A 72089-nucleotide genomic window follows, 5' to 3' on the forward strand; every position below is an offset into this window, starting at 1 on the left:
GTCTGAGAAAGGTACCTCTATTCCTTGCATTTCTAGTGTTTTAACATCATCAATGAGAGGCTTTAGTATTTCATCAAAACCATATTTCCTCAGGTCTTGTGAATGAAAAAGTGCCACAACATGAATATTCATCAGAACAGAATTACATTTTGGGGGCAGGTTCCTCAATATAAAGTAAATGCAACCAAGCTTGTGTATCCCTTTCTTTGAACCCAAGGGATTTGCCGTCTCAAAATCATCGTAATAAAGCTGAATCTGTAGAGCATGTTTTTGCTGGGAAAACAAATCATTACTTTTGAAGTATGAACCATCACATATATCTTTATAAACACCTTCTTTATGTTGCTTGACTTGAAGGAAACTTTCACATAATTCACTATTCTTAAACATAGATTTCAGGGTTCCCAAGATGGGTACATACACAAATTTATCTGTTACAGGGATCTGATTGTAAACTCCTGTTGTCCGATCTCTCCGCAAATCAAAACGCACCCCAAGAACATACTCTACAGGTTCAACTATTTCCCACTTTTCCTCAAAGAACTTCTGTCGTTTGGCTGCTGTATTTAAGACTGAGAAAGGATTTTCCAATTGATCAAAACAATTTTCCACCTTTTCTTCCAAATCGGTTGCTTGAATCTCTGAAGAAGTACAGCTGAGAACAGCTTCTCTTGTTTGCTCATGAATGTCATTTACAAGCTCTTCCATTGACCCTACCATTGCTTGGAGAGTGCTCTCAGCAACACCTGATGCTTGCAATTGTGCTACAACAGATCCACACAGGTTTAACAAATGATGCTTGTCAACAGAGGTCCGGCTAGTTACTGGAGTGTCTGTACAGAATGCCTGAGAACTTGAAGGCTCATCACCTTCACTTTGAGCGTCCACATTGTCAATAGTATTTGGTGAACAAGTGGCCCTGTGCAAACGAACGAGGTGTTTATTTGGTGAACAAGTGTCCCTGTGCAAACGAACGAGGTGTTTTTTGAACCCTGAATACGTACAAAATGATAAAGAACATCCCTGTTGTCCACATTTCAAACGTAATGTCTTTCCTGGATATAATCCATGGTGAAGTCTCAAATGCTGACAAAGCAATGCAGAACTTTTCTATAAATATTATATTATATATATATATATATTTATATTTATATTTTTTTCTAGAAAGCTTTCTGTATATTTTCTAGGAAAACTTAGTAACTAGAAAATTGTATTGTAAAAATATTGTGTCAGATAACCTAATATGATAACAACTATGTAACTGGCTTACACAAATATTAATGTAATTTTAATAGTTAGATCAGGTAGAAAGGTAGAAAGGTTCTTAACAAAAAATAGTGTAATCTGATAGGATCCGCAATAGAATAGGAACAACTATTAATGCTCTATAGTTCTTCTTAAGGTTTGCGTTAGTTTCAAAATTGCAGTGACTTCTTCAATGGAAATATAAGTGCTTTGTTTGTGCAAACAGTTGTGTACTCTGTCACCCTGTTTCACCATCAGAATAGCACACCATCAGAATAGCAGATCTAGCTGAACTTTACTCGTGTCTAAGAATGACCCTGTATTCTGTGCTGTTAATCAAAAGAAGCTCTGCAGCTCTTCCTCTATTACGTCTTTTATACTTTGACTCTGAGCTTGAAATAAAAATGTTGACTTCTGATGAACGGGAAGAGTATCAGTCATTTCTGAATGATGACAAAGGAGTAGCCCAAACACTTCATAGGATGTGTTCACACTTGGCAGGTTTAGTTTGATAAAAATGATTTCTGTAACTGTACTGTTAGTGAGGTCCATTTAAGTAGGTGTGAACGCTGCCATCTGAACCTTGGAGCGGGCCAAACACTAGGCCAAATTAAGCAAAAAACAGGATGTGATGTCAGAAGGTGTGACAAAATATCTGTTTTTTCCTCATCATAGAAAATTTGATGCCCAGTATGGTTTAGTCCTGGCATCAGAACAAGCAGATCTGAGATATTTTTAAGCTCTGATTTATAATTTGGTGAAATAGCACTATATGAACACATTTATCCCAGCATCCAGCATTTTTTTTCAGATGTTAAGTAAGTTTGCAAAACATATGTCATAGAAGGTTTAATGTTAAAAATGATAATGAATGCTTAGCGTAACAGGACTGAATTTATCATTTACGTTTTTGGCCCTGACCAAAAGAACCAAGAGAACTGAACTACAAGAACTACAACCTATGGTGTGTCAAGGACAAGGTGATTTTTGGAAAGCAGGCATGAGTAATATCCACTGCCTCAGGCTCTTAGAGTAACTGGCGTTTTTGTGTGACTGGGATACACAGAGGGAAACACTCTGTATGAGTTGCCCTTTGGCACTACCCCATTTGCATTTAGCCTCAATGGAGGAAGTAGCTGAGCTAAACAAAAGATGTTCATGGTTTATGTAAAGACTGGAGCTGGATCTTGTGCATGTTTCTTAATGCATAAGTTTGCTTATCTATAAAGGGATGTCAGATAATGTGGTTGATTTTGTTAAACCTCTTAAATATTTGGATATGGTCTTTCAGTAGCATGAGGGCTACACACAACCACAGAGAGTATTCGTTTCCGGTTCTTCCATCGCTGTGCGTGGTGTCCTGCAGACACTTGCCTTTGATGGAAACCCCAGTGCAGTTAATATCTGTCATCTCTTTTTCGTCCTTTCTGTTCTCTCTTTCTTTCCCTTCATCTTCTCATTCCTTAAGGCTAAGGCGGGACGGCTGTCCCGCTTCTTGTCCCAGCTTGTCCCACCTAATCTTCTTCTTGCACTCACACGTCTGCTCACTGTTTTTCCAGCTTTTTGTATGAGTCTGCATTCCCTGTTAGGTTTTTCTTTAGAATTTTTTTTGGATAATTTTTGTGAACCAGTGAGCTCAGACTGCACAGTTCCCTTTCAGTCGGTCACTCTCGACGTCATGTCGATGACCGAAGAATAGGGGTATCGATTCGATAGACCAATCTACTTAGAGTTTAAACTAAACGAGCCATCGGCATGCAATTATTGCATCCAGTTGCCGCTGATCACAGCGTGTAGATATAATAAGGCAGCAGGTGCAATGCATACCAGCTTTTCACTAAGGAGCCGAGTGACAACACTGTTCTACTCCATCCAAGTGTCTTCAGTGAGCTATGAGTTCAGTGCGCTATTGAAAGCTTTTGTTGTTGGCGGTACAGTGCTTCAGCGGTGGTCATTGCTGTGTCGAGTGGGTTGTACATTTTAGGTTGCACTACCCCCTGCACGTGGCCATTCTCCTGTGTGCCTCAGCACATAAAAGAGCATTTCCCTTAAAGAGCAATTTCTCTAAAAGAGCAATAAACTGTTGCATCTTTGTATAGATGATGGATCATCCTTATAAGGATGCCGTTTCACCAGTACGTTTCGGGTACGTTTTCCCAGTGTTATCCAATCTCAATCAGTGTGGTAGTGCTTCGACAATGGTGAGAGGAACTACTTGTTCCTAGTCCCGGCCTACACCAAATAGGTGCACAGGCGGCTCACACAGAGCACTGGAAGGGGCAGCACGTATGGCGCATTAGTAGGGATCCCAATTCTTTGGTCACCGACGTGATGTCAAGTGTGACCGACTGAAAGGGAACATCTCAGTTACGTATGGTAACCCTCGTTCCCTGAAGGAGGGAATGGAAATGTCGCGAAAACTTGGTATGCATTGCACCTGCTGCATTTTTATACTGGTCCTGTAATCAGTGGCTGCTGGATGCAATAATTGTCTGACAATGTGCATTGGCTCGTTTAGTTTACACTCGAAGTAGATTGATATATCGAATCGATATCCCAATTCGTCGGTCACTGAAGTGATGTCTCCATTCACCCCTTCAGGGAACGAGGGTTACCATACATAACTGAGACGTTATTTCATACAAGGCCAGTTTCTACAAAGAATAGCATTTGAACAGGCTAGAGATGCAAATATGGGTGTAAAGTGCTTGAAATAGCGTACTTTTAAAAACTAAATCTTTATTTTTCTTGCAGGTCATCTTGACAGTCTTTCCTATTTCTGCCCATTGTACTGAGCTTACAGGTGGATGAAATTAAAGTCCTGAATAAACTTGTATAGCCAATGATAATTTCATTTTATTTAGGATTTCATTTCAAAATGATAGATTTAATTATAAAAACGTCAAAATTTGAAATTAACTCCAGTGATTCTTCATTGTAAAAAAGGCATCTCCACACTGAGAAAACTGTGGTTACTGTGGAAAACAGATTACTTTACAATTTTGTTTTTGTATGAATGTTACTTAATTACATCATTCCATTCCTAAAGCTAATAAAAAGTCACTTTTTATTTTAAAATACTAAAGTATAATTAAATATGGAAGCTCTTTTTTGACTCTAGTATATTTTTACTGAAGTATAAGCTTGATATGTTTCAGAGAGGAAAATGTTGGCAGACAGTATCTATATTTTCTCACAACTTTAGGATTAATGTTTCCATATTGAAAATGTACTAATAATAAATAGATGCTTACTTGATGGTTTAGAAAGAAATCTCTTTCATGCTCTGTTTTATCCTCACCGATAGTAGTTTAATTTAAAATACCAATGAAAAATAAAAAAAATGTATTTACTCCTCTGATTTCAAAGCTGAATTTTCAGTATCATTACTCCAGTCTTCAGTGTCACATGATCCTTCCGAAATCATTCTTATATGCTGATTTGCTGTTAAAACTCTTTTTGAAAAGAGTTGCGCTGCTTCATTTTTGTGTAAACCTTGATATTTCTTTCCAGGATTCTTCATTCAATTAAAATTTCAAAAGAACAACATTTATTTGAAATAGAAACCTTTTGTAACATAATTTTTACCTTTGTCACTTTTGGTCAATTTAATGCATCCTCACCGAATAAAAATGTTAATTTCTTAGAAAAAAAACAAATCTTACTGTTCCCAAACCTTTGAATGGTAATGAATGTTTCATCATAACGTTCTCAATACTCAATATCTAAAGACAGACTGTGACAGCCGGAAATGTATGAGTGCTGTCAGCTGGCAGGCTCCAGGCTTATCCCTCATCAGATGATTTTGTCTCGCACCAGACATGACTCCTGCATAAACATGGATTTAAGGGAACAAGTCTGTCTACTTCAATCGGCTCTTTTTGTGCAAAATTCCCAGAGCATGATTCAGAAACGTAATGAATGAGAAAATGTGCACGTTACCATGACAAGCACCAACACAGAGGAGGTAAAGCTAATAGAGAGAGGAGAGTTCACATAACGTTTACAAACATTTCATAACATTTCGCTAGGAAATGTGACTAACCTAAAAATAAACCCGTACACTTATTTACACGATATCATTAGAAAATAGTGACGCAATATCAACAATCATAAAGGTTCACATGAAACATGATAAAGGAAGCCTAAACGGTATTCTTAAAAAATGAAGGTGGATGCTTATATCCACACAAAATTCTTCCAAATTGCACAATGCCCTGTACGCAACATCTTGCTATACAGCAAGTGCAAACTTTTTAAACCTGGGCAGCAAGCACAGATAAACTGTTCATGGAAAAGAAACAAGCGAGCCAACCTCCATGACTGTGCGTTCACAGTCACACCAGACGCGCGTCAAATTCGCGCCTGCCGTGTCTAAATAATTTGAATCCATTCGCGCGTCAAAAAAAAAAAAAAAAAAAAAACACACGTTTGAAGCGAAATTTACGCGACGGAGGCGAAATCCGTTGGGGCCCATCTTTTTTACAAGCTATTTATGTATATTAGCGGGAAAATATTTGTAAAATGGCAGCACAGCAGCTTTCTAGCTGGTTAGTAGGTCAATAACGTGACTCAAATGTGAAATTTGTACATCTTACCAGGTTGTACAGTCTCCTCACTAATCCTCTTCCAAGAGAGGTGATTTTTGTTCCTGTCTCGAAGCACGAATGAGGCGTATTTGCGTCTACCGCGCCGCGCTCATTTTACCCGCCCAAAGCCAGAAAGGTTTACGTTACACACTTCCGAACATGTGCACCTGATTTATTTCAGCTAACGTTAAAGTTAGCTATAACGTTAGCTGAAACCCTCACATAAAACGTGTTGCAACTATTTATACTGACCGTAAGCTACCTTCGTCCAGCTGTAGAAATGATTAGGTACAACATATGAGGTTAACTTACACCACGCACGTTAAACATGTTAATTTATATTTGAAATACAACACGAAGTTACAAACAGCTAACGTTAATTTCACCATATATCCTTATCCTGAAAAAATGCTAACGTTACTTCGATCTAATTTGACTAACGTTAATGGACCCCTTTAACTTACTGGTTGTTCTGATTTCCCAATAAGAAAATTTTCACTGTATTTGTTCCATACATTGAGCGTTACGTGAAATTGTACACATAATATATCCTTTTGAGCGTGGTAATAACTGTTGCATGGTGAACTGATTAGCTAGCACTATCAAACTAACTAGAATATTAAGCATTAGCTAACTTAATGTTACCTGTCGGAAAAAATAGGCCCACCACTACAAATGTAATTAAATAAACATAAGTTACTGGTTTAAATTTACTTACTTGTGAATGCTCCCACTCACGAGCGTGTCCAGTCCGATCCAGTCGAGTGAAAAAAAAGCTGTCTGGTTTCCCGCCTCACTGCAGGCAAGTAACGGAAATGATAGACTTCAGGCGGTAACACTAGCTTTTGAGTTGAAATCAACACTGTAGAGTTAAACTATCAATATGGCATTTAACTCCCAGTGACAACACCAACTCTTTTTAAGAAATAACTTTCTTGTAGTTAAATTAGATTCAAAAAGAGTTGAAATGACTCTAGATTTTTACTCTCAACTCTAACACTGAAAATCTAACACTTTTGATTTTGCTGTGTATGAAGACGCGATTTTAACTTCACCCTATTCCACTGAATTATACCAAATGAAACAATCAGCACTCACAAAGATCACCAGTATTAATATATAAAGACTTATAAAACAAAGTTTATGTTACATACCTGAGACATGTTCTTTCTTCCAAAAAAATGTTAAAATACTTCTGGTACCGTCCGTTGGCCGCGTAATTTCAAAATTCAAACAGCAGCGATCCCACAATGCTATGCGGTTGCTGTAAAAAAACTTTTTGGCCTCTTATTGCTACCTGTCCCAACTTTTTTGGAATATGTAGCTCTCATGAATACCAAAATGATCCAATATTTGGCATGACATTTCAAAATGTCTCCCTTTCAACATTTGATATTTTATCTATATTCTATTGTGAATAAAATATAAGTTTTTGAGATTTGTAAATTATTCGATTCCTTTTTTTATTCACAATTTGTACAGTGTCCCAACTTTTTTGGAATCAGGTTTGTATGTAAATTTACAAAATTATTTCTCCAAAAAAAAAAAATTAAATCAAATATTTACCTTGTAAGACGTGCATCAAACATTGAAAAAAAGTGTGTGTGTGTGGGGGGGTGTAAAATGATACAACTAATACATGACTATTTTTATTATTTGTTTTATCTGATAATTAATGCAACATAATTTGTAACAATATACATGCGCTGCTTATAGACAGATAATGATTTATGGTGCAGATCTTTCACAAAACAGATAAACATCGATAAAAACACAAAAAAATGCAAACACCGAGCATAATCCATAGCATAATGGCAGGCAGGACAGTACAATTTTTTCTACTGACATGTGACAAGTACAACATGTTCCTGGATCAACTTCCTTGTTGATCCTGGGACAACATTCCAATCAACCAATCAGAAAAGAGATATAACTTCTCAGAAAATATCTATTTTAGGCTTACAGTTAGAGTTCACCCTTGTTAATCAGCTATTATTTCCCACTGATTTTTGGAATAAATTATGGGTAAGGTTAGGTTTAGGGGTAGGGGTTGGGTTAAATCTATATTTTGGACAATAATGTTAATCCAGGATCATCAGAAGATGTTGATCCAGGAACATGTCTTACTTGGCAAAATCAAAAATCACGGCAACCATATATATATATATATATATATATATATATATATATATATATATATATATATGTATATATGTATGTATCTGTATATATATATATATATATATATATATATATATATATATATATATATATATATATATATATACACACACACACACACACACACACACACACACACAGTATATACAGTATACTGTATATATGTGAATTTAATTTCTTGTTGTTCCTTCTTATTTCTAAACAGGTTATTTTTCTCAGATAGTGCGTGAAAAGGAGGTTCATGAGCGTTTGCAGCGAGTCTGTGCTGTTCATTCACCGTGAGGATGTTCTGAAGAGACTGACTCCAGGCACTCATCTATCTCAGATCAGCATCCTGATCTGCACTGGAAAACATTAAATGTGGAGGGTACAGCAGTCTTTAAGTCATCCTCTATTTATTTACTGACTTTTTATGTGAATTTTAATGCAGATTATCCACATCGAACTAAATTTACACAAGTCCTCACAGTGCAGTAGTGTGTGTCTGTTGACATGTAAATGACACCCAGATGTCAAGCTAAATACATTGAGCTGGACTCAACTGACCATGAGCTTCTTTTATTTATAGGTCAAGTTAGACAGATGGTCAGCGAGGAAGAGCAGAAAGTTGAAGACCAGCCTAAGTTGACACATCTTGTGATTCCAGCAGCGTATACAGCTCTGGAGTGACCTTCTTCGCTCTTAAGAGACTCTGATGTTGTGCAATTTCTCAGCATCCCAGATCTGCCTCTGCTTATAAAATCAACAGTTAGTTAAGTTATTCCTGCCACAGGATCAGTATTTATGTCTGATTTTATACTTGGGATTTTAAATAGATGTTGTCATCCTTGTCTGATTTGTGTTTACAATGCTGATTCATTGATTTTTGTGACTGTAATGGTTGACAGAATAAAAGGCAGTACATGTACATTACCTTTTCATGTTTTTCCTATCAAACATTGCAAAGAGGAAAAGACTGGAACATGCGATGCCTTAATTGTCAACAAACTAATATAACTGCAAATTTTAGTGAATTACCTCTTCTGTATTGCATCAAAAAGTCAGATTCATTTTGAGTGAGTTGATTTTTTCAGGACAGTTAACTTGTTTTAAATTAAATATTTGTTAAATACTTTTACATTTTTAAATAGTATGCAGTACTATGGAAACATTAATATAGTCTTAATTATTTTTTTCTAGAAGCAATATATGTTTTGACCTTTTGCATACTTTAGTATTTGTTACCTATCTGTCTGTCTGTCTGTCTGTCTGTCTGTCTGTCATTTGAAGTCAAATGCCCTAATAGGATCAAATAAGAATCTTCTTCATATCAATAAAATCTGCAGGAAAATTTTATTCTGTACAATAATCTTGTAGTCTTAGAGAATGTTAGCTAAATATTGGACAAACTTTATCAAAAAACCTATGGTATCCCTTATGAAAATTAACCATGGTTTAATTATAAACATTGTTATTTTATTCGTAGTAAAACCATTGTTCATTTTCGTAATGGATGTCTTGCTATCAGATACTTAATGGAAATTCTTAAATCGTATTGCATATTTTTAAATACTGAAAGTTTGGAAGTCATATTGATATTGTGTTTTAAAATATATTTGTGTGTGTTCCTATTAAAATTCTTAAGAATTTATTATGATATAAATTTCAATACAGAATCTGAGCACATTCCTACAGGATTCTGGGACTCGTCGTTACATAACTACATTTACCATAATTCTCCGCGACCTCTAAAAGGAAGTTGATGGAGGTGAAACGTCAGTCTTTAAACAGAAACTTGAAGAGTATATAAACAAAATAATAATAATAATATAACATTACTAAAATATTATATATTTACCTAGCAGTTCCCTCTCTGAAATCTCAGAATGCTTAGTGCATTTTCTCTTTGTGGAACGTGTTTGTAAAGTTTAGCGTTAAGAAGTCCCATTCACTTCGAGCGAATCGATTTGTTCGGACAGTATGCCTCAGTTTAAATAAAATTCTTGTTAAATACTAGTATTTGTCACTCAGTTTTAATTGCAGTACACACACTGTATGAAAAATTGCTTTGTTTATAATCCCACCTCACTTTGCGATTCGGTTCAACTAAAACATTAAAAAGAACTGGTTAAAAAGAATGAATCATTTTGTGAATCGAACGTCAGTAGCATGTGAATTATCAGTGCTGTGTGCACGTGGTTTGTGGCGTGAAACAAACGCTGGTCTTCTGTCCATTACGACTTGGAACATCACAGGATCTCGAAAGTACACCGCTGTTCATCAGAAATCACGTAAGTCTGCAATTACACATACGAATGAATGAATTAATGCACGGACATAAACTTTACGTAACTTAGCTGAATGAAGTAGTTGATTGGTGTTTTCCATAAAGTTGATCAATCGCAGTCTGTTTGATGTTTGCATCTTTACTAGAATTTTTGCACGAGGTGTTCGTCCAATGCTGAATGTTTTACACGTTTTACCATGGTTCTGCACAGGTTTTCGAATATGGAACTGTGGTGATCTTGTCTTTATGGTCATATTGTAGTAACGTTACCAGTTTTGGACTTGATTATAATGTTATGACAAATTAACTTTGATAGTACTTTAGAGTAGCATGCAAATATGAACATGCAAACATTCACAACTGTAAAAGTACATACAACCACAGTATTTATTTTATACATGTTGTGTCTGAAACAGCAAAACATGTTCGTGCATGTTAATTGCTCACCCTTAGGCATTTCAGCACATTGATACAGAGCTAATGCATTATGTGTACATATTAAGCAAATATATTGCATTTGCTGTTCTGATGATGCTCTTAAAATCTACTTTAAAAGTTGAAGTCAGTGAGCAGCAATCCCCGAATCTCGTGACGTGAATCACTCGTGCTACTGGTTAACATTCTTAGAGTGATTGTCTTTGATTTGATCATCAGTTATCAACATGCACTGTTACTCAACCAGATGAATAGTGTCAGTGGATTTTCAAGCCAAAGTTCAACTAAAAACAATCCCAGCTGATACACAGTTTGTTTACCAAGTTAACTAATGGTATTTTCCATGCAAATGTAATGCAATAGTTTGTTCTCATGCATTAGGATTATTTTTGTACTAAGTACGCACAGTGTTTTGATGCTTTCTGTATGTTTTTCTAAAGCTATTTGATGTTCTCTTCCATGCAAATGTAATTCAGTTTTTTTTTTTAATGTGTTGTTTTGTGCATACATATCAAGATTTTTTGCACTTAGCATCATGGCAATGCACAGTTTTGCAATGCTTCTGTACTAGGTGTTCATGTTGTTTTATGCCACTGGATGTTTATGTGTGCTGGGATTTAAAGTCTTACAGCAGCAGTGAAAGGTTAATGGCATCAGATCAAACCGCATCACTGCATCCTATAGGTCAAGAACTTCATGTATTGAAACCACGTCTTTGAAAAAAATAAAACCATTTAGCATGCTTGACATTTTCGTCTCGGTCACTAATATATCAGAGATTATCCGGATCAGCCAATAACTGCATCCACTTGAACTGTTAACACAAGCTCTGAAAAAAATAAGCTGAACAGTTTTTAATTAAAATGATTTTGTAGCAATTTACAATAAGTTTTCATTTGTTAACATGAACTAACAATGGAAAATGTTTCTAAAGCATTTGTTAATCTTAAACTATCTTAATCTTAAAAACAAAAGATACATCTGTTAATATTTAATGGACCAGAGCTGACAAAAAGAGCGAAACTGCCTAGCAACACCTTAACAACTGTCTAGCAGCCACATAGCAATGCCCTTGTGCAGTGGTTCCCAACCATGTCGCGGGTTATCAGGTGAGCAGTGGAAAATTATCAAATCTCTGTTATATTGTATTATTATTATTATTATTATTATTATTATTATTATTATTATTTTTAATCAATGCTTTTGCTCGTATTTATGTTTGTGGGTTTTACAAATATTTAAATAATGAAAAGCATTCGGAAGAGCTTGTGACTAAACCTTGTAATGCCAATGGATCCTTAAACTGTCAGTAACCTCTAAATCACGGCAAGTCTGGGTATGGATACCTGGCATGGGCGCCATATAGTGGGGAAAAGTTAGGACCATTCCAAGGGCCCCTGACTAACAGGGGGCCCAACAAATACGTAAAAACTAATTTTTATTTTTATTATTATTATATTATACACTATAAAAACCATCATCATTGAGTATATTTCAAATAATAATAAAATGAATGATGTCTTTGATTTTACATATTTTGGCAATACAAGTTAAATATCACCATTCACCAAAAAAATAAAACATCCATTTTGACCGACCACCCCCCTGTATCTGCATGAAATGGTTTGGTCCTGCCTTAGCGCACTCATCAGTGAAGGTGTTTAGTTAGTTGCAGACAGTCAATCAATGCACGGCACGCTAGCAGTGTTAATTTCGTTAATGAAGACAACGACGAAAAATATTCGTAAACAAATAATATCTGATGACAAAATTATGACGAAATTTATGCAGCGTTTTCGTTAAATAGACGAGACTGGACTATAATGTTATTTGAGGACTATTGGACATTCACAATGCATCCTATAGGCTATTGTCTTTAAATTAGATTTTTTTGTCACGGGGCCCAAAATTTCTGGCAGCACCCCTTATACCTGGGTCCCCAGTGTACATCTCTAACTTAGTTAGCTGGATTTGATTGTTGAAGATTTGGCATGATCTTTGATTGGTTGGTTCTTCTAAGCTCATCCCGGAGTTGCTGTTATAGCAACAGGTCCGTAAACTTAAACCTGTTCTGAAGCAGGCTCATGATCTTGACCCTTAATAAACCTTCATTAATGCTGCCACGTAGCAAGTCTGTCCAAGTATAAAATTTTATTTGAAATGTGAATTGCTAATTACCACTCAAAATATTAGCTATTGGCTAGCAACCACATAGCAATTCTCTAGCAACTGCCTAGCATCACCCTAGCAACCACTCCCGTTTTCTTCAGAAAATGTACATGATGAAATATTTATTTAATGATTTAGCTTATAGTTTTATTTATTTATTTTTAAGTATTTATATTGGGAATTTGTACATATTATTAAGTAAATTATCATTAGAATTTATTGTGCCATTTCAGTTGTCATGCTTGTGGATGAAATGTTAAATGTGGAATTGCCTGTATGTGTTTTGGTGTCTTTTATAGAGGTTTGGAGTGATAATGGCAGAGCGGGTGTTGATCATCGGCAGTGGCGGACGGGAACATGCGCTAGCGTGGAAGTTAGCTCAGTCGCCTCACGTTCAGCAGGTCCTCGTGGCTCCTGGTAATGCAGGAACTGCCAACAACGGGAAGATCTCCAACTCTGGTGAGAACAATAGTCATCCAGCAGACCACAAGAGTATGAGCAGTGATTAGTACTCTACTCTAACACTGAGTTATTGAATAATCGATTGCCTACAAGAATAAATTTAATACAAAAATACAGGTATGACATTTATGTGGGATTGTTGTTTTATCCATCTATAAGGCTTCAGATCACTTACAGGTTCAACAGCTTATACTTATGTAATTAATAAAACAAAATGAAGGCTAAATCAAAGTACATGAAGGCTTGTGATGATAATTTATAATATTTTATATTTATTTTTCCAGCTGTGTCTGTGAGCAATCACTCGATTTTAGCTCAGTATTGTAAAGACCATAACGTGGGGCTCGTGCTTGTTGGTCCAGAAGTTCCACTGGCTGCAGGTAAGATGTTTGACATTATCACACTGATTTATGAAAAACAGGAAATTGTGGCTTAAGTTAACAATCAAAATAGATGATGAATTAGAAGTATTAGACGGGCCAATGTTTTTATACAATTGTTTCTATAAATAAAAACAAAACGAGTAGATAGAATAGATAATACAGGGTTTGGATTTCAAACATAAAGCCACCAATTGCCACAGTTTCTGCGCTTGTAACATGGGGAATTCCCACAAATATTTCTGCATGAAAGACAACTAGGAAAGATGACAGTATGTATCATTTGCACATGCTTTTGAGTATTACAATTTTAAACATTCAAGTGCTTAATTCAGTACTTGTGTGTTCTCTGTGAGACCCCTTTCTGTGAGCTCACAACCAAAGCGCACGCACTTAGAGCCACATCTTGAATGTAATTAATGTTGTGTTGCACCTTATTGTGCTTAGACGGCAAAAAAAACATACAAAATGATGTCATAATGCCTGTCTTGTTTATACACATAAACAAGTCCCCCCCCCCCCCAAGTTTATCTAATTTCACATGTGCCCCCCCCAGTGTTCATTTCGTTAACGAAGACGACGACGAAAAATATTCGTTAATTAACATTTTTTATGTGACTAAGACGATAAGTTGACCAGCTACAAATAATATCTGATGACGAAATTATGATTAAATTTATGCCATGTCTTCGTTAACTAGACGAGATGGGACTATAATGTTATTTGAGGACTACCGGACATTCAAAATGCATCCTATAAGCTATTGTCCTTCAAAATGTGTGTCCATGTCATTGGATTGCGATCGGATAAGGGCCGTTTGCATATTTTTTATCATGGCAGCCACAGTGGATGGATAGGCTATTAAAATGCAAAATAGCGATCTGAAACAATGGCCTCAGCACCTGAAGGGCTAGGGAAAAGGTGACCAGATGTCCCGTTTTTCCCGGGAGTCCCAATTCGTTGTCGATTTAACTTCTAAAGTTAGTGAAGGCGGGATAGGTGGAATCACGCTAATCGAAATGCTCACTCTCAAGCGCGCGTGCACGCTCCATTTCTTCAGTTCTCATATACAGTGCGCGATCAGTCCTCTATGCTCATATACACACACAGAAGTCCAAATGTTTGTCGTGTAGAGTATCTCGTGTAAATACAGTCGGTTATGGATTAAGTGAACATGAACAGGTGGGTGAAAACACACTGAGCTTCAAGAGGTAGTCACCTGAAATGGTCTTCCAATAGTCTTGAAGGAGTTCTCCGAGAGATGCTTAGCACTTGTTGGCCCTTTTGCCTTCTGTGTGCGGTCCAACTCACCCCTAAACCATCTCGATTGGGTTCAGGTCCGGTGACTGTGGAGGCCAGGTCATCTGGCGCAGCACCCCATCACTCTCCTTCTTGGTCAAATAGCCCTTGATTCAAATAGCCTTGTGACTCTACAATTTTCATAGTCATGAAAATAAAGAAAACTCTTTGAATGAGAAGGTGTGTCCAAACTTTTGGTCTGTACTTTATATGTATATATGCTAACTGTGATTGTCTCTCAGGTATAGTGGATGACCTTACTGCTGCTGGTGTGACATGTTTCGGTCCGTCTGCGAAGGCAGCACAGCTGGAGGCCAGTAAGAGTTTCTCCAAATCCTTCATGGACCGTCACAACATTCCCACAGCGCGCTGGAGCTCCTTCACTGACCCACAGGACGCCTGCAAATACATTCAAGAGTAAACATCTACAACATGCACTAAACACAGCTCTGGAAAAAATTAAGAGACCACTGTAAAATTAGCAGCTTCTCTGGTTCTACTATATAGATATGTGTATGAGTAAAAAAAAAAAAATAGTTTTGCTTTATAAACTACTACTGACAAAATGTCTCCCAAATTCCAAATAAACATGTTGTTATTTAGATAATTTATTTGCAGAAAATGACTACTGCTTAAAATAACAAAAAATATACCGTTTTCAGGCTTCAAATAATGAAGCACCCTCAGATCATCACTGATCCTCCACCAAATTTCACAGTGGGTGCGAGACACTGTGGCTTGTAGGCCTCTCCAGGTCTCTGTCTAACCATTAGATGGCCAGTTGTTGGGCAAAGCTAAAAAATTGACTCATCAGAGAAGATGACCTTACTCCAGTCCTCTAGGATGGAAGCAACTTACCAACATTTTTTCCAAAGCTGCATATGAGGCCAAAACTTTAACTGTGGCAGCAAATGAATGCGACTTATAATAAATGTACATTTTAAGATGCATCTTAAAATCAGGTTTGCTGATGTATCATTTTATTGTATTTTTTCAGCGCTGATTTTCCCGCTCTGGTGGTGAAGGCCAGTGGTCTGGCTGCTGGGAAGGGTGTTGTAGTCGCTCGGGATAAAGATGAGGCCTGTAAAGCCGTTCTGGATATCATGAAGGTCAGTCGCTACGGCTTCAGCATCTCACTAATGGTTATATTTTTCCACAGCGGTTCTATTTGTTTGTCTTTGAAAGAATGAAATGTGTCCTTGAATGTTTCACTGTTAACAAAGTAACTCACTTAGTCAAGCGCTCCAAACACAGCTCACTGAGGACACATGCTGGTCAAAAGTAAATACGATTTCACTCAAATCTTGCACTAGAAATTGCTGCTGTGTGAATCTTTTAATATACAGTTTGCAATTTATGTGCAATAAGTTACACCTTTTGATTATGTAAATGTATAAATAAAATTTAGGGGGAAGTCGTGGCCTAGTGGTTTGAGAGTTTGACTCCTAAACCTAGGGTTGTGGGTTCGAATCTCCGGCCGGCAATAACACGACTTGGGTGCCCTTGAGCAAGGCATCAAACCCCCAACTGCTCCCCAGGCGCCGCAGCATGAATGGCTGCCCACTGCTCCGGGTGTGTGTTCACTGCTCTGTGTGTGTGCACTTTGGATGGGTTAAATGCAGAGCACAAATTCTGAGTATGGGTCACCATACTTGGCTGAATGTCACGCCACTTTCACTTTTTTCTTTTTTTTATATTTAACATGAATTATAAAATAAGTATTGTAATTATACAATTATTCTAATAAAATATGTTTGTCGTCATTCAAAAGCTGTTGTTAAAGTCTGTTTGCTCACCAAGGCTGCATCTATTTGACGAAATGAATGTCAAAATACTCTCTCTGTGAATTTATTGTGAAATTTAATTTATTCCTGCGATCAAAGCTGAATTTTCAGCATCATCTCTTCAGTCTTCAGTATCGCACGATCCTTTAGAAGTTCTAATATTTTGATTTTCTGCTCAGGAAACATTTCTGATTGTTGAAAACAGATGTACTGCTTCATATTTTTGTGGAATCTGTGAATTTTTATTTTGAATAGTAAGTTAGAATAGAACACATTTCTTTCCTGTCACACTTTTATTCAGCAAGCATCTTTTTCTTAATGTTTCAGGATAAGGCGTTTGGTTCTGCTGGTGAGACTGTGGTGGTTGAGGAGCAACTGGAAGGAGAGGAAGTCTCTGTAAGTACTTTTTGGTGTTATTGAGCATCCAGGGTAGTCTTCTCACCCTAAGCCTCTCGTCTGTTCTCAGTGTCTGTGCTTCAGTGATGGAATCACAGTGTCACCGATGCCTCCGGCACAAGATCACAAACGTCTACTGGATGGAGACCAGGGTCCAAACACGGGCGGGATGGGCGCGTACTGCCCCACACCACAGGTCAACAGATCCCATACATCTCATGGATAATTACAAGATATTCTTCAGAGAATACCATAGTACTGGCTATGGTATTTTGGTATCACTTAATGAACTTTTTACTGTTTTAGTTGAGGAAAACTATCTGAAGATACACACAGAAACTCAAAAGATCTCAACAAAAACATACCATAATAAATGTTTGGTTAAACTGTGACTGAAATATATTACATAATATAAAAAAATTATACTAATCAGTTTTATAATAAATTGTATTATGCAGGTCCTTCTCAAAAATTATTTTCCATAATGTAATGATAAAAATTAAACTTTCATATATTTTAGATTCATTGCACACCAACTGAAATATTTCAGGTCTTTTATTGTTTTAATACTGATGATTTTGGCATACAGCTCATGAAAACCCAAAATTCCTATCTAAAAAAATTAGCATATTTCATCCGACCAATAAAAGAAAAGTGTTTTTAATGCAAAAAAAGTCAACCTTCAAATAATTATGTTCAGTTATGCACTCAATACTTGGTCGGGAATCCTTTTGCAGAAATGACTGCTTCAATGCGGCGTGGCATGGAGGCAATCAGCCTGCGGCACTGCTGAGGTGTAATGGAGGCCCAGGATGCTTCGATAGCGGCCTTAAGCTCATCCAGAGTTTTCTCTCATCAGGAGAGTTGGCAGGCCAATTGAGAACAGTAATACCATGGTAAGTAAACCTTTTACCAGTGGTTTTGGCACTGTGAGCAGGTGCCAGGACGTGCTGAAAAACAAAATCTTCATCTCCATAAAGCTTTTCAGCAGATGGAAGCATGAAGTGCTCCAAATTCTCCTGATAACTAGCTGCATTGACCCTGCCCTTGATAAAAGACAGTGGACGAACACCAGCAGCTGACATGGCACCCCATACTATCACTGACTGTGTGTACTTGACTGGACTTCAGGGATTTTGGCATTTTCTTCTCCCCAGTCTTCCTCCAGACTCTGGCACCTTGATTTCCGAATGACATTGTCAGTACTTTGGACCACTGAGCAACAGTCCAGTGCTGCTTCTCTGTAGCCCATTTCCTGCACACGCCTGTGCATGGTGGCTCTGGATGTTTCTACTTCAGACTCAGTCCACTGCTTCCGCAGGTCCCCCAAGGTCTGGAATCCCTCCATTCTCCACAATCTTCCTCAGGGTCCGGTCACCTCTTCTCGTTGTGCAGCGTTTTTTGCCACACTTTTTCCTTCCCACAGGCTACCCACTGAGGTGCCTTGATACAGCACTCTGGGAACAGCCTATTTGTTCAGAAATTTTTTTCTGTGTCTTACCCTCTCGCTTGAGGGTGTCAATGGTGGCCTTCTGGACAGCAGTCAGGTCCGCAGTCTTACCCATGATTGCGGTTTTGAGTAATGAACCAGGCTGGGAGTTTTTAAAAGCCTCAGGAATCTTTTGCAGGTGTTTAGAGTTAATTAGTTGATTCAGATGATTAGGTTAATAGCTCATTTAAAGAACCTTTTCATGATATGCTAATTTTTGAGATAGGAATTTTGGGTTTTCATGAGCTGTATGCCAAAATCATCAGTATTAAAACAATAAGACCTGAAATATTTCAGTTGGTGTGCAAAGAATCTAAAATATATGAAAGTTAAATTTTTATCATTACATTATGGAAAATAATGAACTTTATCACAATATGCTAATTTTTTGAGAAGGACCTGTAGATAAAATATATGCTTCTCAACTAGTCACAGTAGTAAAACTAGTAGTAGTCAAACTATAATAAATATTTCTAAATTTTACATTTGAATATTTTTATTGTAAAATTTATGTAAATCTGTTCATAAATTGTTTATTGTTGTTGTTATTATTAATAATAATAATATCAAAAGTAATAAAAATAAAAAAAATATAATCTTATATTTAACCTTATTTTTTAAACCTAATTGTTACACTTTTTTTGTATCATAATGTTAATTTTAACAGTAAACCTCTGTTGTGCAGCACTTTGCTTGGCAAAAAAGAAAAGAAAAAAGTAATGGTTACATTTTCATTTGATTAAATTGATCGTGTTTATGCCTTCACTGTTTCTGATGATACATTTTTATTAAATAAAAAAAATACATAAGGGGTGTCCCGACTAAGGATTTTCATAGTCGATTCGGAATTTTCGAATCTTGCTGTAATCGACTAATAGTCAAATCATATGTTTGGGGGCGGGGCAAAATACATTGAGTCAAGTCAGACATTCGATAGCCATAATTACTGATGTTAACACACAGGGAAAATGTGTAACAAATGCCTCGCAGATACAAACAGGGTAAATAATGTTTTAAGCCCCTAATGTGTTGTCAAAAGCCCCGAATCTTTTAGTTTTTTTTAAAAATAACTTTGTTTCAGTTCCTCTCAGTCTTTCAGACTGGAGCGGTAAAAAATTAAACAAAAGCTCTATTATTGTGCGTGGTGGCGGACGGTAATGCATCGTGCATCACTCAGCTTATTTGCCAACATGCTAATAAAAACTAACAAAGAAGAGGATAAATAATCATTTTTGTTATTGTCATCAGGAGCTGGCAGGCTTTTTTATTTCACCAGCGTCGTAGGGAGCTCACTGGCAAATCGGCTGAAAATAACATTATGGATATAACAAACAGCCTGAAAAATGGTGCATTTAGCTGATGTAAATGGTAAAAAAAATCTCCCCGGGGGAGTATGCCCCTGGACCCCACTAGGTTTAGGCTAAGCCCTGAAATGTTACATCATCTGGCTCTGCCCCTGCATCTTATATCAGGTAAATAATATGTCCACAATATATATAAACCGGCTGAAATGTTTTGAAATCACTTTTACCCTACCTGTTCGAAAAAATCCAGTCTCTGCCTGTGTCAGTTTGAGTCTTGGTAAAGTTTAAATCCCTGCCGCCAAGATGCTCCTCTGTCGGTCACGGATTATGGAGAGTGAAACATAAATCTATACGGGTGGTTGGATTTATTCACGCACTTTAAAATATTAATTTGAACCTTCTTTCTTTTCAAATTCTTATTCACGGTTTAATCATAATACACTGGATATTAACTTATTGGGAGAAAACCACAAGTTCTGTGTGAAATCAGACATTTGAGTGCTCACATATAGTCAGAATGGCATAATCATAACAGCCCGCGAATATTCAAATGTGAGATTGGTAGTCGCATCAGGCTCCTCAAATCGAAGCATCGAATCCTCGACCATGTGGTGTCACCCCTAATAGAGAGAATAAAACTGAATCATGGGGCCCTAAATGTTTAATGTTTGTTAAACTTTTAATAAATTGATACATTTTATTAAATGTTATATGTTTAATTTTTTTAACTAATTTGACATGCTTTTTTTATGACTAAGTTACATTTAATTTGGGAAGAAATTAAAACGATTTCATAGGGCCCTATATTTTGATTGTATATTTGAGCTAATTTAACCATTAAAATGAAATACAGAAAAATTCTAAAAGATAAAAGTAAAAAGAATTCAGTAAGAAATAAAACTGATTTCACAGGGGTTCATAAAGTGTGAATGAATCTGTGTGTGAAGGTGTCTGAGGAAGTGCTGCAGGAGATCAAGAGGTCTGTTCTGCAGAAGACTGTGGATGGCATGAGAGAGGAGGGAACACCATACGTGGGTGAGTTTGACTAACAGACACTACTAGCACCATTAACCTCAGTCTAATCCTATAAAGCCTGCCGTATCATATTTGATAATCCTCTAAATGATCAACATGATCTGTCTTTGCTGTTGCACACAGTCTGCTACATGCCTTCTGTCATCTGACTGGTAGCTTTAGAATTTTTTTTTTTTTGGCAAGTAAAAGGGCTTTTAGTATAACTATACAAACATCCACATTTCACAGCTGTAAGGGGTAATGGTAACATAAAACGCTGATCAAGGGATGCTTTTAAATGAACATTTATTTATTCCTGATCAGGCGAACAAACACATACACACACACACACAAAATCATCTGCCTTGTGATTTTTTTTTATTTTAAAACGTATTTTAAAAAATAATAATATTTGCTTAATTTATGATTTATTTCATCCACCGATCAGTAATCAGAATGCATTTTTTTATTACCCGAAACTTACTGAAAATGCAGATTTATTCTCTGCCAGCAGGTGGTGCTTTAAAGCCGGAGAAACAGAGTTTTTCCGCACCTCATTTAGATTTTTAAACGTGCAATACGTGCTCATGTTTATTCAACAAAGCCTTTTGGGAAATCGTTCAGTTTTTATATTGTGGCAAGCGACCCAAAATTATTTTTGTTAAACGCATCCCACAGCACAACCACCTGAGCTCAACTTCAGTCTACTCATCACCTTAACTTTAACTGTGTTTATAGCCGGTGCAATAGCCGAACTGATAAACAAACACAAAACAGTCTATATAAAGCTTTAAGCATTGGTATCTGCTGATCACCATGACAAGAAATCGGTACTTTGTATCGTCTGCAAAAAATTCTGATCGGAGCATCACTATTAATAACACTTTTTAATATTATGCACGTCCTGCGTTTTATTTTCTCATTCATGCATATTTCTTATCCATTCTCTAAATTGGCTATAACTTTAATCAGTTCTCCACTGTGCAGGTATATAAAGTTAGGTGTGGCCAGTGTTTATGCAGGGAGCTGAAGCAGAGCGCATGCTGCCGCACGTTGATACAACTCAGGTTCTTATTAAAACGGTGGCGTTGTTAAAGTACCAGTACTAGTAAAATCAGGAATTTTACCAATTTTAAAAGCAAGGTATTGCTGTACCTTTTTAGTACCGGTATATTGTGCAACACTACTGCTACATACATCAGTATTTAATCTTACATTTTGTCCATATTAATATCAGAATCCACACCAAATGGCATATTTTTGCTTATAGTTTCTGACCAAAACTGAACTGTTTTTCTTCTAGATATTCTCACTGTATAAGCCATAAAAGCCTGATGTATTAAATATCAACCAAAGTTTTTATTTTTTATTTTTATTAAATTGTTCCCTTTCAAAGAATATATAGAAATTCTGACTATTATTTCATATGTTAGGCTTTACAGAATAACACTGATTGGACACAAACATCGTTTTGTTACCGTGTAACATTTTTTAAATTATAGTTCGCTGAAAAGTGATCATTCTGTCATTTCATCACCTCAATCTTGTTCCCAGCTTCTCTGACTTTTTTTTTTAAAGTTATTTATGTCTTTAAAAGGACATGAGAACTCAGAGAAAGATAATTTTGATTAAAACTGAGCCAGATATTATGTAGTTCATATCATTATTATTATTTTATAGATTTTAGGATGTTATTATTATCAGTCAATCATTCCTCATTTTCCTTTCTCAGGTGTTTTATACGCAGGAATAATGTTGACTAAACAGGGACCAAAAGTCCTGGAGTTCAACTGCCGCTTTGGTGACCCAGAGTGTCAGGTGAGATCATGTCTAACGCTTTTTCTCTGAGTTCTGTGTTGATCATCAGTTTGATTTGCTAATGTTTGTTTTTGACATGTTGATCCTTGAGGGAAACTCACACAAGAAATATGATCAGAAAATAATACACGACTGCAGATTTAATGACTTGCTGTGCAAGTAAACAACTTGAATAAAGGGATCAGATCAGTCATTTACTCTCTCCGTTCTCACATACACATACAAACACAGACACACACACTCACACACACACACACACACACACACAGACATATACATACAAATACACTGGGTATAGAAAATCATTTTGTTGCTTTGGAGCCTGAAATGAAGATGGACACAGTTTTTATTTTATCCAGCTGTATTTACTCTGAACTTATAACATACAAGTGAAAGATAATGGAACACCAACATGTCAGAAAAAAAAGAAAAACACAAATCACGGAGTTGGAAAAAGGATCCCCACTCCTAAAAATGACTTGTAAACTCAGTCAGGTGGAGTGATTACATCCTAGATTTAATTCAATAAATGTATAATGTTATAGTACTTAGTATGTCCTCCATAATCTTCAGTATACAGTCATCTTTTGTGCAATGAAAGAAGTCTTCTGACAGTTCTTTTTAAAATGCATATCATGTTCCAAACCTGAAATGTTCAGACTGGAAATCCTGAAGGCGCTGTTATCAGATCAGATGGAGTAACACAAATCTGCTGGTTTATTTTAAAGAACCGATTCAAAAGATGGATTCATGTACTGATTCAGTTCTGGATTTGACTTGATGATCCAGTCACATCATTCTCAAGTTAACCACTCACTGGAAAAAAAGATAATCAGTGAATAACACAAAACTCTTCTTGATCAGGTCCTGATGCCGTTGCTGAAGTCTGATTTATATGAGGTGTTGAAGAAGACACTGCAGGCGGACCTGAGCTCAAGTCCAGTGCAGTGGCTGGAGGACAGTGCAGCTGTCACTGTGGTCATGGCTAGCGGAGGGTATCCGGCCTCATATAAGAAGGGACTGGAGATCACTGGTGCGTTTACATGAAATATGTACTGTAGATCTGTAATGGCATCCTTAAAAATTCTTACATTCGGTTTTATCAATTTCAAAGACCTAAACACAAGGACAAAAACACTCCTTATATAATAAAATCTAATCTAATATAATATCATTTTATATAATACAAGTAAGGGATAATGTACTGTACATCTAGCCGGTTGTTCTCGCAGATAAAACCCCGTCAGGGCGATCAGGACCCTGACACAAATCGGAGGGGTCTTATATAAGCCTGAAGGGGTTTATTCTGCAAGAATAACTGGCTTATTACACGGCTACTTGCCACATAAGTAAATAATTAAGGCAATAAAAAGTCATAGCAAAATGGCAGTAGCTGGGTTTGTATGAAACGAGAGCGAGTCTGCGATACCAGGATGACATAATTCAACAATTGTACACCATTTGGAATCAAGTTTTAATATTTTATTAGCTAAACAAACACAAAGCTTTCACCAAGAAAAATTGATCAAGCAATAGTACAGCGACGACTGCTGTTATCCAGATGAGCCTGTTATATGCTTTTACAGGTTGTTATCCCGGGATAACGTACCGCAGAATGTCGCAACTGACCAATCAGTTGAGTTCCACAGAGCCGTGTAATATATAATATAATATAATATAATATAATATAATATAATATAATATAATATAATATAATATAATCCATTATTATTTTTAACAAATAAATATAAAAAATTATAATTATTTTTGAAGAGTTTTAATTTGTCATGCATTACTATTATTTTTATCCAATAATCCATATTTTTTTATTAATAAAGTAAATAAAATGTGAAGAATAACTATAGTACTATAAAATTATTTTTTATAAAGAATTTTTATAACTTAAAAAAATAAATAAAAAATAAGAGACAGTTATGAGGATCACCAGGAATTATCTAATTATCTTAGTGATGTCATTTCCCTCATGACAAGTGTCTGTTACATCACATTTAGCTTTGATTTAGTAGTTTCATTGTCAAATTAGTGTGAAGTGAATGAATCGATTTTTATTTATTCAGGTTTGTCTCAGGCATCAGAGATGGGCATTCAGGTGTTCCATGCGGGCACTTCACTTAAGGAAGGGGGCGGGGTTATTACGAGTGGTGGGCGTGTCTTGACTGTGACAGCGGTCCGGCCCACCCTCGAGAGCGCGTTATGCAGCGCTAATGAAGGAGTGGCAGTGATCAGCTTCCCTGATGCAGTTTACCGCCGTGACATCGGCCACCACGCCATCACGTACCTCACCCGCAGCAGGTGACTGCTCACTAACACTAATCTGTTAATCCTGGAAGACATAGCAGAACACCACACTTTATGCATCTGAATTGTGATGTGTACTGAATAATTCACATTTAAGGTCAGTGTTCTGTTGATTTGTTTGCATATTTCTAATAAACAGTGTCACGAATACACAGGGCTGTGCAAAAAATCGAATGCGATTTTCATGCGCATCTCGTCAGTAAAGGCGCTCCTGTGATTAGAAGTACATCTCCAGCATGTGCGTTCAGATCACGGTTGCAAGGTTTTCAAAACAAAACCTGCCCACTGAGTATAAGTCGCATCAGTCCAAAAATACGTCATGATGAGGAAAAAAAACATAAGTCGCACTGGACTATAAGTCGCATTTATTTAGACCCAAGAACCAAGAGAAAACATTACCATCTACAGCCGGGAGAGGGTGCTATATGCTGCTTAGTGTAGACTACAGGAGCACTGAGCAGCATAGAGCGCCCTCTCGCGGCTGTAGACGGTAATGTTTTCTGTTAGTTCATATCTCTTGGTTCATGTCAAATTAATTTTGATAAGCAAGTCAAACCTGACTAGGTCGCAGGACCAGCCAATCTATGAAAAAAAGGACTTAAAGTCCAGAAAATACAATAGCCCAATCGTGTTTCCAGGAGATTTACCGATAAAAATTGCGTCGCGGGGTTGAAATACACGTTATTTGGCAGGGTTGCCTTGGTAAAATTCGCATTTTAGGGGCTAATCATCACGTTATTGGTATTGGGGTCGCTTCAACCCACGGACATGAAAAACAACCGCAGACTTGGCAACACTGGTTCAGGTGGAGCGGCATTTACTACACAGAGCCATAGTCCACTGACAAGCTACACAAAATCGCTTTCAAAATCGACAAAGAATCGCCTCCAATTTTGAAATCAATTTTGTGTGGATTTTCTGTGAACTACGGCTCTCTGTAGTAAAGGCCAACCAGTGTTGCCAAGTCTGCGGTTGTTTTTCATTTCCGCGGGTCGAAGCGACCCCAATACAAATAACTTGATGTTTAGCATCTAAAATGCAAATTTTACCAAGGGAACCCGGTCTCTTACACCAATGTCATGTGTCTTATCCACTGCGCCAACACCACCCTGTGTATACTTCAGTTAGTTGCCAAAGCAGTTTTTCATTCAGTATTTATATTTAGTTTTATTTCAGCATTGTTTCGGTGACTGAATGATTTCTAATAGTAGTGAACAGCAACAGCACAGAATGGTGTTGGCATGTTTTTGTTCTGTCCATCAGAGGACTGACATACAAGGACAGCGGTGTGGACATCGCAGCGGGGAACAGACTGGTGGATATGATCAAACCTCTGGCTAAAGCGACGTCTCGTCCAGGTTGGTCCTCTTTCTTGTCTCTCAGGAGCCCAATGTTCCACTTTCAGAGTTACCTCATTATGTTGTTATAACCGCCAGGGTTTTCTCATGAATTTCTCCCCTCATTCATTGATGATTGATGGCTGATTCATCTGACTAGTTACTTCTTGAATCTTGAGAACTTTTGTAAAGTTCTTTGAAGCTGATTTCTAACAGGAAAGTTCTGAGTTCAAAGCTTAAAACAAAATGAATCTGAATCCTCTTGGAAGCACATTGGATCACATAAATTATTAATATTTTTTCAAATAATTAAATCGACAAAATATTATTTTTCCCTCTAATATTTATAGTAATGTTGTTTTTTTGCATTCATTCAGAAGGCAAAACTGCATAAATGAGTTTGTTAGGAGCAGTTTTTATTATGCTTTGTCAAATTAAACAATCAAGAAGATAAAATCTAAAGATAAAATAGATTTATTTAATGTATCCTTTAATTTAATGTATAACTTCAAGTCAATTTCAAACGTTAATGGGACGAGAGGAGAGTTTAGTTTGTGAAAAAATACTCAAACATGAGCTTTCTTCATGAACTTTCTTGTGGTTTTCTGAGCAATGCCATATCAGATCGGTGTACAATTTTGATTGTGTTTTTTGTGTGTCTGTGGTTCAGGGTGTAACGCGGAGCTTGGCGGATTTGCAGGACTGTTTGATCTGAAAGCTGCAGGATTCACGGATCCAATCCTGGTGTCTGGGACGGATGGAGTGGGAACCAAATTGAAGGTATCATGAGCCCTTTTCATGAACGCTGGAACATCATTGTGAGCTAGAGCAGGGGCTGTATTCACAAAGCATCTTAAAGGGTTAGTTCACCCAAAAATGAAAATTATGTCATTAATGACTCTAATGACGGAACACAGTTTAAGATATTTTAGATTTAGTCCGAGAGCTTTCTGTCCCTCCAATGAAACTGTGTGTATGGTCTACTGTCCATGCCCAGAAAGATAATAAAAACATAATCAAAAACTACGACTTTATTCAGAATTGTATTCACTTCTGGGTGTGTTGTGAGCGCGTTCAGTGTAGTGATATCTGGTTCGCGAACGAATCATTGGATTTAACCGGTTCTTCTTGAACCAATTCACCAAATCGAACTGAATCGATTGTAACGGTTCACGTCTCCAATAAGCATTAATCCACAAATTACTTAAGCAGTTAACTTTTTTAATGTGTCTGACACTCCCTCTGAGTTTAAATAAACCAATATCCCGGAGTAATTCATGCACTCAAACAGTACACTGACTGAACTGATGTGAAGAGAGAACTGAAGATGAACGCTGAGCTGAGCCAGGTAACGAACGAAACATTGACTTGTTCACGAGTCAAGCACCGGTTGCATCGGTTTTCGGATCACCAGTAGTGATGGGAAGTTCGGTTATTTTCCGTAAACCGGTTCTTTTGGACAGTTTGATTCAATAAACCGGTTGAAAAAAAATGGTTCACCGGTTCTTTTGCGCTCAACGTAATGACAAGCCTTTGAACGCCATTCAAGCCTTTGGTTTACCCGCGCTCATAACATTAGCACAGAATTATTTCTGGACCAAAATGTATATTCGATGCTTCAACAAATTGTAACTGACCCTCTGATGTCACATGGACTACTTTGATGATGTTTTTATTACGTTTCTGGACATGGACAGTATACTGTACATACATTTTCAGTGGAGGGACTGAGAGCTCTCGGACTAAATCTAAAATATATTTAACTGTGTTCCGAAGATGAACGGCGGTCTTACGGGTTTGGAATGACATGAGGGTGAGTTATTAATGACATAATTTTCATTTTTGGGTGAACTAATCCTTTAAGGCTGAAAGTAGCTCCTAACTTGCCGATATAGTAGAATCATTATAATAATTTTAGTACTCCTACATTTTTGCTCTAAGAGCATTTCACAAAATGTTTAATTACTAAAACCAGCTCCTAAATCTGAATAGTTAGGGGCAGTCAAATGGGCTAAATCAAGACCAGATCACAAACAATAATAAAAGGGCTTTTGCTGGCAAACCGCCTCAGTTTGTAAACATTTTAGAAACGTTTCATGAAAATTTCCATTTAATTTAATTATGTCCTCCTTTCCATGTACAAGTTGGGCAAGAAGTAACACCTGTTCTTTTGTCCAGAATGGCTTCTTTTTAATTTGCACATCTTACTTTTGGCCTTAATTATTCTAGTTTGGTAATTAACCCTAAAAATGGTAAAACCATAAAAAGAAATCCATAAATTAATTTATTGCAATTTTACATCTTATTGGTACTCAGATTTTGATTTTTTTTTTTTTTTTTTTAACTTGACCCTTTTGGGGGTATAAATTCAGAGAAAGCAGAACACTTGTTTATCAATGCTAGTTACAACATGGTGCTGAAATGAAAACATTTAAGTATAAAAATCTATAGAAGTTTCAGTTTACAGTAAAGATAAAGTAGCATTTTAGTTGCAATCTCTGGTCTTCACATTTGGTTGTTGTTGTTCATAGATCGCACAAGCGTGTGGCATCCACAGCACTCTGGGTCAGGATCTGGTGGCCATGTGTGTGAACGATGTTCTCGCTCAAGGAGCTGAGCCACTCTTCTTCCTCGACTATTTCTCCTGTGGCCATCTAGACGTGAGAGTTGCATCTTCTGTCATCGGCGGCATCGCAGACGCCTGTCAGATGGCTGGATGTGCTCTGTTAGGTCAGCTACACAGAACAAATCCATGTTGGAAACCAAAACTTGACCAATTGTTCAAGGTTCTTTTCTTTAAAAAGAAGCAATGCAATATTTTTAGTACAATTAAATGAAAAAAAAAAATTATGTTATTAAATAATTATTAATAAAGAAAAAAATTATAATTAATAAAGAAAAAAAGATTTCTGACTGCAATTCACTTTTTTGTTTTGCCCTCATTGTGATTTAGTCTTGTAGGTTCACAATGTTGGCATTGATTTACGTTACTTACACATAATGTTGCTAAACAGGATTTGTTTGTCACAATTTGTTAAACTATAGAAATATATAATGTTTTGCAATCCAAATAGAATTGTATTCTTAAAGAGTGATTTCTAAATATGAGATTCAATGTCATTTACTTTACTATCTGTTTGATAATCATAAAAAAAAAAAAAAATGCATACAGCAATAAAAGGGTTAGGGGCATAGGCGGAGTTTCAAATTTTTGCCTGGGGGGGACACCTAGACAACAAGCTCCAATTTATTTATTTTTGAATACCGTATATACCATATTTTCTACTTTTTTCAATTATTTATAGTCTATAATTTTTTTTCTTCATTTAAAATAAATTTACAATTAACAATGACTCGTTGGCTATACAAAGAGTGGAATTAAAAGTTATATTTTACCTAATTTAGAAGAATCCGCCAATTTTGATGTCCCCGATCTTCTCTCCTGATAAAATTGTAATTAAATTGTTTTCTATGTGCGGTAAGAAAAGATCAGAAAATCTGACCTGAGCCATTGCAGATTGCAGCCAGTTTCTGATTCTTCTCATCACTGACAAAACTTTTTTCTGATGCAGCAGTAATGTGCAGTGTGAGAGCGAGATAGTCAGTAAAAGTTTGGATTTTGATCCTGCCGTACTTCATCTTTAAGTTTTTCAAGGGCGACCGGCAATGGGATCGCAAATTTCAGCTGTCACAAGCTGAGGGTGTGTCTTAAAGCTTGCATACGTGTTCCGTAAAGGACCAATGCTGTTTTTCTCACAACTGAACACTGCATTCGATGCCATGCTTTGGGCCATTGCATCAGTTGAGAATTGCCTGTTCAATTCAGCCAGCATAGTTTCTAAAACAGGAAGATAGAACTGACATTTTAACATCTGTGATTCTGATTCCTAGTGCATCTCATTTTCATCACGCTGGCCAAGTGTGGTTGGTACTAATTACTGCGAAAGCCCAGGAGGTGTCATGAGCTTCTTTTTGTTTTCATCCAGTTTGAGGGGAATTATCTGCACGTACACCAGAAAAATCCACACAAAACCTTTTCACATGCATCCATTTTGCCTCCCATGAACTCTCCTCTCTGCAACGCTAGAGATGTGTTTCCTTTGGATTAACTGAAATGGTTGCTTGGCTCTGCAAACATAGAGTATAGTTTGTTAATCACATTTAGAGACATTTTAATGTCTCGGATCACTGTACATGATTCATGTGATGATTTGTTTGTACATGACTCTGTTTTTTTTTTCCTACTGTGCTTTGATGGCTGTTAGACAGCTGTGTGCCACAGACCCTGATGTAGCAGTCTGTTTATTGCTCTCCCACATTTCCATGCTTGATAAATGTACCTGTGATGAAGCATGTTTTGTCAGCTTCTCAGAACGAGAAGAGAGTCCACTCTCGCGATATTTCACGGGGAGAGCTTTATTTAAATTAATTAAAAATAATTTGGCCTTAACACACACATTAAAATAAGATAATGCAAATAAAATGGCTGCAGTGCCCCCCCAACTAATTGTTCTACTACTGTTATTATCATGTATTTATTTATTTTGCCATACAATTTTATTAAAACAATCAAAATAGCACTTTATTTTCATCTTGTATACAAAAATAAGTCCTAAACATGATCGATATTTATGTATTTATTGTACACTGGTTGCATGTGTGTTTGTTCAGGGGGCGAGACGGCGGAGATGCCAGGTGTTTACGGTCCTAGTGATTATGATCTGGCGGGCTTCTGTGTCGGGGCCGTGGAGCGAGGGGCTGTCCTGCCCAGACTCAAGGACATAATGGAGGGTGACTTGCTTATTGGCATTGCCTCTTCTGGGCTTCACAGCAACGGCTTCAGCCTTGTACGCAAGATCCTAGAGCAGAGCGGCCTACAGTACAACTCACCTGCTCCGTTTGGACAGCCTGGACAGAATATCGGTATGTTAGCGTGAAAGAATCTCGCCTGCTTTAGTACCAGAGCTGTGTTTGTTGCGTCCTCACATCTGTGCCGTGCTTTGAAGGTGAAGTTCTGCTCACTCCCACAAAGATCTACAGCCGCATCCTTCAGCCAATCCTACGCAGTGGAGCCGTGAAGGCCTACGCCCACATCACTGGAGGCGGGCTTTTAGAGAATATTCCTCGCATTCTTCCACCAGAACTGGCAGTGGACTTGGGTGAGCAAGTCTGGATATTAATTCTGATTATTAAAATATCAATATCAAAATCACCATTAAGATGATAGACTCTCGTTTTTTGTGATTGATATTATCTGCTGTTTGCGGTCACAGTTTGCTGTGAAAATTAAAATAAAAATGATACAATATAAATAATAGATAATTAATTAAAGAATAATAGAAAATAAGTAGCATATATTTTTAAACAAAATAACAATAGAAAATAAAAATTACAATTTAAAATACACTGATCACTGACTTTATTTTGAACTAATATAATTAATATAATATTCTTGCTCTCGGTGACTGATATAAGTAGTATATAAGTCACGATTAAATCATTTAAATAAAAAAAGTTACCCAGCAGCACTGTTGACCTGTGTTTCAGATGCCTCCCGCTGGAGGATACCGGCTGTATTCTCATGGCTGCAGAAGGAGGGAGGACTGTCAGAGGAGGAGATGAGCCGCACGTTTAACTGTGGTCTGGGCGCCGTGCTAGTGGTCAGCAAACAGGACGTGCAGCGGGTGCTGCGACCGCTGCAGGCCCAGGAGGAGGCCTGGATCGTGGGTTCACTCACCGACAAACAGCCCGGTGAGACACACAAACACCCACATTTACTTACATTTTTCTTAGAAGATGCATTACAATTTTGTGGAAGTGTAAGGACATTTTACTCCCATTTAAGCACATTGCTTTGAGTTTAAACACCAAAAAAACTCATTACTGTAATTGATCACAAACATCCCAGTGAGACTCACCTACATTCAGTAATGCTGTATATAGGTGGGTGCAAAGAAAATGAGAATAAAGAAGATTTTGTATGAAGCCTGTTTTTCAAACTATTGTTTAAAAAAGATTTTGATGTTTCCTTAAATTAAACACCAATCTCTCATTAATGTAGTAGTTTTAGGGATGCTTTTTTTTTCTCTCAACTCACTTTTCGTTTTGATTTCACGATTCGATTCACAAAATGAGATTTAAGACCAATTATAAATTAAATGTGTGCTTTTATTATTGCTTGGACAAAATGCTGCACATTTCTTTTTGAAATTGAAATATAACAATATAATATACTAATATAGCACTTTTTAATATTATTGCTCATATTATTGTTGGTTTTGATTGCTTCTATTGTCCTCATTTGTAAGTCACTTTGGATAAAAGTGTCTGCTAAGTAACAAAATGTAAATATAATGTAAATGTAAATAACACATTAAAAAAAAAAAAAACACCAAATTAAATAAGTAACACAAATAAAAGAAAGCTCATATAAACAAACAAACAAACAAACAATAAACAAATGCTCTTTCCATTTAAAATTAGAGGCAACCACTGCATTTTAATCATGATCCAAACAAAGCTGCTGCATACATGCAACATGAGCAGTTTTTATTCTAAATTTGAAGCTAAAACGGAATGGTTTGATTTCAGTTTTGTGAAACTATACTTGGAAAAAATATCTGCATTAAACTGAAACAGCAGATGAGCAGAACGAGACGCAGATTCACTTTCTTCCATTAGGTGGCACGTAAAGTGTTTCCTTGGTTTTTGTTGTAAACAAAGCAGCACTTATAAACTTTAATATGCATTATACAGAGGCAAGATAAGAAGAAAAATATACAATCTAAACTTATCTAAAGACAGTAAGTTCCCCTCAGACATGCATTCATATAAACTCCTACCACTGATTGAATCGTGATTTTGTTTAGCATCTCAACCGATTTGAATCGTCACATATTTGGCAAAAATTCCAAGCAGTTCAGCCTTGTTTGATGGCTTTTCAGTGGAGTTCAGGTCTGGAGATTGGGCTGGCCATGACAGGGTCTTGATCTGGTGCTGCTCCATCCACCCCTTGATCGACCTGGCTGTGTGGCATGCAGTTGTGGTGCTGGAAAAAACAGGCCTCAAAGTTGAGGAACGTTGTCAGAGCAGAAGGAAACATGTTTTTTTTTTCCAGGACAATCTTGTACATTAGCTTGAATTATGCAGCCTTCACAAAGGTCAACGTGCCCAATTCCAGCCTTTCTGAAGCACACCAAGATCATCACAGGTCGTCCACCAAATGTCACAGTTGCTTGTAGGCCTCTCCAGGTCTCTGTCTACTCCAGTCCTCTACGGTCCAATCCTTATGGGCTTTTGCAAACCACTAGCCTGGCGCTTCCTTGCTTCTCATCGATGAAGGGCTTTTTTCTAGTTTTACACGACAGCAGCTCTGCCCCAGGAGCCTGTTTTGAACCATCCTTGTCAATCATATAAGCAGAATAAAATTATATTTATTTTTGTCGTATTTTGTCATAAAATATAACCAGTACTTTTCTTTGTGATATTCACTCAAACACGGCCTTAGATTAGATCTGCTGTTTTCATTATATTTACACGTTCTTTGCAAATACGCTTTAACTAAAGGAACATGTAATGTTATGTTAATGAGTCCACATTAGAGTAATGTTTCATGTATTTTCCTATGTCCAGGAGCGGAGGCCGTGGTCATCAGAAACCTGGAGCAGAGTCTGAAGGACAGTCCAGGCCGCTCACCGGACACCAGTGTCCTGCAGAACGGAGCTCTTCAAGGGGAACACTCAGCACGCAAGAGGACCAAAGTGGCCGTTCTCATCTCTGGGACTGGTGCGTGTCCTTCTGTGAATCACTCATGACTGCAGAGTGTAATGAAGCCGGTAACACTGACGCTCTGGTGTTTGACAGGAACCAATCTGCAGGCTCTGATGGAGCAGGTGAAGAAACCGTCAAGTTCGGCGGAGATCGTGGTGGTGATCTCCAACAGACCGGGTGTCATGGGGCTGAAGAGGGCATCTATGGCCGGCATTCAGACACGGGTTTGTCTGAAATATAATGCTCCTAAACCAGATTAGTAATCAATATACAATTATGCAATTAAAATAATTCAGTCATAATTTAAAAAAGCTAATAAATCATTGTATTTAATAATCATTATTCATACATAAACTTATAATATAAAATATAATAAATAATAATATAAAATACAATTTAATTTGCACATATGATAGTTTTTCTATACATTTTTCATTGGTGTAACTTATAAACGTATATAAAAATATATATATATATATATTTATACTTTAAGTGAAATAAAATATTAAAAACAAAACACCATTTCTCATTGTTAAGTTTAACTTGAAGTACTAAAAAGAGCTAAAACAAAAACTTGAAACAAAAGTGTAAACAGATATTTTACAAATAAAATGCAGTTTGTTGCAAAATGCAAAATAATAGCAAAAACTCTTAATTGTATCTCAGTGTTGGTAAAATATAGCAGTGTTTGTGTATCAGGTTGTGGATCATAAGCTGTACGGCAGCAGAGCTGAGTTTGACGGCACCATAGACAAAGTTTTGGAGGAGTTTGGGGTGGAACTGGTTTGTCTGGCTGGTTTCATGCGAATCCTTACGGGACCCTTCGTCAGGAAATGGAGCGGTGAGTGTTATAGGCTTGAAAAGATCATTTTCAGTGGTTTCTGTTAATTTGTAATTTATTGGATTTATAATGATTTTTAAGAGTGACAGAAACCATTTCAAACACCCCAGAATTCATCAGATCAATTGCTAATTCTTACCGTTGCTGATTTCCCACCAAAATGATCTAATTACAGAACCAGCTTCTGGTGTTAAAAATGTTATTATAAAATGCTAACACGATGACAAGCGATATTGAGGACCAAGGTTAATATAGTTAACTAAAACCAAAACGATATCAAGAAAACGTCATCATATGATCACATGAAGATTTTTAAAAAATTTAGTTATTTCAGCTTGTTGTCAAGGCAACATTTCTCAGTTTCATTTAGAAGCTTGATGAACAAAACAAATTAATAATAATAATAATAATAATAATAATAATATTGACAAAATTACCTAAATTGAAATGCAAATACAAACAAATCTAATTTAATTAGTTTTAATAAAAACTAATAGAACTAAAATCTAGTGCTGCCTTCTGAATAATAATGTAAATAAATATAATAAAATCACACATCAAAATTGGCTGAGAAATCTACCCTAACAGAAAAGTTAAAGCCATTATTGTGTTAAATGAGAAAAGCATCAAATACACATAACCAAAATCAGCTTTATAAGGAAGATTTTTATTTGACTTCAGCAAAGAAATGATTAAACAGTTTGGCTATAATGTCCTAAACAACAAAAACATTGGAACATATCAGTGGTCGCCAAAGTTTGGTATTATATTCTTCAAAAAAAGTTTCCACAAAATACATTTTCATACAGGTATGAAACTACATGAGTTTGGGTAATTAATTTGGATAATTAGTTTTATTTTTGGGTGAACTATCACTTTAATGGGATTTATTATTATTTGTTTTTTCTGTTTATTTTTTATTCATATAGAAATCTGAAATTATTATTATTTTTTTTTTTTTTTTCTTAAGAAACTAAAACTTTTTAGTAGGTGGCTGTAAATGTCATAATGAGCAAGCTAGAGTCATTCATTCAATTTGTTCAAATGGCATTCTATAGACTGCTACACGCAGTTGTTGCCCTGCTTCATATTCATCACCAATCAACTATATGAAATGGATGACCTACCTAGATCCAGGGACGGGATGGGTGTTATTATTATTATTATTATTCATAATTAAATAGATTAACGCATTAAATCGACAGCCCTACTAAAAAAACTATTAATATATTGATGATAGTAAAATAACACTGTTGAGGACAGAAAAGAAAGAAAAACAAAATGTGTAATTTTTTTTATATATAAGAATATTTTATGGAAGTAAACAAAACCTATTAAAGCATGATGTGAAAACAAGCTTGAATTGTATTGTTGTGTTTGTTGATTTGTGTTTTTGACATTGTCATCTGTCAAACAGGTAAGATGCTGAACATCCACCCGTCCCTGCTGCCATCCTTTAAAGGAGTGAACGCACAGAAACAGGCTCTCCAGGCCGGCGTCAGAGTCACAGGATGCACTGTGCACTTTGTGGCGGTCAGTGTTTTCTATATATATATACACACATACTTTTTTTTTCTTCTGAAATTTCTGTTAAATTTTTATTAGACTTTAAATTATTTTACTACTTTGACTTTAAAACAAATATAAATGTTGTTTTTGCAACTAGCTAAAATAAAACCAATCATTTATTTATATATATTTATATATATATATATATATATTTTTTTTTTTTTCAGTTTATTTCAAGTTTATTTATTTTGTACTTTGTCAACAATAATAACCCTGGTGGCATTTATTATTATTTATTTTTTTTAAGTAATGTTGTCTCAGCCTGGGTGACCAAGCCAGAGTGCTTGCTTTGTGCAAACCTCAGCAGGTTTTGTGAATTTCACTCATGAGTGTAACGTCTCTAAATCCACAGGAGGAAGTGGATGCAGGAGCGATTGTTGTTCAGGAAGCAGTTCCCATCCTGGTGACTGACACAGAGGAGAGCCTGTCAGAGCGCATCCGGGAGGCCGAGCATCGTGCCTTTCCAGCAGCACTAGAGCTGGTGGCCAGTGGCGGGCTGAAGCTGAGAGATGACGGCCGAATCGTGTGGAACCAGAGCATTCAGGGATAGATACCATCGCACAGATCAAGCTTACGACACTAATATAATTCAGCCTCTTAATTTCAGCTCCAAACTGTGATTTAAGAACAAATCATACAGTAAAATTTGTCAAACATTCCATATCAAATCTTTCCAGAAAATAATTCCTGAGTGTTTTTAATGGGTCTTCTATTGCAGGATCCTGAACAGTATTAATCAAATTCTCTGTTGATGAATATTTGCTCATGCCTGAGAGTTATTGAAAAAGTATGTGAACTTTATTCTCTGCATGTAACAGAACTAGATGAAAATTTGCTCTTGGCATTAAACTTGCACTGCGCTGTGACAAGACTGATCTTTGTATTAATACATTTTCTTTTTATGAACACCAGGGACCTCATTCATAAAATAGAAAACGTTCTACGTGTAATCTTAAGATCATTGCTCAAATGAGGGTACGCCTCTTTCAGGTGTGAAATTTATAAATCGCTAATGATCTTGTGCACAGCTGAATGATTTTGGAATAAATGCTGCACTGATTTGATCAAAAATACAATAAATGCAGACTTGGTGAGCAGAATACTAAAATTACGAACTGAAATACAATAAAATGTTTTTTTTTTTTTTTAAAACAAAACCAAAAAATGAAATGGGGAAATGAAAATAGAAAACAGACTAAAAATTATATATTCTCCTTTATTTTCTGTTTTTGAATGTATTTATGGTGATGTGTCTCTTAGTTTGTGTAAAACAGTCGGAAAAAAAAAAGAATCAAACAACCAAGACTTAATATTAAACTTTTTTTTTTTTTGTGATAAATGACATTGGTATCCTGACACTCTGGAATTCACTGCAGGTCAGTAACAGCGTTTAATACTCCATAGTATTTTTAAGGCATCTAACCCCCAACTGCTCCCCGGGCGCCGCAGCATAAATGGCTGCCCACTGCTCCGGGTGTGTGCTCACAGTGTGTGTGTGTGTGTTCACTGCTCTGTGTGTGTGCATTTCGGATGGGTTAAATGCAGAGCACAAATTCTGAGTATGGGTCACCATACTTGGCTGAATGTCACTTCACTTTCACTTTCACTTTCATAGTGAACATGCGCTGCTCAAAAACAACCAGTCAGAGTGTAACTGAAAGAATGAAACCGAAGCAGCAGGAATCTGACACAATCAGGATAAACGGCTCAGCTGATGGGCTCGTGCCGTCAAAATGCCCATCAATCCGTTAGGAATCACTTACTAGGTCCTTCTGACCCAGTTGTTGAGCTTCAGCAGACTTTATGGAAACAAACGCAGCCTGAAATACTGATGGTTCTGCAGAGGGACGGACCTCAAAACATCAGCTTGATTTTTATAATGATACTAATAAACCCTTTGGATGAGAAAAAGCTGGACATCACGTGTATTTCAGTCTTCATGTGCTGATGGTCATCTGCTATTCAGGACTTACTGAATCGCAGTATAGAAAGTCTCTCTCGCCCAGCCTGACGTGACAAACACTTGTGTCCATTCAGTCCTGATTTCCCCAACAAATCCACAATCTCTTCTAGAGAAGACAAACATGAGTCCAGTTCAAAAACTGTGAGGATTCTGATGTGAATGTAAACTTGAACATCACAAACTCAAACCTGGATCATTCTCTGAAACAGTCACCAGATAAAAAAGGCCATGATCAGACAGCAGCTGTGGAATCATGGGAAAGAATCGGTCCATCACCTCTCTGCCACGGATCCCGCCGGCCCACGATGCCTCGATCCCACGACTGCCTACCTGAAAACAAAACACACAACTTGTGATGCTGTTAAACATCATGTCAAAGATTACAGTCCTCATTAGTATCAGATACATTACCTAGTAGCTCACAATTAATCTCATGTGGACTGTACACAGAGATATTACTGTTAGCTAAAACTAAACTGAAAACCATTTTAAAAATCAAAAACCTTTTTTGTTGCTTAAAATTCCATTCAAAAAGTGAAACTTGTATATAATATTCGTTCATTACACGCAGACTAATTTCAAATGTTTATTCCTTTTAATTTTGATGAGTATAACTGACAACTAAGGAAAAACCCAAATTCAGGATCTCAAAACACAATCATGGGGAAGACTGCTGACTTGACAGTTGTCCAAAAGACGACCACTGACACCTTGCACAAGGAAGGCAAGACACAAAAGGTCATGGCAAAAGAGGCTGGCTGTTCACAGAGCTCTGTGTCCAATCACATTAATAGAGAGGCGAAGGGAAGGAAAAGATGTGGTAGAAAAAAAAGGAGTACAAGCAATAGGGATAACCGCACTCTGGAGAGGATTTTGAAACAAAACCCATTCAAAAATGTGGGGGAGATTCACAAAGAGTGGACTGCATCTGGCTCGGCTCAGCATTCATCTTCAGTTCTCTCTTCACAGCAGGTCAGTCAGTGTACTGTTTGAGTGCATGCATTACTCCGGGATATTGGTTTGTTTGAACTCAGAGGGAGTGTCAGCCACATTAAAAGAGTTAACGGCTTAAGTCATTTGTGGATTAATGCGTATTAGAGATGCGAACGGTTTAAAATGATTCACTTCGATTTGATGAACTGAATGATTCGTTCGCGAACCGGATATCCAGACTGCTTTGATTTGAACTCTCTCCCACAACAGATAGGAAGAGAAGACAATGCTGAATAAAGTCGCCATTTTTGCTATTTTTGGACTAAAATTTATTTTCAATGCTTCAAAAAATTCTAACCGACCCTCTGATGTCACAAGGACTACTTTGATGATGGGTTTTTTTACCGTACACACAGCTTCAATGGAGAGACTGAGAGCTCTCGGACTAAATCTAAAATATCTTAAACTGTGTTCCAAAGATAAACGGAGGTTATATCAGTCTGTGTGTAATGAATGAATATAATATACAAGTTTCACTTTCTGAATAGAATTAGTGAAATCAACTATTTGATGATATTGTAATTATATGAACAGCACCTCAGCACATACACCAATTGTCCACTTTATTAGGTACACCTGTTAAATTGCTTGGTAACACAAATCAGACAATCACATGCATTTAGGCATTTAGATGTGGTGAAGACGACTTGCTGAAGTTCGAGAATCAGAATGGAGAAGAAAGGAGATTTAAGTGACTTTGAACGTGTAATGGTTGTTGGTGCCAGACGGGCTGGTCTGAGCATTCTAAAAACTGCTGATCTACTGGGATTTTCACACACAACCATCTCTAAAGTTTACAGAGAATGGCCCAAAAAAGATGAAATGTCCAGTGAGTGGCAGTTGTGTTGACAAAAATGCCTTGCTGATGTTAGAGCAGATAGAAAGGCAACACTAACTCAAATAACCACTCGTTACAACCAAGGTATGCAGAATAGCATCTCTGAATGCACAACACTTCGAACCCTGAAGCAGATGGGCTATAGCAGCAGAAGACCACACCAGGTGCCACTCCTGTCAGATAAGAACAGGAAACGGGCTAGAATTCACATACACTCACAAAAATTGGACAATAAAAGATTGGAAAAATGTTGCCTGGTCTGAGTCTTGATTTCTGCTACGACATTCAGATGGTAGGTTCAGAATTTGGGGAAAAGTACATGAACAGGAGTTCACTTTACTCAAATGGCCTCCACAGTCACCAGATCTAATTAAAATTTTAACTAAATTTTACTTTATGTACTAAAATAAGTATTAAAATTAAATAAATTGAATAAAAAAAACTTGAACAAAAAAAAAAATATATAAAACTTGAACAAAAAAAAAAATATATAAATATAAATAAATATACAAACTATAATAGTGTCTCAATATTAGAATAACATTGGTCGAGTTTGGGATGTTTTTTTTTTATTATTGAAATTGTTTAAAAAAAAAACTCATGTCATTCTAGCATTTGTTAAACCACATTTTTCCATCTTAAAAATATATCTAAATTACGACCTATGCTCTCAATGTCAAATGCAGAAACATTAGTTCATGCATTCATCACCTTAAGGATAGATTATTGTAATGCTTTATTGGGTGGTTGCCCTTCGTGCTTAATAAACAAACTCCAGCTGGTCCAGCTAGAGTTCTCACTAGAAATAGAAAGTATGACCATATTATCCAGCTTCTGTCAACTCTGCACTGGCACCCTTCTGAACATCATAAACTTTCTAACATTTTGCTAATTACTTGTAAAGCCGAATGGTTTAGCGCCTCAGTACCTGAGTGAGCTCATTATTGTCCATTATGTCTGCTGTGATCTCAAAACTCTGTCCATTTGATAATACCTAGAACATCAAAATCAAGTGTAGGCAGCAGATCCTTTTCCTATTTAGTAAATAAAATCTACCTAGCATTGGCCAGAGGAGAACCGATTTTTTTGATTTCTGCTGAGGAATTTTTAATCAATTATTTTTCAACACCATTAACATTTTGTCAGAAAAATAGAGGAAAACAGGAGATAGTGTTTTGAATACTACATATTGGGCATCTCTGTCACTTTCAGGGGCATGTTTTTTTTTCTTGAATGATTTCAGAACTTTTGTCTCAGTATCTGATCATATGATGTGACACTCGTTTACCTCTTCTGATGGTGTGATGACATATGGTGGATTGAAAAGAAGCACGTCCACTTTTCCATTCAACCTCGGCAAAAAACACTGGACCTGTGAGACACAAGAAAACGACTGAAACAACAAACATGATAAAAGAAGTAATCATACGACAGAAAAAGTACACAAACTGAGAAAACTTGTTAACATCCATCTCAGGTAAGACATCACACCTGCTATTAATGCACGTCTCCCGTCACTGTGATGAGACTGAACAAGTTTAACTGCCTGTTGTACCACTGCAGATGATTGGCAGGTGAAACGGTGGTCCTTTACTGTTCTTCTGATGGCTGTATTTAATTTCAACACTTGATTGGATCACTCGATCCATAAAGATGCTCATTCCAGGTGTAAAACAGTGTTGTTATTGTTAACCAGTGATATTTTAGTATCACTGATATATACTTTTTGTTATAGTAATATTTTGAAATTGTTTTTTTTTTTTTTTCTTGTTTTCACGTTAATTAAAATGATGTCATCAGAATAGTCCATCTGTCATCAGAAGTTCAACCATAACGTTATGAAGTGACGAGAATACTGTTTGTAAGCCAAGAAAACAAAAATAATAGTCTCCTCTGTGTCTCTCCACCATCACTCAAACTGCAAGGATGCGCTGTTTCTACATGTTTTTACTGGGGGTGCGCCGATCTATGGCGTTATTTTTGTGCCACAATCCTGAGCGAGTAATTGTAAGTTTTGAGCACAGAGAACTATATTTTGCAAGCACATTACATTATATTTTGAACAGTAATTAACAATCGCAAAAAAAAAAATAGCTTGAGCAAAGAAACAACGATTCCGTACTCAATAAATGTATTTGCTTGTTTGCTATTATCCATATTAACGTGCAGTAATAACCCCTCTCACGCAGTTTACTCAGGCGCTCGCTCACAAACTTATTCTCTGCGCTCCTGTCAAGTCCCTCTCTCTCTCTCTCAACCTCTTAATTCCGTGCGCGCTCAACTCTTGACGCACACACTCGCTCAACTTACAACAGCGTTTCAAGTGTGCCACAAAATCAACCAATCGGAAAATTAAAGGTCAATTGTGATTGGCTGTTGATCTCCAATCAAATCGCTAGTAGAACCAAAGCCCTATCAATTCCTATTTAGAATTCAATAACGTTATGACAAAAATGACAAAAGCACATAACAAAATAACTAAAATTAAAATGAAAACTAAAATATAAAACTAAAAGCTAATTTAACATTTAAAAAAAATACTACAATAGTATAAATAAGAGAAGAAAAAAAAAAAACGTGGATCTCACCAGGTCAGTGATCACTGGCTGCAGCTGCAGGTCATTACAGTGAGCTGTCTGCAGTGTACAGTGTGCCGCTGCTGGATTCACATCAGTGCAGCTGCAGAACAAACACAAAAGAAGTGACTTTTATTTGTACAAACCACGGGGTGAGCTGACATGATTTTACTGTGCTCACAGATACAATGCTTCAGGCCCGACCACAGATGCAAGGAAGGCTGAGAGGACACCAGACCCACTTCCCACCTCCAGACACACGGATGGCCTGAAAACATCGACCCATTAGTAGATCAGGATTACACAGTGGAGTTAAGAGTCAATCATGTTCATCACCTGCTACCCTTCAGCCGATCAGCATCTTTCTCTAGAGCATCCATCATGAGGAACGAATCTTCGGCTGGTTCGTACACATCTGAAAAAGATCCTTGGCCGGCCGGAGCATACAAGGGTGTCGGGTACATGAGAGCAGCAAGGTCTGATGGGAGAAAACCAGTGCAAGATATTAATAGGGTTCAGAAACAAAGTCCAATTCTCCTGGTTGGGTGGTCAGATGTTTCTGAATTGATTTTATGTGCCTCATGCACTGGCCTTCACACGGACTGGGCACAATCTGGTTTTTAAGTGTTGGTTCACACGCAAACCGCTTGATTTTGAGTTTTATGGATTTATTTTCTGAGCTCTGGCATGTTAGAGCGCTCGATGGTGTGAGCTTTAAAAGCCCCAAGCGTGTAAAATCTGCTCTGAAAACAAGAAGATTAAGAGAAGGGAAGTTTACGATGTCTTAATGAAGTCTATAAATCCTGCAGCATCCGTCTGAACACGTGAGCTTCATGTCTACTCGATCACTCCATTAAATGAACCTGATTCCAATCTTCTGGACTCACGTGTTTGGAATAACACCGCTGATTTCTGTCCTTTTATACAGCCAGTATGTTCAAGTCATTCAGTCACATTCTGCTAGCAGCTGCAGAACATAATGTGGTGATACCATGGTACAAAGATGGTTAATATATGGTACTTTGATATTACTTGACACTAAAATTCATATATTCATACCAAAGTACCATATAAATTTACTACAGTATTTCGAAAGGCACTTTTATTGGGGAAACACTGAAATTACTTCACAAATTGAACTTTGGCTTCTTTTCATAACTTTGTTTTTTTTTTGTTTTTTTTTCATCATTTTTATCTTAATATGTCATATAATCAGAGTTAATGGGAAAGAAAAAAAAAAATAAACATGTTATCTCTTTGTTCGCTTCGGATGTTCTCCTGTACTTGGAGAACCGGGTTTGGAAAGAGGTAGGGATGTACGATTATGAAAAAAAATCATAATTGTCGATTATTCCCTTGAAATTGTAACTGTGATTATTAATATCACAATTTACACTGAATGATGTTTAAACTTTATACCACTGTTGGATGCAACTGCATGCGGTATTTTTATATAAAAATAAACAAGCTGAAAACACTCTAAGTGAAAAAAACTTTTAGTGCTTTTCTATAGTATTAAGTAGAGTTGGGGTACTCGAACTTGGACTCGGATTTGAGTCCGGACTCGAGTCCAATTTTGAATGAACTCGGACTTGTCACGCACTCGGGTGAATTTGTACTCGGACTTGACACGGACTTGAACATTTTGGACTCTGAAAATATTCCGAGTACAGTCGAGTCCACGTCATGTGTAACAATAAAACCAGCATAAAATTGAAATTATAAATTAATGAATGTCTCCCCTTCTGTCATTTTACTGCACCACACCGGCAGGCAGAAGTCTCATGCTTGCAGACGAAACACACGCACCACTCACTGGATATCAATGTGGATTAGTGATGGGAAGCTCGATTCTTTTCCGCGAACCGGTTCTTTCGGACGGTTTGATTCAATAAACCGGTTGAAAAAAAAAAACAGTTCACCGGATACATAATCCATTGCGATGTATTTGTTATTAAATGAACTTACGTTTCGTCAGATTGCCCTTCATTCAAGCCCTCGGTTTACCCGCACTCATTACATTAGCACAAAATCAGTTCAGAATCAATCACCAAAAGAATCAGTTCGGTTCAGACGCGATGTGAGTCATTCGGCTTCATGCTGAATCACGAATGCGCAGTATCATCAGCTCCTTGGTTCTCGAATCGGACGCGTCCGAAAGAAACGGTTTTCGGTTCAGTTTACTGATGATCTGAAAACTGATACAACCGGTTCTTGACTCGAGAACGAGAATCGCTCAAAACCGGGGTAGGAAAATTTGACAGGGTAGGATAAAATGTCAGGACACCGGCACATGCTGCAGTTCAGTATCATCAGCTGCTCTACTCGTGTTCATGTTCTGTTTACTACAAACTCAGTTTGTGAATCTGTCATCATTAACTATAAATACAGTACAGATATTTCATAAATCATCCCTTATTCATATTAAACATGGAGTCTAGAGTCTTAATTATTGTCCAACTTCCCTGAAAACCCCTTTGGCCCATACATAATCTACAATATACAGATTAGAAACATGTAGCCCCTATCTTAAAAAAACGTATATATATATATATATATATATATATATATATATATATATATATATATAGTTTTATCACACTTTCCGATGTTTAACAAAATACTTCATCAGTTCATCGGTTCTCAAATCGGACGCCTCCGAAAGAAACGGTTTTCGGTTCAGTGTACTGGTGATCCGAAAACCAATGCAACCGAGTACCAAAGACAAGCAGCAGCAACCAACAGATGCTGCATAGCTCAGCATTGCAGGATTTGCAAGACCAGCACTGACCAAACAAGCAATGCAACTTTATGATGCAAGTTCTCCAAGACAACAAGAAATTCATAATGTCATCATTAAGGATCTCCTCATTGGCTGCACTTTACCTCTGTCAAATGTGGGGGAGAGGCATTAAATAACTGAAATGTCATCTTTAACTGGAGGACAATATAGTGTGATACAATAATAAAATAGGTTCATTTGTATTTTCATGCACTTGTAATACAATAAAACCTTTGAAACCTTTTTTGATAGGAAACTAGTTCTGTTGACATAAAATAAAAATGTTCAATGACAATGACTACATGTAACAGTGGTATTTTTTTATTACATTTTCATATTGCCATTGGTTTAATGGGTTGAAAGGTTAAAATATTAATAGAATGTAAAAAATTACAATACCAATTTATAATCTTTTTTAATTTAATTACTTTCTGGACTCGGGCGGACTCGACTCGGACTCGGCCTTTAAGAACTCGGACTTGAGTCCAACTCGGCCCCTTTTGGACTCGGACTCGGACTTGGACTCGATGTTTGTGGACTTGGTCTTGACTCGTACTCGACAAAGGTGGACTCGGACCCAACTCTAGTATTAAGTCTCAAATATAATCAGATTTATTTCTTCTTTAAATTATACAAAAATAAAAAAATATGAATGGTATTATAATGTTATACTAAAAAAAAAAGTAAAATAATGAGAAAAACCTTAAGATAACGTAGAGAGAGAAAAAAATCTTAAGCATGCAGAATAACATAAGTTGACTTTAAAAAATTAACTGCCACTTTGAACAATTACGTAATTGTGGCATCTATAATTGTAATCGCGATTTGTGCATCCCTACAAACAGGTCTTAAATATTTGTGCATTTTATCACTCCCGATTTAAATAACTTAATTGAGGCCAATTATTCTCCTCTTAATAAGAAAATTTAAAACGTTTTTGAAAAGTGGACCTCCTTGACAACCTTACCATCTTGGGAGAGTTAATGTTAGTTATACAAATGTTTTATTTTTATTTTTTATCAGAATCTTCTGTTAACTCCATCCTTTTATAAATCATAGATCTATCACATATCTGGTTATAGCTGGAATAATAAGCAACAGAGAATTAGTCTTTCTAAACTTTGCAAACCAAAAGGTTTGGGAGGTGACGGTATGTCTTTGTCCATTTTGCAATTCTACTACTGGTTTGCTTAACTCAAAATGATGGCAAACTGGTTCATTAAAGGTTAGTTCACCCAAAAATGAAAATTAAGCCATAAATTACTATCATCCTAGGTGTATATGACTTTCTTATTTCATACGAATACAGTCGGAGTTATTTTAAAAATGGTTATGATCTTTCAAGCTGTTTGATGACACTCAGCGGGTCATATTTACCCTATGTATTTACCAAGGGTATGAATAATATTGAGCACAACTGTATATACTCTTTAAAAGTGAAATTAATTTTCCACTGAATGAGTGCCATTTATTTCCAACAAATGTATTATACAACAGATTTAAGTAGTAACATTAAACCCCATGGTTTGTGAACACTGTAATCATTTCGTACCTCATGGTAACGTTAAATGTCAAAATACTATGGTATTACTATCTTCTTTGTAAAGAGGCAATTCACGCCAACTTATAATCGTTATTTTTAATATTTTAAACTTACTCTGCTTTTCGATATAAGACATATTAAACGTTGTACTATACGATAATGAAGCTGTTTCTTACCCTGTCTCCTCCAAGCACATGATTTTCAAACACAACAGTTCGTGTTCTCGGTATATTGCACTTCCGGTTGCTGTCACGAGTGCATTATGGGAGTCGTAGTTTTCAACATGGTTTTGTATTCGATGACGCCACGATTTTCAAAATCATAACGAAATGTTGTGAAAATAACTTATGATTGGTAAGGAAATTTAAGGCATAGCAAGTTTATTTATATAGCACATTTGATACACAATGGTTATTCAAAGTGCTTTACATAAAAATGAATAGTTAGATAGAATAATAATACAAGATTGTTTTTATATATATAATCTAAAATGTATTTTAAAATAAATAAACAGTTAAGAATAGAAAAAAAAATACATAAAATACAGTGCAACATTTTCAGACGTAGCACAGTGCTCATTCACTAAATGAACTGCTAAAATTAGGAGTTTTGAGTATGGATTTAAAAGTGGCTAATGTTTTATCACATCTGATCTCTTCTGGAAGCTGATTCCAACTGCGGGCAGCATAATAACTAAAAGCAGATTCCCCTTGTTTCGTGTGAACCCTTGGTATTTCTCTACTCTTTTCAACAGACTTCCTGGGAATTTTAATGACCACAGAGAGTCAGGACCTCGGTTTAACGTCTCATCTGAAGGACGTTTTTTGTTGACAGTATATTGTCCCCATCACTACACTGGGCCACTAGAACCCACAAAGACCACAGGGTGAGCACCCCCTGCTGGCCTCACTAGCACATCTTCCAGCAGCAACCTAATTTTCACAGGAGGTCTCCCATCCAGGTACTGACGAGGCTCAGCCCTGCTAAGTTTAAGTGGGAAACTGGTCTTGGGCTCCAGGGTGAAATGGCTGCCGGCCATAAGTACTTTTATTTTGTCAGTGAAAACGTGAGCAGCTCCAGATGGCCCTGGTTAGAGTGCCCATGTGCTGTTTTACCTACTAACAGCCCAACAAACTCAATAATAGATACAAGACTGACTCATAAAAGACAAGCAGTAAAACGTGTAATTTCTGCGTACAGCGAGTGATAAGGAAAAGGACAAACTTTAATTTAGACATTTCTAGATCTGCAGAAAGACCAGAGCTTTACAGGGGCCCAAGGAGGACAGATCCTGGACCTGGCACTCTTTTTAGAACTCGACCAATGGGCTGGAAGTTTATTAAGAAGGTTCATGACTGGTACTTTGACCTCTAAATAGAAAACTGATTTCTCAGTTTTATCATATACAGTATGTATATGTGTGTAAACATAAATACACAAACATGTCATATGGAGGAATATATATATATATACACACGCACACACACAAACGCACACGGTATATATAGTTTGCAAATAATAATATGTTGAACAATATGTATTCCAAAGTTATTATGGTGAGCAATGTTATAAACTCTCAGCAGATGGCAGCATTGATCTATGAGTCTTTTTCTTTCAAGCTGTCAATTTTTCCTCTAGGCTGAAGTTCTAAGAGCACCATTTGGTAAGATTTATGCCAATATTAGTTGATATCACTAATCACATCCTTATTCTGGATCAACATATATAATCTGTCTTGTAGAAGCAGGTCAGTCATCAGTGCAAAAATACATACAGGTGCTGTAAATCCAGCCATAAGAAAAACTGCACTCGTGTGCTATAAATCAACAGCATTCAAAACACCTTCAGATGGCTCTTATTTCTTTCACGCCTTCAGCTCCAGGTGTTAAACAAATACAGATTTAGAATAATACCTGACACAAAGCTCAGCAGTGAAGGAAAAGCAGTGAAGCAGAACTTGACACATTTCACTGGAAATGTGCTTTAAAACAGTGCTTCTCCAGAGGTGGATCATGACTCAAAAACAGCTCATGGGTCACAGACAACAGGGGAAAACAATGACAAGATATAGCAAAGACTAGCAAAACAACAATATAAACGTCTTCTCAGCTAACAATAAAGATTCTGGCAAGATTTTGTCAAAGTTTAACAGAAAACATTATTCATACATTGTTCAACCTTTTTTTTTTTTTCTAAAATGTTTTAGTTGGATATTCATTATTATTATTTTTTTAAATGTTACTACTTTCAGATCACATAATGTAGAGAAAATGTTTTTCAGAAATAATTCAGAAATACAATTTTAATAGCTTAATGGGAACTTTGGCAAAATGTTCTTAGAACATTTTTTTTTTTTTTTTTGTCAAGCAGATATAAACAGAAAAACATTGATTCAATGATGTAAACAGACAAGAGCTCTGCTATAAAACAGCTCTGAAAAGACAAAAGGGTCATTGTACAGCTGAGGTCAGTTGAGTGTTGGTTCAGTTCTGTTCAATTACTGTTTAATGATCATCAAATATGAAAGTGGTTAAATTCAGCTGCCCTGTTCAGTAATATTGATGAATATTAAGATGTTAGCTGGGTCAAGTTTCAAGAAAAAAATTAAAATAAAACCCTTACCACATCTTTTGGTGAAGATGTCATAGGCTATTTCCAATCAAATGCCAATATTCCTTAAATATGACAACTTTAAATGAACATTCTATTAATGTTACTAGAACAATGTTTGTTCATCAGAGAACCTTGAATGTTAGCCTGAATGTTAGGGAAGCTTTAAGAATGTTAAGTTGTTTTGAAGCAGAACCAGTTGAACATTAAAAAAAAAGATCTTTCCTTCAGGACGCTAATGAGTAAAGAGATTTGTCTTCCAGAGCCGGACAGTAACGGAGTACATTTACTTGAGTACAGTACTTAAGTACAATTTTGAGGGATATGTACTTTACTCAAGTTTAAATTTTTGGGAGTACTCATGACTTTACTCAAGTACATTTGAGAGGCAAATATTGTACTCTTTACTCCGATACATTTCTATCCATAACCGTAAGGACCCGTTACTTCTTGGGTCCCATCCACACGGAGTTTACCCCAATCAAATCTTTTTTTTCCTCGTCTCAAGGAATATCCGCGTCCACATGAAACTACAAAACGATGTAGTATACATGCCGGACCAGCATTTGGCGCTGTAATTCTGCCACACAGATACACTTAAAACGGAGAAGACATGGATTTGCTGATAAACCTTGCGCGTGGTACACAAACGAACATGGAACAATACATTTATTAATCTGTGTTGATGTTAGTTAATAAAAAGACAATCGTTCGTTGTTTGTTAATGTTTTTGTTGTTACTTGACGTAGCTGTGTCTGAATAGGGGTGAGACATGGGCTGATGACGTCATCATTTCAGAAAATATATATGAAAATATATTCAAATTTATTTTGTTTATTTTGAAAGTTATCCACTCTGGGACCCTGTTTCAAAAAACATCGGTTTCACTCTTCCAAAATGTCGGATTCCATGTGGATGAAACGCCTATCCGTTAAAAAATGTGTGCGTATTCACAGAAACGCGTCTCCGTGTGGACGGAAAAAAAGGAAAAAGAAAAAGAAGACGACTTCAGGACATTTGATTGAATTGAAGTACAGTACACACACACACACAGAGAGTTGTCACACATAGATTTGTGTGTGTGAGAATGGTGTTATTCAGCTGAAAGTATTGTCTCCTGCCTTTGCCTGTATGTCAGTGTGAGAGGAAGGGGCTTAATACTGTCACTCAAATGAGCTGAATTTAATTGTTCCTTCTTTTTGTACACTGACCTAAACACAGCTGATTAGCTGATTTTCTTTAATCATTATTATTTTCTCTTCTATGCTGCGTGTATAACACGTTCAGGTTCAGAGGTATGTCAGGACATTGCTATATTGCCTTCTTTGCTGGTTTAGGTTTATTGATTTGATTGATGAAAAAAACATAGAAACCCACATATACACACAATTGTTAGCAGTATGCAGTGTGTTTAACACAGTCAGGTTCAAATGTGGGTGCAAAAATATAAAAACTCTAGCAGAGGTTTGTGAGAGTGTTGCCATTGTGCTATTGCCTTGTTGGCAAGTGATAAATGTTAAATAAAGCAACATAGTAAAAAGTAAAAAGACTTTCAATTCCTTTTACATTCTCCAAGGTATTAACATTTTTCCTAACTCCATGTAGGATGTTTCTGTACATAAATGTAAGCACTGTGGCAGTAGTAATGCAATATTTAGAAAATACTCTTGTACTCAAGTACTTTTAAAAACAAGTACTTCAGTTCTTTTAATTAAGTAGACATCTGACCGTAGTACTTTTACTTTTACTTGAGTAAAATTTAGCAAGGGGTATCTGTCCTTTTACTCAAGTAATGAAACTGTGTACTCTGTCCGCCTCTGTCGTCTTCACTCATTGCTCATGCTGATTGTGTCACAGTCACAGGCCGTTTGTTTGGACCGTAACCCAGCTGTGATCTACAGGAGGTAAGATATAACACTTCCCAGCCTCCCTTCCCCAAATGGCCCCTCAGAGGCCGTGTCCACACTGAATTCAGCTAATGGTTTTCACTTTATATTCTCTATATTGCACGTTTTTGTTGCAAAGATTACAAAGTTCACCTATGCAAAAGAGGCAGTTCACTTACAGTTTTTCTCTGTTGATTTGACAGTTTTTTCCAGAGTACTTTAATTGCTCTCTAAACAATTAACACAGCTATCTAAACACAAACTTATCTTAAACAAACAGTTTAACTTTACTGAAAAATGAAACAAATAGCAATTTATTCTAGTAATACATTTATTAAAAGTATATATTAAGATCAGATCGATAGTTGTGTTCTATGTTGATTATCAAACACATATTTGTAGCAGAATTCTTCAACAGGGAGTTTTGTTTTCTATAGGTTATATATATATATATATATATATATATATATATATATATATATATATATATATATATATATATATATATATATATATATATATATATACAGTGCAGACCAAAATTTGGACACACCTTCTCATTCAAAGAGTTTTCTTTATTTTCATGACTATGAAAATTGTAGATTCACACTGAAGGCATCAAAACTATGAATTAACACATGTGGACTTGTGAAAAAAACTGAAAATATGTCTTATTCTAAGTTTTTCAAAGTAGCCACCTTTTGCTTTGATTACTGCTTTGCACACTCTTGGCATTCTCTTGATGAGCTTCAAGAGGTAGTCACCTGAAATGGTCTTCCAACAGTCTTGAAGGAGTTCCCCCTGAGAGATGCTTAGCATTTGTTGGCCCTTTTGCTTTTTAGTCTGCGGTCCAGCTCACCCCTAAACCATCTCGATTGGGTTCAGGTCCGGTGACTGTGGAGGCACCCCATCACTCTCCTTCTTGGTCAAATAGCCCTTGATGCCTTCAGTGTGACTCTACAATTTTCATAGTCATGAAAATAAAGAAAACTCTTTGAATGAGAAGGTGTGTCCAAACTTTTGGTCTGTACTGTATATACATATATATATATATATATATATATATATATATATATATATATATATATATATATATATATATATATATATATGTATATTTTTTTTTACAATGGTTTAAAGCTGCGGTAGGGAACTTTTGACGCTCTAGCGGTTAATAAACAGAACTGCTTGCATCTTGCGGAAGAACATCGTATTAATGGTGTACTCGCTTATTATATACATTTTTCTACATTTTGAACACAAACAAAGTTATGGACCGCAGCTCTGATTGGTTGTTTTTTACCGAGAGCGATGGAGTTTCTGCAAATGGCAATAGGACCACTGGGAGGAGCCAGAGGAGCTTGATTTTTTTCACAGATTATCTGTCTCATATTCTACTGTCAGGACATAATGACAGGTTTAATAAATATGTAAAAAATATTTTTTTACAGAAGTTCCCTACAGTACCTTTAACTAGGCCTATAGTAACTAATGTTTTGTAGTAAAATCATGGTTAATTTTCATAAGAGACACTTTGATGTTATTTTATATCTTTTTATTTTACCGCATGTTTTTTTTTTTTTTTAAGAAAACGATTAGGCTATATCCTACATAGAAGAATGCTGCACATTTCAAGGCACTTCAGTAATGTTATCTGTGTTTTGTCAATGTAAAAATTATTTTATACCAATAAAATATAACAGACTTTTTAAAGTCTTTATCGCTTTATTAAAATTATGCAAAACAAAACAAATGTATACTTCCACAAGCCGTCACATATAGGCTTGCAGCTAGCTGTCTCTTTCCTGGAGACTCAACAGTGTTTACTATTGTCATTTGCTTTATTGACACATTATTTTCCTATTTAATATTGTAAAGTTGCTTTGACACAATCTGCATTGTTAAAGCGCCATATCAATAAAGGTGACTTGACTTAATCAGGTAACAAAAAATGGCGAGAAACGACACCTCTGGCCATGGGTCGTTTGTTCAGTCACAGATACTGTACGGACAGTCCGACCAAATACGGCTCAGTTTTTTAATGCATCTAGTCTGATGAGCAGCAGAATTGATTCTTCATAGGCCACACTGGGCTAACACCATGCATTTCCAGTCAGGGGGAAAGTATCATATCACTATTTTCTGTACTGTGTTTGAGCCTCTCTGCAGAATAGTTTTTGTAGATGGCATTCAAGAATCTCAAGTAAATGCCCACTGCTATGATTGTCTAAAAACTAAATTAAAGCTATCCATCTGTCATACAGTGTTATTCTGGCAGCGGTATGTCACTTGACAAGCATGATGTGTCGCCATTGAAAACAGTAAGGGGAAACTAAAATAACGGTCGCCTTAAAAAAATCACTCTTGGGGGAACACTAGAATATATTAAACTCACCACTAAGGTTAAAATAATAGATGGACACTGCTGTGACGTACTCTGAAAATCATGGGTCATTTTGGTTAGAAACGTATAAATATATATCAACAATCTGGAACAAACAATGCAATAGTGGTTAAAGCATGTTTACTCACACTTATGTGTTCGACATTCTGTCGGATCAACTCTAGTCAGACTCAGCGCTGCATCATCATTTACATTCCGTCTTTCTGTGAAAAGCCTGCATCACACTGTATTGTTTAAAATCAAATCAAACATTGTTTCACTGAAGGTTTTTACACTGTTTACACTAGACATGAGTAACGCAAAGCTACTATAGACAACAGAACACATTATAATTGGTGATTCTGTCTACACTGGATGAGGCAGGGATTGACAGTATTTGAATGAGCTCCTTTTACATTATACTCCTCTACGTCCGCTACGTTGTCAAAACTCTGGCAATTTGATAATACCTAGAATATCAAAATCAACTGCGGGCGGCAGATCCTTTTCCTATTTGGCGCCTAAACTCTGGAATAACCTACCTAACATTGTTTGGGAGGCAGACACACTCTTGCAGTTGAAATTTAGATTAAAGACCCATCTCTTTAACCTGGCATACACATAACATACTAATATGCTTTTAATATCCAAATCCGTTAAATGATTTTTTAGGCTGCATTAATTAGGTAAACCGGAACGGAAACACTTCACATAACACCCTATGTACTTGCTACATCATTAGAAGAATGGCATCTACGCTAATATTTATCTGTTTCTCTCTTGTTCCGAGGTCACCGTGGCCTCCAGATCAGAGGGTTACTGCAGTCGCTCGGATACAGTACGTATCCAGACCAGATGGTGGATCAGCACATAGAAAGGACCTCTACTGCCCAGAAAGACAGCGGAGACCAGGACAACTAGAGCCCCAGATTCAGATCCCCTGTAAAGACCTTGTCTCAGAGGACCACCAGGACAAGACCACAGGAAACAGATGATTCTTCTGCACAATCTGACTTTGCTGCAGCCTGGAATTGAACTACTGGTTTCGTCTGGTCAGAGGAGAACTGGCCCCCCAACTGAGCCTGGTTTCTCCCAAGGTTTTTTTCTCCATTCTATCACCGATGGAGTTTCAGTTCCTTGCCGCTGTCGCCTCTGGCTTGCTTAGTTGGGGTCACTTGATCTACAGCGATATCATTGACTTGATTGCAAATAAATGCACAGACACTATTTAAACAGAACAGAGATGACATAACTGAATTCAATGATGAACTGCCTTTAACTATCATTTTTGCATTACTGAGACACTGTTTTCCAAATTAATGTTGTTCAGTGCTTTGACGCAATGTATTTTGTTTAAAGCACTATATAAATAAAGGTGACTGACTGATTGATTGATTGACACAACAAATCTTTGACAGTAAACTGATTTACCCACTCCATTTCTGACATACAAGCATTCACGCAACATTTCACCTGAAATTGATTTGCAACATGACGCAACTTTGCTCTTGTCTGATGTAGATATCTTAAGGTAACAAGGAAGGCAATTCAAAGACTATTTTTCACAATTTACACACAATGTCTTGTAATCTTGCAATGTCACCTGTTTCTGGTTGTGTTGATGGAGTAATTCTGTGTTTGTGTCTCTCTAATATTTCCTCTCCTACTACAAGTGCATATCAGTGAGTGACTCTAAAGAAGGAATTGATGTAGATGATCTTCTCCTGCGGAACCAGTGTTTAGTCCTACTATTACATCATAAAGTGGAACATTCCAAAACAAGTCATTTTCTGAGCTAGGTTTCACTGAAGAAAAGTTTTGAGTTTTGAAACTTCCATCCATCCGTCCATCCATCATCTTCCGCTTAATCCGGGGCCGGGTCGCAGTGGCAACAGTCTAAGCAGAGACGCCCAGACTTCCCTCTCCCTAGCCACTTCTTCCAGCTCTTCCGGGGGGACCCCGAGGCGTTCCCAGGCCAGCTGGGAGACATAGTCCCTCCAGCGTGTCCTAGGTCTTCCCCGGGGCCTCCTCCCGGTGAGACGTGCCTGGAACACCTCCCTGGGAAGGCGTCCAGGAGGCATCTGAAATAGATGCCAGAGCCACCTCAGCTGGCTCCTCTCGATGTGGAGGAGCAACGGCTCTACTCTGAGCTCCTCCCGAGTGACCGAGCTTCTCACCCTATCTCTAAGGGAGCGCCCAGCCACCCGACGGAGAAAGCTCATTTCGGCCGCCTGTATCCGGGATCTTGTCTTTCGGTCATGACCCACAGCTCATGACCATAGGTGAGAGTAGGAACGTAGATTGACCGGTAAATCGAGAGCTTTGCCTTACAGCTCAGCTCCTTCTTCACCACGACAGACCGGTACAGTGACCGCATTACTGCAGAAGCCGCACCGATCCGTCTGTCAATCTCACGTTCCATCCTTCCCTCACTCGTGAACAAGACCCCAAGATACCTGAACTCCTCCACTTGAGGCAGGAACTCTCCACCAACCTGAAGTGGGCAATCCACCCTTTTCCGACTGAGAACCATGGCCTCGGACTTGGAGGTGCTGATTCTCATCCCAACCGCTTCACGCTCGGCTGCAAACCGTCCCAGTGCACGCTGAAGGTCCTGGTCTGAGGAGGCCAAGTCCTCTCCTTGAACTGTCACCTTATCGTGGTGGAGAGGTTTGAGTACCCGAATGATCCTGGGAGCTATGTTGTCTGGGGCTATATGCTCCTGGTAGGGTCTCCCAAGGCAAACAGGTCCTTGGTGACGGGCCAGACTAAGAACAGTTCACAAACCCCTCATGTTAACATTTACATCAAGGACCGCGACGTCGCCCGGCATGGCGCAGCCGGGGCCCCACCCTGGAGCCAGGCCCGGGGTTGGAGCTCGTATGCGAGCGCCTGGTGGCCGGGCCTTCCCCCATGGGGCCCGGCCGGGCTCAGCCCGAAGGAGTGTCGTGGGGCCGCCCTCCTCTGGGCTCACCACCTGCAGGAGGGAGCGTAAGGGGCCGGTGCATAGAGGATCGGGCGACAGTCGAAGGCGAGACCCCCGACGACCCGATCTCTGGACACGGAATCTAGCTTTAGGGACGTGGAATGTCACCTCGTTGGCGGGGAAGGAGCCTGAGCTTGTGCGGGAGGTCGAGAGGTACCGACTAGAGATAGTCGGGCTCACCTCCACGCACAGCTTGGGCTCTGGAACCACACTTCTTGAGAGAGGCTGGACTCTCTACCACTCTGGAGTTGCCCATGGTGAGAGGTGGAGGGCTGGAGTGGGTTTGCTTATAGCCCCCCAGCTCAGCTGCCATGTGTTGGGGTTCACACCGGTGAACGAGAGGGTCGCTTCCCTGCGCCTTCGAGTCGGGGATAGGTCTCTCACTGTCGTTTGTGCCTACGGGCCGAACGGCAGTGCGGACTACCCGGCCCTTTTGGAGTCTCTGGGAGGGGTGCTGGAAAGTGCTCCGACTGGAGACTCCGTCGTTCTACTGGGGGACTTCAATGCTCACGTGGGCAGTGACAGTGACACCTGGAGGGGCGTGATTGGGAGGAACGGCCCCCCTGACCTGAACCCGAGCGGTGTTCTGTTATTGGATTTCTGTGCTAACCACGGTTTGTCCATAACGAACACCATGTTCAAGCATAAGGGTGTCCATCAGTGCACGTGGCACCAGGATACCCTAGGCCGGAGGTCAATGATCGACTTTGTGGTCGTGTCATCAGACCTTCGGCCATATGTCTTGGACACTCGGGTGAAGAAAGCGGCGGAGCTGTCAACTGATCACCACCTGGTGGTGAGTTGGATCCGATGGCGGGGGAGGAAGCTGGACAGACTCGACAGACCCAAGCGTACTGTGAGGGTCTGTTGGGAACATTTGGCCGAGCCCCCTGTCAGAGAGATCTTCAACTCCCACCTCCGGCAGAGCTTCAACCGGATCCCGAGGGAGTCTGGAGATATTGAGTCCGAGTGGACCATGTTCTCCACCTCCATTGTCACTGCGGCTGCTCGGAGCTGTGGCCGTAAGGTCTCCGGTGCCTGTCGAGGCGGCAATCCCCGAACCCGGTGGTGGACACCGGAAGTAAGGGATGCCGTCAAGCTGAAGAAGGAGTCCTATCGGGCCTGGATGGCTTGTGGGACTCCAGAGGCAGCTGACAGGTACCGGCAGGCCAAGCGGACTGCAGCCCGGGTAGTCGTGGAGGCAAAATATCGGGCCTGGGAGGAGCTCGGTGAGGCCATGGAGAAAGACTATCGGTTGGCCTCAAAGAGATTCTGGCAAACTGTTCGACGCCTCAGGAGGGGGAAGCAGTGCCCTACCAACACAGTTTACAGTGGAGATGGGCACCTGTTGACCTCAACTGGGGATATCGTCGGGCGGTGGAAGGAATACTTCAAGGATATCCTCAATCCCACCGACTTGTGTTCCGTTGAGGAAGCAGTGACTGGGGACTCTGAGGAGGACTCATCCATCACCCGGGCTGAAGTCATCGAGGTCCTCGGTGGCAAGGCACCTGGGGTGGATGAGATCCGCCCCGAGTACCTCAAGTCTCTGGATGTTGTGGGGCTGTCTTGGCTGACACGCCTCTGCAACATCGCATGGCGGTTGGGGACAGTACCTCTGGACTGGCAGACCGGGGTGGTGGTCCCTCTTTTCAAGAAGGGGGACCGGAGAGTGTGTTCCAACTATAGGGGGATCACACTTCTCAGCCTCCCCGGTAAAGTCTATGCCAGGGTACTGGAGAGGAGAATTCGGCCGATAGTGGAACCTCGGATTCAGGAGGAACAGTGTGGTTTTTGTCCCGGTCGTGGAACACTGGACCAGCTCTATACCCTTTCCAGGGTACTGGAGGGTTCATGGGAGTTTGCCCAACCAGTCCACATGTGTTTTGTGGATTTGGAGAAGGCATTCGACCGTGTTCCTCGCAACATCCTGTGGAGGGTGCTCTGGGAGTATGGGGTCGGCGGCCCCCTGCTTAGGGCTGTTCGGTCCCTATACGACCGGAGCAAGAGCTTGGTTCGCATTGCCGGCAGTAAGTCAGACCTGTGCATGTTGGAGTTTTGAAACTTACAGAATGTTTTTATTGTATATTGATCTGTTATATGTCAAAAGATCAAGGGAAATTTGATTTCTCAGTTCATGACCCCTCGTTATGTTTATTTTCTCTCTCGCTCCATTTTTCACAAGTTCATCAAACAACTGTGGTAAGTCGGAATCATTCAACAATCATGGCGAGTAATGGCTTCTCCTGTTATTGTCACTTGCACTGCTTGCCACATGTATAGTGTAACTTTCTCCTTCGGCAACAAGGGATTCACATGTGATAAATGCAGGGAAATAGTTAGGCTGATCTCAGAACTAGAGACACTCATCCAAACTTTAATTGAGGATCATAAGAATGTGAGGGCCTTATACGACTTTGGATGTGACTAGAGTTGCAAGTCCCATACTTTTTGTTTGTTCTAGTTGCAGAGCCCCCACAGGCATGGCAATTGGTTGACTGTGAGACAGCAAAGTCACAGGACAAAACACTGTTCTTCTGTTCTGATTAAAACTTTAAACAGGTTATCCCCTCTGAGAAACCCATTGAAAATTCCCTAGTTATTGATGATTCTGTTTTACTGAATATGAAAATAGAGACACGAGCCACCATAGCCCAATGTTTACCAGGAGCCAGAGTGCCTGAATTCTTGACAAATTTGAAAGTGCTGGCTAATGCGAAATGTAGATTCAGTAAAATTGTTATTCAGTAAAGATGTCTGACTTCACCAGTTGGAGATCACTAACAATAACATTAACAAGGTACAATGTCAGACACTGTAATATGCTCTGGTGCCCTCCCTGCTTTACCATGGTGATGACATATATAGCAGACTGTCGTCACTCAATGGCAGGATGTCCAAGTGGTGCCCACAAAGTAACATTTTTGCTGAGCTGGGGGGCTATAAGCAAACCCACTCCAGCCCTCCGCCTCTCACCATGGGCAACTCCAGAGTGGTAGAGAGTCCAGCCTCTCTCAAGAAGTGTGGTTCCAGAGCCCAAGCTGTGCGTGGAGGTGAGCCCGACTATCTCTAGTCGGTACCTCTCGACCTCCCGCACAAGCTCAGGCTCCTTCCCCGCCAACGAGCTACTGGATATGCTGAGGAATTAAGAAGTCAGGAAGATTATTTACAAAGCAGTCTTTTGTGGTAGAAATGATGGTTCTTCCATATTTGTAACAAGGACTTGAGTTTGCAGCTTTAGCTATATAGAGTATACACAAGAATAGATTGTGATCCACTCTGCTGCAAAATTTCAATGCCATTAACATCAATTACATGTGACAGTATTAAATCTAAAGTATGATTATCCTCTGGGGTGTTAGGAATGACTGTCGTCTTCTCTCTGTATCTCCTGTTTGCCACAGACTTGTTTATGAAGATTAGTGAGTGCGGACTAATTGACAAATTTTGGCACTGATTCTGAATAATAAGGGCAACAGTATAATGTCTCCAGTCATCACTGGTCAAAAAGTATCATGATTTTATCATACCGGTAAATACATTTGTATCACATTTGTAGGGAAAAAGCAATATAATTGAAATACAATAGTTATTCTATGTTTCTGAGACATTATCATGATGGCATTCTTTGAAGTATGTACTATACATCCTTAAGATGTTATTTTTACTTGATGAACATTCTAAGAAAAGTTTTTGTAACCTTTAAATAATTATTATATATAATTATAAATAAATATTAAAAAGAAACGTTCAAATAAAATTATTATATATTTTTTTGTATTGTAAAAATGTTACTAGAATGCTGTAAGAAATGTTTATGTAACCTTTAAATGACATTTTACTGAAATCATGACAAGAAAACTGAAATTTCAGTGTTTTAGAAACAATCAAAAACAATTCTCTCACAATGTTTTCATATCCTAAATTTTGTGCCAGGAAATATCCCAGTTAACAAAAATATGTTCTAAGACCTTAAAACCCCTTAACTGTCACTCACGTTTTTGAAGATAGACTTGAATGTGCATGATACAAACCTAAATTTTTATAATTCATGACTGAAAACATTTTGTAACATGATATTGATGTACCATTTACATGGCAATGCAAAGTCTGATTTTAAAATTGGTTTTAAAGGATGAATTTTGAGATTTTAAGTTTTCAGTTGATATTAAATTTCTAATGATTTCTAAAATGTGAAAAAAACTCAACAAAGAAGTCTTTTTTTTAAACAAAGATCAAAACTACTTTTATAATGTAGATTTTTGAGTGTGCACTCTTGTCATAAATTAATCTATTATTTTCTATACAATTTCTACACTGTAAAAAAATTATAATCTTCCCAACTCAAAATTTTCTAGTGACTGGTCACATCTAAAATTTTCAATTGGCCCAAGTGAAATTCTGTAAATGTAATTTTATCAATTGTAGCAATAGTCTGTTAACCAACCCATGTTATTGGCCCAATTATACATTTTAAATTGTAGTAGCATTCCTTTTTAGTTTTACCTAAAATAAAAATGTATTTAGGTAAATTTATATTAGTAAAGCAACTTCACTGTATTGTTTATTCCCTGTTGCCCCAAAAGAATATATATATATATATATATATATATATATATATATATATATATATATATATATATATATATATATATATATATATATATATATATATATATATATATATTAAACACTCAAGCCATACTGCCACATTTTATTTAATACATTTTATTAAATCTACAACAGTATTGTGAAAATACCTTAAATGGTAAATACATTAAACATTTCTGCACAGTAGACATTTTGGTATTTAGGTACTACATGTATGAAACTGCACTAACAATATTAAACATTTAAACAATTTAAAATATTATGTTAATATTTGCTAAAGTGCAAAAACGTCAACACAACATAAAATGCAAGTAACAGGAGAGGGTTACTTTAAATATTCAGTGTAAATTTACTTGAATTTTTGTAAAACATTTACAAATGTTTGAATCGCTGCAAAAGTCTGAAGTAAAAAATTGGGGTTGTGTTAAGTGTAATTTCATCTTAATATGAGCTCATGAAACTGCATCTTACTCATCATATATTAAGCATGTAAACACATTTACAGATATATAGAAAGCAGCAAAAAACATTCTCACAAAAGGTACTTTGAGCTTAAGGGTACTTCTCCTGTAAGGGTTAAGTGAAATTTCACTTAGTTTTCCAATAATTTGCTCATCAGAGTTTGGACTTTTTTGCTGCACTCAGTTCCCATGTTCAAAAAGACCTTCTCAGGGGCCGTTCACATATCGCGCCTAAAAACGCACCCCTGAGGCGTCTGCCTTTGCTAAGCAACCATGACGTGCTCTCTGCATGAAGACGCGGAAATTTCAGCAAAGGATAAATGGATTTGCAGCTCTAAAAATTGCTTGCAGTAGTTCTGCTACTTAATTAATTTCAAAATGGCAATCCATAAACAACTAACAATCCAGAACAATACAGAACATCTTCATTCCCCATATTCTTGCTATTTAATAAAATATTAAAAAGTTCCCACTTTAAAGTATATAGTGTGACCGGCTGATACAGACTTCTAAGAAATATAATTGACAGAATGTACAAAAAAAAAAAAAAAAAAAAAATAAGATGAGAATTAAGAAAAACTACATAAATCAAAGTAATCTGATGTAAAATAACACTGGTTAGTTTTCATTGAGAAAATTAAATACAGATGAATGCTTACACTTACAAAATGTATTCAGTCAAGAGTAGAGTTATTTGATTTGTCTTTTGCTCTTTGATTAACATGACATCCTTTCTTGGAGGTGGAAAATGAATATCTTTATGACCTGCAGGATTTCTTGTAAAAAAGATTTTAAAACAAAAGACGAGAATCGGCTGTTTTTGTCAAGCCTGTTGTAAGTTTTAATTTAAAATGTATCTGATTTCTAGTAAATCTAGTAATTTCACCACATATGCATTTAATTTGAAAATAATTTATAACTCTACTCTGTTCCAAAGTCATGTACACAATATGGCGTATCTCAATGGGATGCAAGTGGCGGAAGTGATCTCTCCTGCGTATCTCTATGCCATATTGTGTAATTTGACCTCACTTACCAGAAGTGATGTGATATAAATGCTGTCACTGACACATTGATGTCTGACATGAAATGATCAGTTTGTGTGAGAAACCCAACATTATTTAATTATGAATTAACAGATTGCTATTAATAAATAGTTATTTAATTAACATTACGTAATTCTGAGTCTTATAGCTTGCCATACATGTAATGCAACACGCATATAAGCACTGCAGACGGAGTATGTGTCAAAAGGGTGAAACACAAAATGGCCAACCACTTTGTAAATTATGCAGCCTGAATTACAGTGTCACAAATTTTAGAAGCATCTCATGGCAGCTCTCAATAATTTTTTTTTAACACAATTTAAATATCATAAGATCTAAGGGTATTTGACACGAATATGGTATGAACAAATATGCAATAAAAACTTAATCACTGTGAAAATCGTAAGGTTAGTCGTTCCGTTGAGTCAGACCTATGATGTTTGGCTACATTGAGAGAAAAAAAAAAGTTATAACAGAAACATAACAGTCTCATACATTTAACATAATCCCAATATAGTTTGACAAAATTATTTAGTTCAATAAATAGTATCGTGCTAAATTATTTTAGAAAAGGCTATCATGAAACCAAGGCGTGAATTCACTGTTATTCTGAAAAATACAATGTTATGTAGGCGATGGAAAATATTGTAGCGCACAGACTCTTCATAGTTGTGAAATTGCTGTTTGTTTTGCACCGGCAGTGATGGGGTTAACAAAGTATGTTTGGAGCATAGTTCGGAGGACAGTGTTCATCTCATAGACTGTCTTCATTCTGATTAAAAGTTCGGAAATAGAGCTTCCCTTGTCCGTCATGTTTCAGACATTACAATATAATATGTCCTCAAGTAAAACATTCGGAGAGTCGTTAATTCGTTTAACCTTACCCAATACTAGTGTAATGGCCGCGGTAGTGTAACATTAATGTCCATGTTTTACGGTTTTATGTTGAAACATTGAGACCTGCATTCGGTTTAACGTAAACAAGACTTAAATACATATTAAAGTACTCACCATATCTTAAATTAAGAAAAATCTGTTTTGAAATGATGTCTGAACTTCTGTCGTCGTACTTCAGCATCGACTCCTTAGTCTCCTCACTCTCCCACACAGGTACATTTGAATCCACTATACCAACAGTTTCTCTCAGGTGCATGCGCCTTTGTGGCATGCACGTGTTTTTTTTTCTCCGCAAGGCTTGTTCGGCAAACACAGATATTTCAATTTTACTTGATGAATTGGCTGAACACAATTTAATACGTTCAGTGAATCTATTTTTTTTATTTTACCTTTAGAACATTAGCTATAATTACCCCAATGCATCTTTTTGTTTGGGGATAATTATTTGAAAGCAATTTGTTGAGTCAATATTTAATTGAAAGTTTCCATTTTTCAAAAAAAATGTTTTTTACAGTGTAACAAAAATTGGTAAAATATATTTGGGAGTCTTAGACCTTTCCAACTATATATAGTTTGTCAAGATTAGATTAGGTTTGATTGTAATATAGTGAAGTAAACGTAGGTGTCCCATATTCGTTACGGGGTGACAGTTAAGGGGCGACAGTTAAGGGGTTTTAAGTTATGGAAAAGTAGGAACATTTTTTTTTAACGAACATTCAACTAAAAAAGTTCCACAAACAACATATACAGTAAATAACATTTTTGTGCTAACATTTTGAGAACATTATTGAAGACCAACCCAGCTAGCCAAAAATTTTCTAAAAATGTTTTGCTAATGTTTCCATTAAATAAAAGGAAAATGTTTTAAAGAAATCTCTGAATCTTCTCTGAACAAAATGTACATTTATTTTTATTTTTTTATTAATTTTACTTATACTATACTTTATTAGGTAAACCTTACTAGTACCGCGTTGGACCCCCTTTTGCCTTCAGAACTTCCTTAATTCTTTGTGGCATAGATTCAACAAAGTGTTGAAAACATTCCTAAGAGATTTTGGTCCATATTGACATGATAGCATCAAGCAGTTGCTGAAGATTTGTCAGCTGCACATCCATGATGTGAATCTCCCGTTCCACCACATCCCAAAGATGCTCTATTGGATTGAGATCTGGTGACTGTGGAAGCCATTTGAGTAAAGTGAACTCATTATCATGTTCACAAAACAGATGATTTAAGCTTTGTGACATGGTTCATTATCCTGCTTGAAATACCCATCAGCAGATGGGTACACTGTATTCATAAAAATGAAAATGACAGTGATGTGACTTACAGCCAAGTATGATGCGGTGTCCAGGAGCAGTTGAGGGTTCGGTACCTTGCTCAAGGGCACCTTAGTCATGGTATAAAGGTCAAAGAGTATGAAGGCTGTGGCGTTTAAACGATGCTCAATTGGTACTAAGGGGCCCAAAGTGTGGCAAGAAAATATCTCCCACACCATTATACCAGCACCACCAGCCTGAACCATTGAAACAAAACAGGATGGATCCATGCTTTCATGTTCTTTATGCCAAAATTTTGACCCTACCATCTGAATGTCGCAGCAGAAATTGAGACTAATCAGACCAGGCGGTATTTTTTTAATCTTCTAATGTCTAATTTTGGTGAGCCTGTGCGAATTGTAGCCTCTGTTTCCTGTCCTTAGCTGACAGGAGCGGCACCTGGAGTGATTTTCGGTTGCTGTAGCCCATCTGCTTCAGGGTTTGACATGTTGTGCACTCAGAGATGTATTCTGCATACCTTGGATATAATTAATGTTTTTTTTTTTTTTTTTTTTTTTTTTAGTTACTGTTGCCTTTCTATCATCTTTTACCAGTCTGCCCCTTCTCCTCTGACCTTTGACATCAGCAAGGCATTTTCGTCCACACAACTGCTGCTCACTGGATATTTTCTCTTTTTCAGACCATTCTCTGTAATTCAAATTACATTTATCTTCAATGTTCATTCTGACCATTTGGGAAGAAGTTATAACAATTTGAAAATGTTAGACAAACATACATAAAATGGTCCTTGGATAATACATTTTTTGTGCTAATGTTTTGATGAATGAATGCTCTATTAATATTACTGGAAGAAAGTTTGCTCATAACTTTGAGAAAACCTTGCCAGAACATTCTAAGAACATACCCTGTTAGCTAGTATTTAATAATGCAACAGAAAGAAACACAAAACCCAGTGGACTGGAGGTCTGGAAGAATTTAGGTGATGTGTAGAGGACAGGATTACACTGGTGAAGAGGAGGATCTCTGACATTGGTGAGGTCAGTTAATGGAAACGAGAGGAAATCTCGGACCATTCTTAAACAATTAGTAACATTTAGAAATTATTAGATAAATGTTTCAGAGAAACATTTCAGGAAAAGAAAAGTTACATGAACAATGTATAATCATTTTTTTTTTTTTTTGTGCTGTTTTGAGAACATTATTTAAGACTAGATAACTTTGAATGAATGTTCTATTAATGTTACTCAAAGAACATTTGATTGTAACTAGAGAACCTTGACATAATGTTCTGAGAACATTATATAACAATGTTATATAACGCGTTATATAACAATTATTTCACACACCATTTGGTTAAATGTATATAAATAATTAAATACATAAATATGTACTGTAAATAAGTCATGATATCCTCTGCCATTTGGTAAAATTTACAAATAAAAAAACAAATAAACAAGTTCTGATAAGACTGTTATTCCTCTATGTTCTTATTCAAAAAGTCCAGTTTTTTGAAAAAGGTTTTTATTTATTGTTTTGTAATACGAATACTACTATATACTATTGTGTATATATATATATATATATATATATATATATATATATATATATATGTATATGTATCTTAATGTAAATATGTGTGCTCTGCCTGGCTACACGTATATAGATCAGCCACATTCCACTGTTAAAGGTGGTTGTCTTGCACTCATTTATTGATTGGATGTTGCTTTAACTGAAGTCACTTTGCCTTGTTTTTCATCTTTTGAATGCTTGGCATTTAAACTGAATGGTCTATTACAAGTTTTGGCTTTAAATATTTATCATCCTCCCAAACCTAACTCTTGCCAGTGCAATCTATCCAGTTGTTCTTGTAACTGGTGATTTAGCAGATGCCAGAGGTCACCTAATAATAGAGGTACAAAAGAACAAAAACTTAATTTACAATGGTTTACAGTAATAATCACTAAAGTGAATATTCACACAACAAAGACATATACTACTTACTGTTTGAAGATTGACCTGCTTCTGAAGAGGTTGGCAGCTGAGCTGGGGGTGAGATGGTGGAAGCAGAATGGAGACCAGAACTTCTGATCACAGTAGCGCATTCCGATTTTACTCTTGATATAGCTTCTTGCAGTTTTCCTTGACACAAGAAGCCTAGTTTTTTTAATCTGAGATCCAATAACGTGGGTATGGACATCACACTTATTGATTCCAAATTAACTGTGTGTTCCCTGACCCTCCGTCCAAGGCTGTCACCCAGCTGCCTTGTTAAGTTGGACTTAAGGCCTTCTAGCTTACTCATTACAGCATGATTAAGTATTTTCCTCAAAGGTATCACTTTAGAGGCAGACACCCTTTTCTCTCCTGAATGCTCTACTGTAGCCTGGCGGAAAGGGCCAAGAACATCTAAAGCATCCTGGACTGCCTCATACTCTAGGACTGTTGGAGGGATGATGTCAGTCTTTAGAGAGGCCAGGGCTGCCCCCACTGGCTCTCTCAGCTGATACAGACGTTCCAGCATGTTGTAAGTGCTGTTCCAGCGAGTGTCCACTTCAATTATCATTTTCAGAACTGGTCTCCCCATCTGCTCTTGTACTTGGGCCAGTCTCTCTTTTGCTGTAGTGCTGGTTCGAAAATAGGTCACACGTTTCCTACATTTGGATCTAATGTCATTGAAGCTACTGATGTCATCAAAAGATTTCCTCACCATAAGGTTTAGAGCATGTGCAATGCAAATTGCATGTCTAACATTCAATGATCGTACACATGCTATCATATTGTATATGATATGTAAAAATTGATAGCCTGAATGCACTGTAAGTCGCTTTGGATAAAAGTGTCTGCTAAATGCATAAATTTAATTTAATTTAATTTTAATTTATATTGGGTGCAGCATCAGTTACCAGGCACTTCACTTTATCCTTCATTCCCCGCTCCTCCATGATCTTGATATGTCCAGTAGCCAAGTTCTCAGCAGTATGGCTCTTAGGGAAATGCTCTACACCTAATAAAATAGTGCAGAGCTTGTCATTGTCATCTATAAAATGGCAAGTTACTCCAAGGAAGGCATTCATGTTGAACGATGTCCACATGTCAGAGGTAAGGCTTATAGCCGCAGCTTCCTGCAACTGCTCTTTGGCCTTCTCCTTCGCTTCCTTATATTTATGCTCAACCATGGCCTTCAAACATTGTGGATAAAAATAAATGTAGCTAATCTTAATTTTGACTTCTTAAATAATGATGGATCACTTTATTAATCACATACCTTTCCACTTGGGATAACAACACATGCAGCAGCTCCCTAAATCCATCATCTTCCACAATGGAAAAGGGTTGGGAGTAGTGATGGGAAGTTCGGATCATTTTACCGACTCAGACTTTTGAGTCTCGTTCAGCAAAATGAACGAATCTTTTTTCGAGTCATTTCGTTCATTTTAGCAAAATGTTATTAAAATATTAAGTGCTACCTCCCCAACACATCTAGTACTTACGCAAACGTTGATCACACTACAAACAATACAAAAATAAAATGCTATGAGATAAAGAAAAAAATACGCATTCGTTACCTGGGTCTTCAGTCTGTGATTAGCTCATCTCACCTCTTATCTGACAAGAAGTCTTCGGGTTTAAGTAATTCCTTAATCACGTGACAGCCCCATACGCAAAACTAACGCGGTCTTGAGCCGGAAAGAGAATTGATTAGTTCATCTCATGAGTCTTTCGGGTCGAGTTTGACTCGTTCCTTAATCACGTGACAGCCCCATACGCAAAACTAACGCGGTCTTTAGCCGGAAAGAGAATTGATTAGTTCATCTCATGAGTCTTTCGGGTCGAGTTTGACTCGTTCCTTAATCACGTGACAGCCCCATACGCGAAACCAATGCGGTCTCGAGCCAGAAAGAGAATTGATTAGTTCATCTCATGAGTCTTTCGGGTCTCGGGTCGAGTTTGACTCGTTCCTTAATCACGTGACAGCCCCATACGCAAAACTAACGCAGTCTTGAGCCGGAAAGAGAATTGATTAGTTCATCTCATGAGTCTTTCGGGTCGAGTTTGACTCGTTCCTTAATCACGTGACAGCCCCATGCGCTATTTCTGACATTTCTGTCACCGTGTTTTTGTTACTGTTTGTTGAGGATCTGTGGTTTGTTATTATTTTATAAATAAATAAAACCCTGTTATAAATAAAATTTTGATTAATTTGTCTTCTTGACTGTCTATCGGTAAATAAACACTAGGCTATATAATAATATAATAATCCAAGCTTACAATAAAAAGTATTTATAGACTAGTTTGTTCATTTTTACTCCAATTTTGAGTTTGCTGGTATAATAATTGCTTTTCCTAGGCAGACTTGACATATTGGTGTAATATATGTATAAGAAGATTGCTCAAAAAAGGACATAATGACATACATTAAAAGCAAATAACATTTTGAATTTGAATTATTAATGTTAAAGACAAATGTTAAAGACATTAAGGTTATGATAACTTCAGCTTTAACAGTTTTAACCCAGCTCAGAGTGAGGAGTTTCAGATCCTGGTTCACTGCCAGTGCAGGGGCCATGTTTTGGGAAGACTTTGACGAGAGGGTAGCAAGCTTGAGGCCTTCTGCTACCTCTTCTAAGACCTCAGATGCTATGATGGCCAACCTTGCAGAGCCACTCTTACCCCGCACATCAGACCCTCTGGCCTGGTGGAGGAGATGTTCACCAGTATACACAAGCCTTTCTGAAGTCACAAAGACAAGACTTTGCATTGTGGCCACATCCGTGCCATCTGAATTTTTTTTTTCTAAAACTGGGCAGATTATCTCAGATAGAAGAACTCACAGACTCAGCCCATCCAAGGTCAGGGAGCTTGTTTTTTTTTTAAATAATGTAAACATGCCTTAAAGCAAGTCCTAAAAATATAGCCACAGTGTGTTATTTATTTTAAAGCTTATTTATTTTTATTTATTTAGAAAAAGACTAGCTTGTTGTGCAATATTTTTGTTGTTGTGATTTTAAAAGGTAATTTGTTATTGTTATAAGGCTCCATAGCTTTAGTATCTCTTAATTTTCATTTATTTTTTATTCAAATGGTTTAAAATTATTTTGGGAATAGCTTGTTGTGCAATATTTAGTTTTTCTTTTTTATATATTGTACTTTTAAAGTTCATTTGTTAAGGTTATTAGACCCTGTGGCTTTATTATCTTTTAATTTTAATTTCATTTTTAATTATTTACATTTTTATTATTTTAATTTATTTTGGAATAGTTGTCCTCTTTGTTACAAAGCTTTTCTGTAATAAACAATAAACAACTATTCAAAAGTATGTACAGTGTTTTTAATGTTTATAAAGTGTCATATGTTACAAAAGTATGGTTTACACAGACAATCTGATTTAATAACTGCACAACTAAACAAAAACAAACAAACAGACAGAAAAAAAGATCAACATTTTAAGCATAACCAACTCTTTATTTCCACATTCAGTGTTATGGAAAAGTACCACCATGACAGAAATTAAAAACAACAATTTGAAACCAGAAATGCATTACGTTACTGTAAGAGTAAATAATACTAATAATAAATAAGTACTACGCACCCATTTTGTAAGGAAAGTTGTAAATGAACTAATTACTCTAGCCAATGTTGTCACACAGTACAAAAGAACGAAAAACCCGAAGAACCGAAAGATGAACTATTCAATTATCTGCATTCTTTTACTGTCAGTGTCTATGGTTTTAGCGTATGGGTCTGTCACGTGATTAAGGAACGACTCGACCCGAAGACTCATGAGATGAACTAATCAATTCTCTTTCCGGCTCATGCTGCATTGGGTTTAATGTATTGGGCTGTCACGTGATTGAGGAACGAGTCAAAAACCCGATAGACTCGAACTATGAACTAATCAATTCTCTTTCCGGCTCATGCTGCATTGGGTTTAACGTATTAGGCTGTCACGTGATTGAGGAACGAGTCAAAAACCCGATAGACTCGAACTATGAACTAATCAATTCTCTTTCCGGCTCAAGACTGCATTGACTGACAGGTGAATTACTACTACTAGAACAGAACCCATAGAATAATGCGCATGCGCGACTGAACGAATCACTCCCCGAGACGACTCGTTCTTCCCGAGTCACATTAAAGATTCGTTCAAAATGAACGAATCGTTCAAGAACGACACATCACTAGTTGGGAGTCCTTGATGACCATGTTCACCAGGGCCTCATTCACCATTTCTTTTTTGGAATCTATAATAAAATAAAATGCAAGTTTATTGTAGGAACCAATATATCATTTAGATAATGTTTATTATTATTATTATTAATTACTTTGACTACTGTGTGGATTGTTAGTAATCTGTGCATGCTCTGGATAATGCCTGAGCATGGAGGAGGTGTTATTGCTGTATGTCAGCTCCTTTAGGCACAGCAAGCATTTCACCTAGAAACATAAACGAATAGATATGAAATATAATACAGCATTATAGTGAGTATTATTATTTGATCAAGACAGTAAAACAATAATAATATACATACCTTATTGTGACCAACCATTTCAAAAAACTCCCAGAC

The 72089-nt window shown here is 37.3% G+C and overlaps 2 protein-coding genes across 2 annotated transcripts; one reads left to right on the plus strand and one right to left on the minus strand.

The window, feature by feature from the left end:
• The first annotated feature begins 10132 nt into the window (after window positions 1–10132).
• gart (phosphoribosylglycinamide formyltransferase) lies at window positions 10133–37536 on the plus strand. The gene is made up of 22 exons (XM_052598573.1): window positions 10133–10285; window positions 13185–13344; window positions 13632–13727; window positions 15269–15443; window positions 16024–16135; window positions 17138–17206; window positions 17277–17402; window positions 20947–21034; window positions 22746–22831; window positions 23696–23864; window positions 24910–25144; window positions 26414–26508; window positions 27158–27267; window positions 29019–29217; window positions 31159–31410; window positions 31494–31646; window positions 32035–32238; window positions 34120–34272; window positions 34351–34481; window positions 34957–35098; window positions 36516–36631; window positions 37020–37536. The coding sequence occupies exons 2-22, from the start codon at window positions 13200–13202 to the stop codon at window positions 37215–37217; spliced, it is 3054 nt and encodes a 1017-aa protein (XP_052454533.1). The 5' UTR covers window positions 10133–10285; window positions 13185–13199; the 3' UTR covers window positions 37218–37536.
• Window positions 35745–47616, minus strand: n6amt1 (N-6 adenine-specific DNA methyltransferase 1). The gene is made up of 8 exons (XM_052598584.1): window positions 47539–47616; window positions 43374–43515; window positions 43219–43305; window positions 43050–43140; window positions 41750–41833; window positions 38819–38960; window positions 38275–38736; window positions 35745–38063 (listed from the first exon to the last, which is right to left on the minus strand). Exons 2-7 carry the CDS (start codon window positions 43499–43501, stop codon window positions 38630–38632), a joined length of 639 nt encoding a protein of 212 aa, XP_052454544.1. The 5' UTR covers window positions 43502–43515; window positions 47539–47616; the 3' UTR covers window positions 35745–38063; window positions 38275–38629.
• Window positions 47617–72089: the final 24473 nt, after the last annotated feature.

Source organism: Carassius gibelio, chromosome A1 (assembly GCF_023724105.1).
Source record: "Carassius gibelio isolate Cgi1373 ecotype wild population from Czech Republic chromosome A1, carGib1.2-hapl.c, whole genome shotgun sequence".
NCBI lineage: Eukaryota > Metazoa > Chordata > Actinopteri > Cypriniformes > Cyprinidae > Carassius > Carassius gibelio.

Coding starts and splice junctions, on each gene's coding strand:
- gart (XM_052598573.1), top strand. CDS start 13,200: ATGGCAGAGCGGGTGTTGATCATCGGCAGTGGCGGACGGGAACATGCG. Junction 16,136..17,137: donor CCGTTCTGGATATCATGAAG/GTCAGTCGCTAC, acceptor TTAATGTTTCAG/GATAAGGCGTTTGGTTCTGC. Junction 34,482..34,956: donor TGGCCGGCATTCAGACACGG/GTTTGTCTGAAA, acceptor TTTGTGTATCAG/GTTGTGGATCATAAGCTGTA.
- n6amt1 (XM_052598584.1), bottom strand. CDS start 43,501: ATGTACCCGACACCCTTGTATGCTCCGGCCGGCCAAGGATCTTTTTCA. Junction 43,141..43,218: donor GGGCCTGAAGCATTGTATCT/GTGAGCACAGTA, acceptor TTTGTTCTGCAG/CTGCACTGATGTGAATCCAG. Junction 38,737..38,818: donor TGTTTCAGAGAATGATCCAG/GTTTGAGTTTGT, acceptor TGTCTTCTCTAG/AAGAGATTGTGGATTTGTTG.